Below are 70480 nucleotides of genomic sequence, written 5' to 3'. Positions count from 1 at the left end.
ATGCACAGGGCTTGTAAAAGTCCTAAGCACCACTTAGATCCAACCAACAGATACTGAAGGACTTGTTCTAAAGGCTAATTTGCCTCTGTTTTCTGCAGTCTCAACTCAATTTCTCTTTTCCATCTCTGCTCCCTTTGATTTGCCTTTCTGCTCTTGGTGATGGCAGCAGTTGTAGTGAGAACTGTCTGGGCTGCAGTTTAACCATGTCTGCAGAAGCAGATGGACTTTAGAGTGTCTGCCAGTTAGACCCAAATTAGAGGGCTGCTGGGCTTCCAGCCTCCCTAATGTAGCCAGCTCCATGCTCTGGGTAGAATTAAGAGGGTCTGGGAGGGAATGCCTAGATGTTCACTTGTTCTCTTACATCTATTTTCAAAGTCATATGATGCCAAATCCCCCTGTTTCCATGGCTGATGAGCCCACCACAGGATCTAAAAGTACATATCCTACCCAAGACCTCATCATGACACACATCAAACTACTCCACCATTTTACAGATAGGTCCAAAAATATGCAAAAAATTATTCAAGACTGCACAGATGTCTTGGAATTCCTTTACTCCTTCTCTGTGTCTGAGAGCCAGAGGTGCTGCCTTGATATGGTGAGGGGGATCAGGGCTGGCATGACCTGTTTGGGACTGTCTGTGAGTGTAGGACGTGCTGCCAGCCCTGAGACTGTGTGGTGTAATAAGGACTCTTATGCACTAGGGACTGCACAGACACCATCAAACCAGTTCAGAAGCTACTAACTGGGATGAGCAGCAGCTCTTTCTCCCAGGGCTTCATTTCCAAATGCTGTCAGAAATGTGGAGAATTGCATCCCACTGAAATTGAAGTGGACATCCAAGTCTCTTGATCACATCTCGTGTTTGAGTGATGACAGTGGTGAGGCATGCAAGGAACTTATTTCCAGCTCCATGGGGAGAACAAGTTGGGGCAGGGAGGTAGTGAGTTCCTCAGGATGAGGTCTTAGAGCTGCAGCCATGATGTTTGCCATGGGTGGATCTGTTCTGTCTGCTCCATCCTAGTGATCTTGTCTCTATTCTGGCTGGACTGAGGAGCCTCTCTGGCCCCAGGAGGGTGGATTGGGCAGTGGCTGCTTTGTGGAACTCAGCAGTGTGCTGCTCCTCTGAAAGCTGGTGACAGAAAAGCTTTGGCAGAGGGAGTAGCATGAGCAGCAGTGATGGTTCCAGCATGCCTGGGTGACCAGTGGTGATGATCCAAGACAGGACAACTGCTTCAAGCAGCTGTAACTTCACACTTCTTCCTGGCCCTGAACCTGCTCTGGGTGGACATCTGAGCCAGCCATGCTCTGACTTCACTCTCAGGAAGCTCAGGCTAATTTTTTAGCATGCTGAGCTTTCTGCCAGCTTGGATTCAAAGGGAATGTTGCTAGTAGGCTCCTTTCTCATGCTTGGAGAAAACCAGGAGGAGTGTGGCCCATGCTCAGAGCTGGGTGCCAGCCCTCTCTGCCCAGCTCACACCAGCGTTTCCTACACCAACCCTTGATCACCCAGTTGTCATTACAAAAAAAACCAAAACAACAAAACCCAACCCAAACCAACAAAAAAACAACCCAGAAAAATATTTCGTGACAAATGATCTGTTAAAGTTGAAGAGCTGAGCATTGGCATCTATTTTTTTTTTCAACAGGAGGATTTTATTTATATCTGTTTGGAAGGAGAAGGTTAAAAGCAAAAGTCGATGTTAAGTTATAGCGTGCATGAAAGAAGTAAAAATAGCCTAGGTTGGGCTAGGTGGGGAGAAGAGGAGGTTGCACTATTTCCATTTAAAAATGACATTTAAGTGGAGGGTGAGCTTGAAACTTTGGCAGGACCCTGTACAGCCCCTTCAGAGGCTGCTTCTACAGAGCCAGGGTGGCACAGTTTCCCCTCCCTGTGATCACTTGCTAATTTGTGTGCCCTTCTTGGGTGTGGGAAAATCATGGGATATTTTCTGGCATACTCTTTATCAAACTGCTCTCCTGATGGAGATTTGATTTGGGAACTAATTGATGTGCCCCTCTTGGTTTCTCTCTCTTTGAGGGGAAAAAAAAATGTATTGAAGGATGTCCTCAGGTGTCAGTCCTGTTTTTGAAGGTGCCATGGGGCATCTGTCTGGATTTTAACAAAGCTTAGTTTCTCCATGCTTCAGCACCTTCAGGTTTGGGACATATTCAATGGGATGTAGGTCCCAAATCACTGGGTGGTGGGGCAGGGCTTTGCCTGTTCATGAGACCTGACCTGGCCTCATGTTGCTAGCTGCAGAGGGTCCAATGGGATGTGAGCAGCTGCATCTTCTACTAAAACCTCTCAAAAGAAATCATAAAAAGTCATGGAAGGGCAAAAGACAGGAGCACAGGAGGAAAAAAAACCTGAATCAGTAAAACAAAAAACCTCCAACTCCTCTCTAAAAAACCTCCAACCCTCACCCCCCCACACACACTCCTTTCTCTTCTCCATGATTTTGAATGGATGGTGAGACCTGTTTTCACTCAACCAAGTGGGGCCATCCTTCTGGTGTTGCTGGAGTGGGGCAGAGCCAGGACTATCCCCATGGGCCCCACACCCATGGGTTGAGGTGGTTTTAACCCCAACCCAACAGGCTCAGCCAGGCCGGACAGGAGCTCTTGGCAGACATTAATAACCCAGGAGAAGGTTCATGCTGCTCTGGCCAGAACAGGCCTCGCTGTTCACCAAGCCCAGAGCCAGTCATAGAGGTCAAGCTAATGTTGACACTGGGGCCTTTGATTGTGTTTGATTCATGTGCATACACCACTGGTAGGTCAGATGGGCCGTTAATCCCTGAGTCCCTTCCCCCTTCCACAGTAAAAAAAAAAAAAAGGAAAACGAGAAATAAGTTTAGTGGGTGACTTCCTGACTGGCTGTGAGCTGGTTGGGTCTGGCTGTGCAGAAATCTGTTTCCTCTGTGCTTTAGGGATGTTTGGGTGTTTTTGGTACTCTGGTGACTGAAATGTATTGGAGAGAAAAAAAACCTCTCAGCTGATGCGTTGCGTAGATGGCAGTGAGATGGTCATGGCACGTTCCAGGATGACCTGTGTTCCATGGAAATCTGTGGTTGATCCCACTTTGCTGTTTTGCATTTAATCCCAGATTGGAGGAGATGTGTGTGTCCTCACCTGCACAGAAGGGGGAGAGCTCCTGCCCTGCTTGGATGTGAGTTTGTAGGTGATGGCAAGGCTTTTTCCAGCTGATAAAATGCATTTGGTGTCATAAAAGAGACCTAATCAGCAGCTTCTGGATACTCTCAGGTGACACATGGAGGGTAATTAGTGGGACTGGGCTGCAGGGACAAGCCTTGCTTGGTGGGTGATCCCATAGGAGCGATGCCTGCAGTGGAAATGGGGCTGGGAATCCCTTTCCCCGGGGCTTGATCCATGAAGGGCTGTCCTGGAGGGTCCTCCCAGGGAGTGCAGGGGGCCATGGTGAGACTGAGCCAGTGACTCTGCCCTGGTTTGGGGATGAGGATCTTCCCCTTCTGTCCCTGTCTCAGCGTGTGCTGGTCAGCAAGAATAAGGAGAAGTGATCCCAGGGGGCTGGGGAAGGGAACAGCAAGGGGAGCAGCAGTCCAGTGGGGAACCCAGGGGGTGCAACACCTCCTTTGGAAGCTGAAAATAGCGTCTGCCAGGCTCGGGGCTGGGGAAGGCTGCTGTGGGCAAATGACCCAATTAGGGAATCTTTGTCAGATTCGGGAAAGCTGAGATAAGTCCCTTTTATCAGCCTATAAAAATACCACTTTCACTTATCTGGAGCTACCTACAGCGCCCAGCTGCAGGGGAGAGCCGGGAGGGGGGAGCGGAGCCGCTCCCCAGACAGAGGAGGAGTTAGGGATGTGCTTGACAACGAGGCGGGGGGGCTGGATAACCATTTTGTGCTGGCGAGCTAGCCCTCTCCCCTGCTTACCCCCACCCTCTCAACACCCCCGGGAGCCCACCCTCTCCCCTTACTACAGCCTGGCCGAACCTGGGGGCCCCCTTCATCCACCAGGCCCCTCTCCTTCCCCAAAAGCCCTTCTTCCCCAAAACGCTTTTCCATCTTATTTACAACCTTCTCCCCTGGCATTATATCTGGGGGGTGCTCTGCTGAAAATTTATTAGAGTAATGCCAATGGTGTGAGCGGGGAAGGAGCATCCACAGGGACGAGTGGATACCGTGGGTCTGATAACACGAACCCACAGGCTGCAGATAAATACACGGGTGGAAGTTTGCTCTATTTGTGCCTATTTCCCCGTGTTTATATCGAAATTCTCCGATGCACACAACCACCCTCACCCCCAAGGCCGTGGAGCTGTGTCATGTTCCATGGGTGCGAGTGTTTTCTGGACACCCAAACGCCTTCTTCCATCTGTACATCTGCCTCCGAAGGCATCTCCGCATGGATAACCGCCCCCCCCCCCCCCCCCCCCCCGCAAACCGAGGATCAAGCCGTGGAGAGAGTGCTAACATGCATTCCTACTGTGGGAAAACATGCTGCACTTTGATTATTTTCTCTGTGGTTTCCAGTCTGTTTGGGGCTGGAGGAAAACCGTTGTGATAGAGTGTGGAGGGAGGGATGGGAAGAAAACCCATCAGGAAACCCAGATCAAATCTATGCTAGGGTTTGGCTTTGGGTTTTTTGGGGTTTGTTTTTTAGGTTTGTTTTTTGGGTTTGGTTTTTTGTTTTTTTTTTTTTTTGGAAGGAGGGTGTCGGTGAAGAGAAAAATGAGGAGGAAAATGAGGGTTTTGTTAAACGCAGTTTTTCATTGAAAGATCCCCAAGCAGGTTTGCTCAGGTGGGGCTTATGGGTGGGAGGAGGGAGAGGTGGCTGCTCTTCTTCATCCCTCGTCAAGGTCCCCCCCTCCCCATATTGTTTTGTTTTTAAGCGGAACAGTCAAATCCGCCTGATACAGACAAAATTAGAGCTTCTCCACCGAAGCCTTAGCCCACTGGAGTGGGGAGCAAACCTTGGCTGTGGTGGGTAGCGATAGATGAGGGTGAAGCTACCACTTTTTGAGGCTTGAATATGCAAAAACTTTTCCCCCGGCGTTTTTCATGCGTCGTTTATCTTTCGAGGAATACACACGCGGGTGGGAAGTAGGACGCTGCCGCCGGGGCAGTCCCGGAGTGTGGGGTGATCGTGGTGGTGGCTCAGAGGAAGGGGCAGACCCCCCAGGGACAGCCTCTCCCACCGGGCTCGTACCTTTCGCACAGATTTGCTGGAAGGGTTTCCAAATTCTTTTCCAAATATAGCCCGGGGGTGGCCGCCTGCCTACCCCGGTGCCCTTCACGGCTCCGAGCTGCAGCCGAGGAACAACCGGGACCCCCCCACACGCCAAAGCCATGCCGGACTGTGGGGGTGCTCTCACACAAAACACTCCTGGAAGCTACGAATTCCAGTAGCTCCAACGTCTGTCCTCCACTTCTCCCGGATTTTAAACAGGCTTTCTGGGGAGGGTTTTTGTCTCTTCTTCCCTGGTTACATCCCTGGACCCTTCCCGAAGAAGGGGCCCTTCCCCGCTGCTGTGTTCCGGAGGCAGAGAAGGGTCAAGGATTTTTCCTCCTAACCCAAACTTGCTCATTCCCCCGAAAAATACCTTGGAGGAAAAGTTTGGGGACGTACCACTGGGGGGAGCGGGAAGTTCCCGAAGGCACTTCCGAGAGGGACACACGACTTTTGGGACATACTCCCCCCCAGATTCCCCTCCCTGAGTGGAACTTGGGCTGGGGTAAAAAGGCAGGGCGGGGAGGGGGGGAAACCCTGGTTACCAACATCTGGGGTGAGGAAGACACCTCCCTAACGAGCCCTTACCCTGGGAGCCTTCAAAGATCATTTTAATAGCGATAAATGCGATTCCCCCCCCAAGTCCTTCCATTATAAAAGGCTCCACCTGGGATATTTCTCCCCCATCACGTTTTTATAGCGAGATCAAGGACAAACTCAGTGAGTTGCATTGTAGTAGCGGCTCCTCGAGGCTTTATTTCTTAAGTTTAGGTGTTGGGGTTTTTTTCTTTCCACATGCTCTTCAGGGTAAAGCTCTGATAATTTTCATCTCTCCCGCTGCAATTAAAAGGGAGAGAGGGAGCAAGATCTTGATTGCTTATGCTTGTTCTGATGACTTCGGATGTGGAGAAGGGGAGGGAAAACGGGGTGGGGGGAGGTGAACGGGCGGGAATTGATTTTAGATTTCTCTTTTATGTCGGGTCTGGTTTCTGGTGATTAAATTTCTCTCTTATGTGGACTGAACCTCGGGATAACTGATTAATAACATGCCACTTGGCGCCAACACGGGGTCTCAAGGCCTTTAATCGGCAAGATGCACAGGAGAACAGAGAGAAACATAGAGCAGGACAGAACTCCACCAGCTCTTTCAGGCTGCTGGTCTCTGCCTCAACCGATTATTTATTTTATTTTTTTTTCTCTTTCCTTCTTCATCTTTTCAGTATTTCCTGCTAAACTCGTAAACTTTATTTGATTTACAGCTATTTCATGAACCTGCTTAAACTAACATGTGTTCCGTCTTGTCCAACTGAATCATAAAAAACAATCTTGGATCCAAGCGCGATTTTTTTTTTTTCTATAAGAAACGAGTTATTAATGTCAAAAATAGGCATTGTCTTCAACGGCGACTGCTCCAGCCCCCGGAGCCGGGAGTTTGCCGATTCCTTTGCCCGGCTGCTGGTGGCGGGGGCACCCGGGCTTGGCTCCGCAGGTACCGCCCAGGGATTCGGATTGTGATGAGGGAGGGGTTTGAGAGGAGATTTGACTTTTCCTTTCCCCTAAATGAATTCTTCGTTGGAAAGAAACGATTTCCAAGCGGACAGTGCCCAAAATATCCTCAGAAAGCTATTAACCTCCAGCCCTGGAGCACTGCAGCAGGTAACACGAGTGTTTGTCTCAAAAAAAAAAAAAAAAAAAAAAAAAGCCCCAGCCAGATCAGGCACGAAATGAGCTCCAAATAATTTATTAAAGGGTGAAAGTAGGATTTTCAGTGCTTACAACCACTTCTACACCTTGATCAAACCAGCCAGGCATATATCCGGCATGAAATCATAATATACACGGAACAGGTATAAATCCACAGCGATGTATATAGATGGAGGTGGCTATTCATCCAACTGAGTGCCCACACCCGCATCTATTCACACCCAAACACTCAACCCTGTTTCCCCTCTGTTTGCGTAGAAAAACACCCCGGGAAGAAAACAACCTTCAATCCCCCAAAATAGAGACCTCACACTGCGAGCTAGGGCCTGCTGCCCACGATCACTTCCCCGCACACTCGTGAGTCCTTACTCCTCGGAACCCGGCTACTCCGATTGCGTGGGTTTCCGCGGAGCCATCTGCCGGCGCGCATGGGCCTGAGATTTTCAGTTTGTAGCTTCATCCAGCCCGGGCACACCGGGCGACTCCTTTATCAGCGGGAAAATGCTCTTTCCCCTTTTTTTCTCCTTTTGTGGATACGCTTTTTGCACTTTACATTTGCCGAAGATAACAAAACAAAGTCTCGGGAGTTGTTTAGGTGATTCCCATAATCTTTTAATTTTCTTGCACAGATACGAAGATGTTTTTTTAGGATGCCCGTGATACCCACACGGGATAACGAGGTTGCTGAGGGGCTGCATCCAACCCTTTTGCCTCCTTGGTATGTTTCCTACTCCCGAAATTTGTGGATATCCTGTAAATATAAAGGATAACGTGGTCATAACAGCTCGGCAGGGATCGGCTGAGATTTCACTCTCCGTTAAGAGGGACGAGAAAATAAGGGGAGAGGGGAAATGGGGGAAAAAAAAAAAAAAAAAAAAAAAGAGGGGGGGGAAGAAAGAAGACAAGATGGTTAGGAAAGGAAGAAAGAGAGAGGAAGAAAAAGGAGTTGGAAAGGAAGGGAAGAAGAAAGTTTGCCGGGCTGAGGGAGCAGTGAGGGGTGCCCCGGCTGCTCCGTTCCCACAAAGTGCTCGTCTCGCCGGGGCGAGCGGGGCAATGGCCGGTTCTGTCTCGGTGGGGAACGACAAATACAGGTGTCACTTGGGCAGTCTTGTTTTTTTCAGCGACTGATTCAAAGCTTTTCTATTCGGGATCCTCTCCACACATCCCTCGAGTTCCATCTCATTACCCCCCAGTTCCCCTTTCAAGGTCATTGCAAGATCACTTTCAGGGAAAGCACTGGGCGCTGAAGACTTTGCCCCTCTTGCCCCCATTAGCTTTCTTCCCAGGGCGAGAGCGAAGGCCTTATCGGCTTTTATTTTCTCCTTCAGAACGAGATAACGCCCTGATTGACACCCTGTTTGGCAAGAACAGATTAGCCTTGCCATTCTGGCATCGATAACGGGAGCATCAGGCATTGATCGGGGCGGGGAGGGGGATCCCATGGGCCAAAATTTCACCCAGGCTGGCTCCCTAAGAGAGAGGGGAAAAGAGAAATGCGGACTAATTCCTCATATTCCTGCGTCCACAGGAAAATCTGGGGAGGGAGCCAAGCCCCACTCCCCCCAGTTGCAGTTAATTCCAGGGGGATGCCTTTTTGGAGGCAGAAGGGCAAGAGAGAACACATCCGTTTTGCTTCAGGGATGCTCCTAGCTTCACTTTGGGATCCTTTCGTCCCCTCCCTCCTTGGTAGAACAAGGGACATCGATCCCACGGGTACGCATGGGATGCTCCAAAGGGCAGCGCTGGGCTTTGCCACTGCAAGGCTGCTTACTTTTCATTTTATCCACCTTTTTTTTTTTTCTTTCTCTTTTTTTTTTTCCCCCCCTTTCCAGTAGTCAGAAGGGCTGGGGGGAAGGCACGGGGGGGGGAAGAAAAAAAAGACACACACCCACTAACTTAAAAAAAAATAATGTTGTTCACCTGTAATTACTGAAATAATATAAGAAACTGGGCCTAGGTATCTACCCCTGAAGGCGCGTCTAAGTGTACAAATAAATTCTAGACCACTAGACCCAGGGGTTTTGTAATGGAAATAGTGACAGGAGGAGAACTATATTGGGGTGATTTGGACACAGACATCTTGCTGATAAACCTTCAAATCAATGCAGGCAGTCGCTGCCCCGGTAATTTAGGGGGGGAAAAAGTAATTAAAAAAAAATGTTTCCAGAAAGGATTGTTTTGAATCCTTGTTTTCTCCCAGGTGAGTATTTTGTCAAAGCGGGGAAGTGGCCAACAAAAGGGAGTTTGAAATAAAAGGACTGTGTGGAAAGGGGAAGTAAATAAACTTAAAATGGAAGGAAGGGAGAACAATATATCCCTGATATGGGGCAGCCAAAACTCCGAGCTAAAAAAAAAAAAAAAAAACAAACAAAAAACAAAACACCAACAGCAACAAAAAAAAAAAAATTAATTAAAAAAAAAAAAAAGTTGGAAAGCCCAAAATGCCGCAGTGTGGATGTTTTGCAAGGCGGGGGTGGACAGTGGTGTTGTGCCCGCTCCTGAACACGGTGGGTACTGGGGAGCAGCAGCCGGAACGCGAAATGCTTTTGGGTTGGTTAAACCGCCCCAAGAAGTGTTTTTAAAGGGTGTGCGGGTTGGGGGTAGCGAGTTCCTGCTCAGCACTATTTCTTACTGCTGACACCTCGACCCCACTGCAAGCCAGCACCCCGGCCATCCACCCCCTCCCTCTTTCCCTTCACCTCTCCAGGGTAAAATCCGACAGAAGAAACCTCCAGGGCTAGGGACACCCTCCAAAGGGAGCAGAGGGACTGCGCAGGGCTCCGGCCATGCAGCCCTCAAAACTGGGGGCTCCCCGTGGTCTCAGGCACCTGGGCTGGGCGGCGGAGCCCGGGTTATGCGGGTCTGATCCTGCGGTGAGGAGCTGAGCCACAGGGATCCATCCTGGAGGGAGGGGGCTGCAGAGAGACCCCCACTCACCCAGCCCAGCCACGTACGCACTCACCCACACAGGTAAGTGCCCATGGTGTGCATGTTTGGGTACGTGGCTGCTGATGGACTCTGCAGCATTTCTACGCCGTACAGGACCATCTTTCTCTCTCTCTCTGTATATATATGTATATATATATAGGAAATGCGATGTATAGGCTCTGTGCATGTCTTTATCCACTCGGCCGGGCTCTGGATGTGCACAGATTTGCACACACTCGCCCTGAGCTGTTCGAGGAAGGAAGGGGGAAAGAGGAGAGGGGGGGCCAGCAGATTGATGCTTGTGCGCACCCAAAATCTGTCTGGAAACCATAGGTGAAATGTAAATATTCCCATATATAGATATATAAAATTATATATGTGATGGATGAGGCACGGCTGGTTTGCACTTGCACAGATGCTGTTGTGCGATGTGTGTGACCATCTCGGTGTCCACAGCTGCACGGATGTATGATTTTGTGATGTGAGTCTGTACTTATATATTATATATATAATATATATATTCACACGTATCTACATATCTCTGCGTTAATGTATTTATGCTGCACGTTCAATCTAACGGTATAAAATTTGCCTAGACACTTGAAGCAAGGAGAAGGCACCATGTGTCTGTGCTTTTGCAGAGTGTCTGTGTGTGTCCAGACACACATAAGCATGCACATCTATCTTTATATAGATCTATACATCTACGTATATCCATCTGCTCGTTTTCCCCGGTTCGGGGACCCGACAGCAGCTGCATCAAGACCCGGCGGTTCTGTGCTCGAAAGGGACCCGGAACGGGGCCGGCGTGGGGAAGCAGTTCCCCCGTCCCCCGTTGCAGCGGCCTCTGGGGGACCTCGGATGTGGGGAGAGGCTTTTATTTATGATTTGGGAGAAGCCCTCAGCAGGAAGGTTTTCTCCTGCTCTGGCAGCGCCAGCACCTTAGGGCAGTCTGTGCCAGCCTGGATCCCCAAGGGGTTTCACCCTCCCGGGAGGCTTTTCCCCCCATTCTGGTTATTTGAGGGGAGACGCCGAGTTGAGGAGAGCGGCAAGATCTAGCACTGCACTGGGGTAAATCGGAGAAATGGTAGGATTTTCCTCCCCACTTCACCCGTTCTATTTTTCCTCCATCGTTGCTGGTGCTTTTCGCTGAGGGCCTGGCTTCCCCCGGCTGTCTGCAGAGTTTGGTGGTGATGGGAGAGGTCAGCCTGGGGAAAGTGGGAAAATTTCGGCAGGGTTTTGCCTGCTCGGAGGGGGAAGACTGCCTGCACCCTCTCGGCCTGGGATCACTCACCCTCCGCAGTGTCCAGCTCCTTGCAGCAACTTCTCGCTCTTCATTAGGTGTTGCTCTTTATTTTCTTTCTCCCTATTTCTCCTCCTCCTCTTCCTCCTCCTCTCCTTTTCTGTTGGAGGAAACAACGAGTTTGCTCTTTTTTTTTTTCTTTTTTTTTTGGGGGGAGAGGGTGAAATTTTTCTGCAAAAGCCACGACTGCATCCCAAAGTCCCTCCAGGATGAGCGAGAGCTGGCATATGGGGCAGCACCGGCAGCTCCTTTGCAGTCGCTGGCGGCTCCTTTGCAGTAGCTGGCGGCACTTGGAAGGATTTGGGGGGGTATTGGGTGGGTTTTTTTTCTTTCTCGTGTCAATCATATTTGGCAAATAATCGCCTCGGTTTAGTGCTTTTTTTCTTCTTCTTCTTTTTTTTTTTTTTTTTTTTTTTTTTTTCAATCAGAGCAAATAATTGGTTCCCGAAGCCCACTTGAATCTGTGCAAATAACCAGGTTATCATTTACTATATATAGCCCAGCGCTCCTACTCCCAGAGCCGCACCAGTATCCAGCTGACAACTTTCTTCCCACTCCCTAATAGAGTTAAAAATTACCCCTAAAAAAATCAATAGTAAATTAATCCGAATCATACCAATCCTGTTGGACAAACTGGGCTACTCCTGTTACGCCGGAGCTTTGCCACTGTTTTTATTTTACTCTTTTCCATTCCAAGAAAGAGCGAGTTTTGCTGGATTTTCCAGCTATTCTATGTCTGGTTGAGTGATCCACGCTCATATATGATATATGTCCCCTCACACCCGCATATATATATACTTGTTGTATGTGAATATGTATACTTATGTGTATATATACACACAAGCACATATAGAGACATTGAACACACGCAGCCTCGCTGTATTTTACATGGCACCACACGGATTATTTTTTTTTCGGGGGAGGAGGGGAAAAAAAAAAAAAAAAGGCAGGAATCTCCCTGATAGGGCTTTAAAAAGAGGAGAATAATACAAATTAACCTTCCATTACTGCTGCAGTCAACCATGACAGAATAGGCCAGTTGCGTGGCTGGTGACGTCTCCGTGTCCTATAGGAGCAAAGCTGGTGAGATAGCAGCTATCGCCTTGAACTCTCTTTATTTTATTGGAGTATGGCTGGTAATAAACAGTAATATTTAATTTGTCTGAGACCACAAATCGGCTCCTAGCTGGAAGGCTCCCTCTCCTTGACATTGCAGTCCTGGGGAGCCGGGACTTGTCTTTTTACCCAGCTCCTTTTTTTTTTTTTTTTTTTTTTTTTCTTCTTTTCTTCTTCCTTCCTTCTTCACCCCCTCCCCAACCTGCAGACGGAAATAAATTCGATTTATTTGCATCGTTTTCAACTTGTCTTCAAGGTGTTTGGGAGCTAGTTTGGCATTGCAGAGGTGAGTGTTTTTCCCAGGCAGCGGCCGTGCTCGGGTTCGCTCTTCCAAACTTCAGAGATTCTCACTCTTCCCTTCCTTTCCTGCCAGGGGAGGGAAGCTCGGGTTGTTTCTCGCTTAGCAGCTTTCACAAACCTTTCTCCTCATTGATTTTTAATTTAATTTTTTGACGGGAAAAAAAAAAAAACCAAACAACATTTTTTTTTGGGGGGAGGGGGTGAGTGGACTACCTCGGGGGATGCACCCCAGGACCCGGGGCGGTGCAACGTGGCTGCTCTCCTCGCTCTGGTCCTTTCCCGCAGCAGCCAGCACCACGGTGATCGCCTACTTTTATTTCTCCCCTCTCCCCTCCCAACTTTTCCCCCTCGATTTGCACCCATGCGATGGAAAGGGCTGTGCAAGAGCTGGTCGATGCCCGTTCAACCCTAAGGCCGGGGCCGAGGTGGTCGCACCGAAGAAGAACGGCACGGTTTGCTCCGTTTATTTGTGTTTGGAAGGGTTCAGCAGCTCCTTTCCCCCTCTAAAAATAATGAAATATGGGACAAGCTTTGTTCTGTTTGTTTAAGTAGCATTCTCTGGCTTATTCGCTGCGGCTACAAGTGCAGTTATTTTATTATTCTTATTTGCGAGCGTTTACTGTTGGCTGTTTCTTCTCAAGTAGCTGTTGGAACTGGCGTGCAGATGGAAAAAAAGTGTTTGGGAGATGCCAAACTACAATCCCCCAAGCATCCCCCTCCCAAATAGCCTCTCAGCCCCAGACTTTTCCCTTCCTCACCTCAAAATTTCAGAGGGCTCCGGTGTTATCTGCCTCTGCGAGAGCTGGGAGCGATGGGGGTGCGGGGGTTGCTGAAAACTTCACAAAATGAAAAAAAAAAAAAGAAAAAGAAAAAATAAATGAGCGAAAGGGCAGGGGAAAAAAATAGGGAAGGATTTTGTGTGTGTGGGGACACCACACACGGGATGGGACAGAGCGAGGAGAAGAGGGTGGGGGCAGCAAGAAGAGGAGGAGGAGGGTGGGCAAAACAGATCTAAACCATGCCATTTATTCCGAGTCTTATCAAAAAATCCGCCTCGCCAATCTGGTTCTCTTCAGCCTGCAGAATGCGACAGGGAGGCTGTTTACCCTGCGCTGACCTATTCAACTTTACCCTCCAAATAATACATTAAAAAAAAAAAAAAAAGAAGAAGAAGAAGGGAGCGAAGGGAGCAAAAGAAGATGCAGATAAAGCCTCATCCCCGCTCCTCGCTGACGGGTTGATTATTTGAGCTCTTGGAGGTGGGGGTGGGGGATGGGGGTGGTGTGGAAAAGGGGGGAGCTGCAGATCTCGGCTTTGGTGAGGACTGAGGAAGAAGATGGGGAAGGGCAGGGAGGAAGTACCCTGGATGCCTCCAGAAGAGGGGACAAGGACCATGACCCCCTTCGCTGAGTTTCAGTCCCTTTCCGTCGTGTTTCATCCCTTTATTTTTCTCAGGTTAAACCCATTGAAGGGGGGGATCCCTCCCCACACCCCCTAGTAAAAGGCCTCTGTGAGCACTCGCAAATACAGAGCTGGGTTCAAATCCACACCTCTGAAGGCTGCGGAGGGGGGAGGCGGGGGTGTGCGAGGTTAGAGGCACCAGCGATTTATTTAAAGGGGTGAGGAAGAGAAGGGAGGGGTTAGGGTGAGGTGGGGGGGAATATTCCCAGGCACTGAATTTTCTCTTTGGTTGGGAGAGATAGATAGAGAAGGGAGGGAGGGAGCGGCGAAGGAGGTAAGAGAGAGGGGGAGGGTTGCTGGGGAGTTTGATGATTGTCTTTGTGCCTTGTTCTTGTTTGCCGGCCAGAAAAATAGGCTGGAAAAGGAGCGCTGGGGGGGGTGGGGGGGGGGGGAGGGCGGGGGGGAGGGAGGGGTCGGGAGGGAGGGCTGTGTGAGAGTGAGTCTCTCTGGAGCAGGATCCCAGCTGGCTGGGCAGTGGGTCCCGGCACTTGGCGAACAGAGCTGGATGAGCCCACGTCACCTCCACGCTCCTCTCCGCCGCTCTCCGCTCCCGGCTCCGCGCATCCAGGGCAGCAGTGCCGAGAACCTGCCCGGAGGAGCGGCAACGGCCCGCCTGACTCCAACTTTTTTTTCCTTTTTTTTTTTTTTTTTAATTTTATTTTTAGGTGGGGAGCAGAAGGAGTAGGGTGGGGAAAACTGCATCTTCCAGATCAGGCTGAGAAAGGAGTGGGGGTGGGGACTTTATCCTAGTCTCAGGATCCTTTCTAGCGCGTCTGACAACCTGGAAGTGTTTGGAGAGAGCAGGAGAGAGAGAGAGAAGCAGGCAAGCGGGCTTGCATTGGATAGATTTTTTTTCTTCCAGGCTGGGTTTTCACATGCTGATCTGCAAATAAATAAATAAAAAGGAAATATGCACACGAGAAGCCTGATCCCATTGTAATTTCCATTGCAAAGGGGAAAAACTATACACACACATTAAATATATGGAGATGCATTGATTGCATGGAATTCACCAAGAAAGGTAACAGCTCGTCCATTGCCATGTATGTCCGTCGGTGTCTGTAGTCTGTCTGTGAGTCTGTGCGAGCAAAGCCGAGCGAAGTGCTTGGCCGGGGGCATTGTGAGACATAAACCGTCTTCAGCGAGGAGCTGCGAGGCCTCGGGAGATGTGGGGTGCAGGGGAATTGGAAGGGGGTCTGCTCTCCCCAAGGTTCCAGCGGCCGTGTGTGGGACTGGGGAGAAGGGAGAAGCTGGAACAAAAGCAGAGGGTGGGTATTTTATTTTATTTTTAAATTCTGCCCTGTATTTTTCCCTCCTGCAAACGCACTTGGTGCTACTTTAGCAAAGCGAGATGCATTTTGCATACAGCCGGCGCGGCCTGGTTCTGTCAAGCTCCATTTCTTCTCAGAAGCTCTTTAAAGGGGAAAAAAAAAATTAGAAGCCACGGATCGCCAATTTCTTTTAGTTGTTGTGGGTTTGGTGTTTTTTTTTTCTTTCGCCCCCCCCTCATCCTTCTCCTTTAAAAAAAAAAAATTACATTTTTAGTATCTGATTAATTATGTCGAGACGCAGAGAGCATCGGGGAGAGTGGTTAGAGCCTGGTTGACATCGCTGGGTCCCTTCTTTGTTTTAATAAATATGCTTTATTTTATTATTTTTTATTCTTTCCCCGCCCTCCTCTTGCCAACTTTGCCAGCTCAAGGCGAATAAAAGCTCCAAAGCTGCAGAGAAATCGATTTAAAAATGAATTAACCGGCACTTCCCAAGGAAAAAAAAAGAAACAACAACAAACCAAAACCAAACCCGAAAACAACAACAAACCCCCCCCCCCCCCCCCAAACCCACAACAGTCCAGGGAGAAAAAGAAAAAAAAAAAAAAAAAAAAAAAAAAAAGGTGGAGGTGGGGAAGGGAAAAGCCTTAAATGGTCCCTGGAGCCGCAGCTCTGTCCCGCGGGCTGTGCCTGGGCCCGGGGTAGCAGCTCCCGAGTAATTTCCGCGCATTTTCCGCTCTCGTAACGCGTTTGCTTCGCTCTCTGGTGCCTCACTGCCGGGCGCCTGGCTGGTGTGCGGTGGGAAAAGAGATTTCGGGGAGGGAGGAAGAGAAGGAGAGATGGGGGCACAGACCGTTTCTGTCCATGATCTTTAGCTGTAGCTCTGTGGACCTGGAGTCCCTTCGCTTTTTTGTCCTTTTAAATTATATATACGTGTATGTATATATTACCCACCACTAGCAGCGAAGATAATTTTCTCCCCCTCCTTATCCACTCCCAATTTTCCTTTGCATTTAAAGGAGAATTGACTTCCCCCCACCCCCCCTTTTATTTTTTAACCAGCTTTTAAATATTGCTGCGAGGATAAGAACTCCTTTCAAATCAGTCTCTTGTACTTAAAACCAATATATGTCTCCATATGGTTGGCCGTTCAAAAATGAATCCCCTCCTTTGAAACAGAGTTGGGTTTGTTTTTTTTTTAAGGCTACTAGAACTCTAAACTCTTCAAGAACAACAACAAAATCCTTAACAGATAGTTCAATCGCTTTCATCTCTTTTTCTTTTTTTTTCTTTTTTTTTTTTTTTTTGGTGCGTCTTTGAACGTTTCCCCATTTCTCACAGAGCTTTTAAAGCTACAACAAAATTCTGCTTTTAAAACTAACTGCAGTTACTCGCATTCAGATAGAAACGGTGTATTTTTAAGCTCGTTTTCTCTCCTGGTGCAGTTTTACTCTAAATATTAAGGTTTACTTCACTCCAACCCGCATTCTACCAGCCCGAGTGCATGTTACCTTCCACAGGGTCTCGACTGATTGATTTATTTGTCTTTTAATATTTTCATTTTCTCGTCCATCCTTTGCTTTACTTGCAACTGTTCAGGTTGGGGGAAGAAAAGTTTGGGGGTTGTTTTGGTTTGGTTTGTTTTGTCTGTAGGAGTGCAAGAAGTTGAATTTTTCTGGGGGCTATATGGGGGGCTTCGAGTATCGGTGGCATTTGACTGGTAGAAACTGGTGTAGGGTGAAAAGTCCCATTTCCCTGGGAGAACAGTGGAGGCTTTCAGCTCTCTCGGCCCAGTGAGCCCCAGCTGGGGGAGAATGGAGGTGTTCAAAGCTTGGGAGAAGTTCTGCACCCCTCCACTTCAAACCCTCGACCTCCAGAGTCACTTCTGCGATGAGCTGGCCGCCCCCCCTGGTGCTTTGCTCCCCGTGCCCTGCCAGACAGATCTCAAATTCGCTGTTTACCTTTTCCAAAAGATGCATTTAATAATACCACCTCCTCCTACCCCTCCCTCTCCCCCCACCCCACCACTCCCTCCTTCTTCCACCCCCTCCCAAATCCTATCATCCCTTGCGGGCTGCGATAATAAATAAAAGTCTTTATTTCTCCCTCTCCCAAAGTTAAAGGGCCTTGTTCCCTCCCCGGGCAGCTGAAGTGAGTTGAGGGTTGCAGTGTGGGGTTACTGGGCAGCCCAGCCCAGAGCTCCAGCTCCCTCCCCATTGCTGATGTATCAATATATATATTTTTTATTAAACGTCAGCGGTGACTTATGCGTCTCTTATCTCTGCTCTCTCCCCGATGTGTGCCTGCAGTGGGGGATTCGGTGAAGGAAGCTCATAACATGGCGGATAGCGAGGAAGGCTTTGGGCTCCCGACCACGCCGGCTGACACGGAAGCCAAAGAGCTGCAGGCTGAAGCCAAGCAGGACACTCAGCTGGGGGCCACCAGCAAGTCCCCCACCTCGCCCCAGGCAGCCTTCACCCAGCAGGTAAAGACCCACGCTCCTCTTTCTTTCCCCCGCCCCCGCCTCGCTCTTTATTTTTCCTTTTCTTTGCATTTTTTTCCCCCAAATATCAACTTAGCTGGTTAGCTGCTCCTGCTCTGGGTGGTGCTGGGTGCTTTTAGGCCCCACGGGAGTCGAAAGTCTCACTCGATCGTGGGCCTCATCCTGCTTTAGTGTTCTTTGGGGTGGTAACCAAGCGCTGGACCTGCGGAGAAGTTCATGTGTGAATATTGGGGTACTCGGAAGGGCAAGCACTGAAAGGTACCCAAAATAGCGACGAGGGGAAGGCGTTCACACACCCCCACAGTCACAGGCGTCCACGCGTGGGTGTGCAAATGCACATGCGGACACACACAGACCCATCTCTGTGTGCGCCTGTCTCTTTGCTATGGGCTTGGGAGCGCCTGTGCATGTTTCTATAGGTATGAACATACAGATAGCTACAAGCGCCCCTTCCACACAGGGCACACGCAGATCCAGCCACACTTAGACACACACGGCTTTACCTGCACCTTGAGGACAGAACGAGGGTGTCACGCGTGGGCACACCCATAGCGACCTGGGGGCCAGGCGCAGCCCCCCTTCCTCCCCCAAGACTCCATCATGCCTTTCCCCCAATCCGGGTGCTGCGTGTAGCCGGGACACGCGTGGGCTCCCACTCCGGACCCTCTGCCGACCTCTGTGCTGCCGGGTCGAGCGGGTCAAGCAGGCCGAGGAGGCAGCGGGCAAGGCCACCCCTCGCCTTCTCCTTCTCAGTCGCCACCGAGGCCTTCCCAGACCGGGCGGTGCTGGGAGCCGTCCCCCAGCGCTCGGTCTCAACCGCCGCGGGGGCATCGCGGGGTGATGGGGGCAACACGAGGGGCTTTTCCACCGGGATCGCCTCTCCTCCGGTGGCTGTGGAGCCTCTTCGGAGAGCCCTGCGTATCCCCCGGCAGGTACAGCCTCGGGGAGAATCCTTGTCCCGCGGGGCTGCGGACGGGGAGCACGGCGGAGCTGGTGCGGGCAACTGGTACCGGGGCCAGGCTTGCCCCGGGACCAGCTTATGCATTGAGAAACAGAACTCCGGAGCGCTTGGCGAGGGGCTTCGGCTTCGTTTGCAGTGGGGGTCTATGTGCTTGTCTTGTGTGGGGAGTCCCCTGTGCTTCCTACCCCACGGTGGAGGGATATTTTGTCCCTGCGGTGGCATCTATGGTGCCAAGCGTGGGGCTCTTTTCGAACAGCCGCTGTGGTGTGCGGGCTGAAAGTGCGGAAAATCAGGGGAGCAGAGGTGACACCCCACGCTTCTGCAGCCCGCGAGTGTAAATCACTCGTAGGAGGGGTGTAAATCTCCTCTGGCTGGCTCTGCCGGGCCGGAGCGCTGGAGTCTTTCTCCCAGGAACAAACTGGAGCCAGCTCCGGTGGGTTTCCTGCCCTTCCCTCCTCTCCCTGGTAGCACCAAGGCCCGCGGGATCCTGCTCCAGGCCCTCTCCTTGACCAGCATCACCACACTCCGGCCTGAAATCCCATTTACCCTAGCTCTGCCCTCCGATTTTCTCGGGAATGCCTCAATCTCCAGTACCCCATCGACCGGCCTTTTCCTTCCGAGCTCCCCGGCGAGGCCACGCGGGGCCCAGCCTCTCTATCCCCGGCTTCTCCCAGTAGGATTCTCCCTTCCTCTTCCCCGCACAGCTCGGGGCTGACAGTTTGTGCCTTCCTCCCTCGTAGGGCATGGAGGGCATCAAAGTGTTTTTGCACGAACGGGAGCTGTGGCTGAAGTTTCACGAAGTGGGGACGGAGATGATCATAACAAAAGCCGGGAGGTAAGAAATTCGGCAATGCGGGGGGCCCGCATCCCTCTGCATGGTTGAAATCCACCTTTGTGCGTGTTGGGAGTGGGGGTGGGAAGGGGGGGGGGACTTGCCTACAGGGAGGGGGACAGACAAGAAACACGCGTGTTTGCACAGCTCCCCTCTCCCTGACGTGGAAACAGTCACGTTTGTAGTGTTTGAGACGCCCCCCATGCATGTGCCACAGCTCCGGGAGCACCCACAAAGCCCTGCCTGGGCTGCCCGGCGATGCCCCGACCGGGCTGGGCATGCGGAAACCCCTTTTTTGCAAGGATATATTCAGCAGGAATTGTTTCTTCTGGCTTCTTTCTTAATCAGAACAGTTGGATCGTTAATCGCAATTTCAGGCGTTTGGAAACTTTCCAGGCGAAGGGCGAGTTGCAATCACTTGGCCAAAAGTTAACCTTCTTTCGAGCAGTTCCTCGCCCGATTTCGTTGTTGTTGTTGTTATTATTACTATTATTATTATTATTTAAGGAAGCAGTTCTGTCCTTCTGCATTTTGCAACGCCTTAAGCTCTTTACAGAAGTTTCATATTTCATTTCGCTCGTCCTGAGGCGAATCCAAGCCGAACCCCTTGTCCTCACTCCTTTTAAAAGTCTATGTGGTCTTAAGCTCCTGTTTATAGACCGATAACGAAGCTGTTTAGCTGCATAGATAGATTTGCCCGCAAATAAACAGTTTTGTGGGTCTAACTGCGTCCAGATCCCAGTTTCTAGATGTGTCTGTTTGTCTGCGTGGGTGTGTGGAAAAATCTACAGCCTCGCAAATCCCACTTTATTGGGGCTGAGCATAATCGATTCCATCACCGCCTCGGCAACCCTGCTCCATGCATATTTCTGTGTGCATTTGAGGCGATTTAACATTATCCTTATTATTAATGTTTAATATTAATGTTAAATTGAAGGGCATCTAAGCCAGCGCGACCCAGTAAAGTAACCTCTCTAGTGCTGTCGGTAAACTGGGGCTAGCCCCAGAAAGACATTTTTCGTTGTGATTTGAAATTAAAATACTTGTAGGAAGGGAGGGAGATTAAAAAAAAAAAAAAGAAAAAAGAAAAAAACCAAAACACAAACATCCCTCTATGGGAAGAATTTAATAGCTTCAGATTCCGAGGGCACAATAAACAACGTGGAGTCAAACTTTCATTTTGCTCTGTCATCTGGTATTTGTTGTGGTTTTCCAAAATTTGCCTGAAGAGGAAGGGAAAAAAAAAAAAAACCGAGCTGGTTGTGTAAAGTTTTAGCGAGTAGAGCTGTCTCCCGGATCGCCTTTTCCTTGGAAAGAAAATAATGGGTTTGAAGAAGGTTTTTGTGTCGTAAGGAGGTGGTACAAAGAGAGAAGAAGAGATGTTACAGAAGAGTTGGGGTCCTGACGCCCCTCGATGCTGGGATACGGGCTAGGGGAGGGAAGGGACCTTCCAAAACCCATCAAGTTCACTGGGAAAAGAGGGAAAAAATAAAAAACGGAGGAAAAAAAAAAGGCAAAAGGCAGTGCAGGGAAGGAGACATAAACCACCTTGCAGAAATTTCAAACAAAAATTGCAGCAGCAGACAGAGAGCTCATCTGGAGAGCAATAAAATGAACGTTTACAGGGCAGGGGCTTCAGGGTAGTGTGTGGGGGTGTGTGGGATATGGGGCAGGTTCCTTTATTTGTATCATTCCCCATGTTTATTGTTGGAGAATTCCGTGTTCTTGCTGGTCAGGTGTTTTTGATGGAGTTACAGAGCATTCCTCAGGTAGAATTTAGTTTCTTCGTCCTTAAAACGTTAAAGTCAAACCTCCTCGCTTTTAGACTCTCCTTTTATTTTTTTTTTAAATTTTTTTTTTTGGGGTAGCGTTTTGTCCCCCACTACGCCTTCCAGCTTTTTACAGGCGAATTAACCCCCAGTCCAGATGCTCTATCGCAGAGATAAGAGCCCGAGCCGGGATCAGAGTGCAGTATTTTTAGAGGTGTGGGGGTTTTGTTTATGCGTGGTTTAAGTCCAGGGATACATTTTCATCTGCTTTATTTTTAAATATTTGGAAAGCTCGAACTAAAATAACACCAGGGGTTTAAGTCGCTGCCTTGGAGTAATGGAAAATATTTCGAAGAGCCCCTGTCCTCGGTGTGTATCCAAGGGTCTGTCAGGTGTGGTTGCTGATGTCTCCGTAGGCATCCAGATTTTGGTGTTACACCTGAGGCTTTGGAGGAGTTTTTTACTATCTCCACTGCGAGCCCTTAATACACATTGGGGGTGGGGGTGAAGAGGGAGTGGGGGGGATTGAATATACGCATTAAAATACATGTATTTATGAAAATATATATATTTTTACTTCTTTTGGCAAATCTCCCCCTCCTGTTCTAACATTTTATGGATAGAGGGAAGTAACTCGCTTCCAAAAGTTCTCACGATCAGATTTGTTCAAAGAAGGAAGAGTCGGAGTCCTGGTGCAACAAAGCTTTAATTAATAAAGCAGACAGCAAAGCTATAATTAATACAAACACGACTAGTCGAGCAGGGACACGAGTAGGTGAATAAATAACCCCCCTCCGCCTCACAGTTATGGTTTTGCCTTGATAAACCTTCACCCGTTTATCCCCAGTTGGGACTCAAACAACAGCATCCAAACATCTTCCCCCACTCTTGGGGAAGGGTGCACCCCTCTTCTGCTTCAGCTTTTTGGGAAGGTCCATCTGAGAGTGCTGAGTTGGTCTTTTTGTTAAATGATCGCCCTTCTCAGCTTCTCCTCGCGGACACAGACAGGAAACCACCCTGGAAAACTTTCTCCTCTTTTATATTTATTTATTGCATTTTTGTTGTTGTTTTTAATAGGCGTATGTTCCCCAGTTACAAAGTGAAGGTCACTGGGCTCAATCCCAAAACCAAATACATTCTGCTAATGGATATTGTACCAGCGGATGACCACAGATACAAATTTGCTGATAATAAATGGTATGCACGCACGGTGGGGGGAAGGAAAGGGAGGGGAGCTCTGGGTAGGGCTTTTCGGGCACCAGAAGGTGGGGATACCCTGAAATCAACAGCTCATCCTCCTTTTTCCCTTGCAAAGGAGAGCTACTGGGCTTCAGGGGCTTCACCTGAGCTGCTCCCATAGCTTCTGCGAGAGAAATGCATTAAAAAAAAAAAAAAAAAAGAAAAAAAGGAGAAAAGCTTGTTGTAATTAGCTAACGATAACTAATCCGGTTTGGTGATTGGATTATTGGCTGTTGTGGAGCAGATAGTTTAATCATATTAAGGAAGGGACTGTCTCCAGGCAGGAAAGTCTTTAAGTATAGGTACCTGGTCCATCCTTTCCTCCTGTCGGTAATTAGGGAAAGGGGGAGAAGGATGGGGTTAAACGAGGAAACAGCGAGAGCCATCTCCGACGGGAAAGGTGCCAAAGAGCTCAATTAATTCCCCCGAGCAAGGTCTGTAAACGCCTTTTCTCCCCGAGCGCGGCGTGACTCTCCGTTACCGAGTATCGGGATACTTGAGTGGGAAGGGGTGGATGGGGGGAGCAGGACCCCACGGGAGGGACCCCACCAGAGGGAATGTGTAGGAAGCAGGAGCCCACGGGCGGGGATAGATAAAACGTGTAGGAAGCAGGAGCCTACGGAAGGGTGGAGCGTGTCCCCCACCCGCAGCTCAGTGCTGTGTCCCCACGCAGGTCGGTGACAGGGAAGGCAGAGCCGGCCATGCCCGGAAGGTTGTATGTTCACCCCGACTCTCCGGCTACTGGTGCCCACTGGATGAGGCAATTAGTTTCCTTCCAGAAGCTCAAACTCACCAACAACCACCTCGATCCATTCGGACATGTAAGTACCAGGGGTGTGGGAAATGAGGAGTGCTGCTGGGGGTCCCACGCGTGCTCATGCCACTGTCCCACCCACAAGTGGTCTCCCTCCGTGTTGCCAGCGCCTCTAATGTCAAGGCACCCCAAATACGTTGTGTTGGTGTGGCGAACTCCATTTTGCCCCTCCGAAATGGAAGCATAAACCTTTAAAATGCGTTGTTTCATAGCAGTAGAATTACTGTGTAGGAATTCATTACGAACCCCGGGGGCTGGAGTCCACGAGTGGGTGAAATGTCTCTGGTATAAATGAATCTTTAGCTACCTGGTTTGAAGCTCCTGGAGAGACCCCAGGAACATCTGCTCGCTGCCTTCGTGAATTTGGCAGACAGGTAAAAATCAATCTGACATCATTATCCAAGGACATGGAACTTCAAACCACGTGGATCCCTCGATCCAAAAAAAAACAACAACAAAAAAAAAGCACCCCACAAAAAAAAAACAAAAACCAACAACTCCCAACAATAGTTAAAGGCATTATTTTAAAAAAAAAAAAAAGGCAACCCTCCCCCCCCCCCCCCAAAACCAGTGAAATCCCCCTAGAGCTTCTTGTACATAAAAAAAGAATCTTTGCTAGACTCGGGGGGCTGCGAAAGTTGGTGTGAATTCTGCAGCCAGAAACAGCCCTCCTCTGGAGGTCTCCCAAGATGCCTGCGAGCAAATATACATATGCCTGTATGAATAGTATAGATATCTATAAAAATACACATATAATTACTTAAGCGGCCATGAGAATCCAGACCCCACCATCCTTTTCCAAGAGTGCATTTTTCTCCAGTTTCAACGCTTCATGTTTTTTTCCCTTCACCTTCCCCTCCCCACCCCCCCAAGTTATTTTCTCTTTTCTTCGATTTTTAATGCTAAATCTTGTGCTATTAAATCCTCTCCCACTTGAGCGCTAAGAAGCGAAACGTGTGTGTGGAATGCTGCTGGGGAGAGCGGCTGGACAAACCCCCAGCCCACCGCAGTGCTGAGCATCTTCTGGAAGATGCCACTTGAGGGCAACTGGAAGGCCAGGGATGGGTTGAATCTTTCCCCCCCCCCCCCCCGTTTTATAATTCCTCTTTTCTTTTCTTTTTGCCTTGAGATGGGGGCAAAGAGGTTCTCAAGTGCTGCTTTCCAGGTCCTTCCCCACTTCACTCCCGGGAAGAGCGGGGACTCCACACCAGCGCAGCAGTGGGGACCTCTCCCACTTCTCGAGCTGGTTTTGGGGAGTTGTCAGGGGAAAGAGGGGGTGGATCCAGGTCAGGCATCCCACCCCTGCTGCGAACAGGCGGCTCTCGGGAAAAAGTCCCTTTAAAGAACCCAAAGGAACCGAGGGGACAATAAGGGACTTCAGAGGCGGAGCTGCACCAGGAGACTCTCAATTAGAGTCGCTGTAATGAAATTAAAAACCATTAGATCGTTCACCGTTGATGTCTACGACTTTCTTGGATGTCAAAGCAATTTGCTTAAACCCCCGGGACGGGGGAGGCGGCGGCGGGGCGCTCTGCGTCTCGCTGTCGCCAGGGTCCCGGCAGTCATTATCGTGACCGAGCGGCCCCCCGCCACCTTCCCCCGCGATTAACCCGGGACCGAGCAGGGACCGCTTTTTATCTGGAGCACAGAGCGTCCCCTCCACCCTCCTCTCCCATCCTCTGCGGGTGGCTGGCGGTGGGGGACGACACGACACACATTCTAAATCCCTCCAGCCCTCCGCTTCCCTCCCACCTTTGCCCTTCTTGGGGTGTGTGTTGGGGTGAGATGCCCAGGCCGTGGCGGTGGTGAACTGGGAGGTTTGGAGAGGCTGTGAAGGGCCTGGAAAAGTGGAAAGTCCCCACGAGATGCTGGTTCAGGAAGCCAAGGCGTTGGGGGAGCGGCTCTGTGCCCAACGGGTTCTATGTGTAGGGGCAAAGCAGCAGGGCCCCAGCCCGATGTTGGGGTGAGAGCACCTTTCGCAAAGTCACCCAGCCCTGCTGGGCTCCTTGGTTGGGGGAAGGGTAAGGTTTTCTTGAGAGATGTCATTCAACCCATCACCTTAATCAGCCCTTCTAGGGGAGTCCTGAGCGATGAGTTAGGGGCATGGGATGAGAGGACCTGCGGGCCCCTTTACCCCGGCACTGGGGGGGTGGGTGGGTTGCGCCGCGCTGTGCCCCCTCCATTCCCACGGGATGTCTTCTGCTTCTCCCCTTGCTCAGATCATCCTCAACTCCATGCACAAATACCAGCCCCGTCTCCACATCGTGAAAGCCGACGAGAACAACGGCTTCGGCTCCAAAAATACAGCCTTCTGCACCCACGTCTTCCCGGAGACCGCCTTCATCGCCGTCACCTCTTACCAAAACCATAAGGTGAGGGGCTGGGCCGGTCCCCGCACCACCAAACTGCGACCCCTCTCCGGCCCCTGTCTCGTTGCTTCTCGGATCCCTTTCTCTTCACTTCTTCAGCCCCCTTTTTCTTTCCCTTCACCTCCTCACCTACCTTCACCCCCACCCTCCCCCTCCGTGCTTTTCTTCTTTCCCCCTCTCCTCCTTTTCGTCTTTCCCCCCCCTTCTCCTTTTCTTCTTCCTTTCTTTCCCTTTTCTTTCCCCCCGTCTTTTTCTTTTTTTGCCCTCCACATTCTCCCTTTTTTCCTCTCCTTCCCCTTTCCCCTTATTTATTTTTCCATCTTCTTTTCCCTTCTTTCCTTCTCTCCTTTTTCCCTTTCTCCTTTTCCCTTCTTATCCCTTTCCCCCCCTTCTCCTTTCCCTTCTTTCTGTTTTCTTCTCACCATACACCCATCCCATCACATCCCGTTGCCTCTGTTATTCCTGGCCGCACATGCAAAACATCTCAAGATGGGGCTCAGGGCGAGGCGAGGGGGAATGAGCTCAGCAGGATGGTTTGCTCAGAGAGGAGACAACCAAGCGGGAAAGTTGGCTTTATCTCCTTCCATCCCCCCACCCGCGATCGCTCAAAGCCCTCTAATCTGGCCAGGGGAGCCCGGCGCTCCCCTCAGTGGCTGGGGCGCTGATAACCCGGGCTCCGGCCCTTTGTTTGGGGACCGGCTCCTTCCCTGGGCCCTGCGGGGAGGTCGTCAGGGGGCTGCGGGCTTGGCAGGCGGGAGGCCCGGGCAGGAAAGGGAGGCTCTGTGCTTGAAATCAGCTCCTCGCCTGCCCAAGCTAAACAGAGCGAAAAACACCACGAATATGTACTTGGTTTAGTTGCAATAGAGTTAATTTTCTTAGAAAGAAGGGTTTTCTTGGAGTGCTGCCTGGCACTGCCACCCCTCTCTGCTTGTTGGAGTGTTGTTCTTCTCCGTTCCCACTGCTTGGCATGTGGGCATCCCAATCCATCAAGAATGGAGGAGGAGGAAGGTGCAGAGCTGAGGAGGAAGGCTGAGGGCTGTGATAGCTCCTAGCAGATGTCTTAGGCAGGCTTTTCACCAGCTGCTGCTTACCACTGCCCACAGACCCCTATAAGCCCTCCTTAGGGCAGAGCCCTGTGAAAAAACAATTTTGCTTTGGGAAAAAGAGCAAATTCATCCCCCAGGTGCATAGAAAACAATTACCACAATCTTTTACTCGTACTTATGGGCAGGTAGGGTGGCTCCTTTGCACTTGACAGAGTGAAATAATTGCTTTTCAAATGGAGAGAGGTCATTTAACACCCAGGATAAATCCTGGATGCTTTCCTGGAGGTGTAAGTAGGAAGCTCCTAAACCTGTGCAAGATGATTGTATTTCCTTCATCCATCAGTTGGCAAGGAAAAGGCAGAAAGCAGAGGCAGGCTGGAGAAGGAAGAATGTTTCACCGTAACTAGGGAGAAAAGAAAATACTTCCCTGCCCTTTAAAATAGGAGCTATTGGCACAGCCAGGACAAGCAAACCAAATCCAAATTGAGTCCTCGCCAAATTATGCCTTAAATTATAACTCCACTGTGAATGCTATAAAAATCAAGTTTAACTTCTGCCTGATGGATTCAGAGAAAGAATATAATATTTAATAGAACTGGGAGTTAATAAAACAGGACACACTGCTCGCTTTTAAAGGCTGCTCTCCCTCTGAGAGAAACAGACCTGAGTTTAACTGCCTGCCTTTGAAGAAAACGAGGGCTGGTTTATATAGACAAAAGACATTGTCATGCAAATAAACCGCGGGGAAAAAAAAAAAAGAAAAGCAAAAGCAGAAAGCTTGTAAGCACAGTAGTTTGGGAAAACTGCCATATTAGGAGGAGCAGGAATATTTGATTGTAAATCAACAACATCTGGCTGATAAGGAATGACAGCTGCGTATCCGTCTCTGTCAAAACACATGCCCTGACAAACACATGGATCCCTACAGACACACACACACACAGAGCCCAACAGACACATGCACCCACGTGCAGACACCACTTTACACACCCCTTACATATTTTATACACACATGCATTCCCCCCCCCCCCTCCACCCCAGCATTCCTCTCCTTGCTGCGCTGGATCCTTTGGGGGGAACAAATAAAGAGTGGCTGTAGCCCCAAGATAAAGACCCAATTGAGAAAGATAGAGCCATAAAAATAACCCAGGGAATGATCTACCCTAAATGGCATCTCTCTCCAGGGAAGGAAATACAAATCTGTTGCTTGCCCCCAGTGCAGAGGGAGACTAACACTGGGGCTGAGGCAATGCACAGCTGATGCTGTTGCAGATGCTGGCTGTGAACAAGGAGTAACATCCTTCTGCAGAGCTGAGTGGCAAGTGGGGGAGGGGGGAGAGGACTTTTCCACAGGCAGAAACTCGAGTTCAGTTTTCACAGCTGAGATGTTCCTTGGCAAAACCTATTCTCACGTTCAGACTACATTGCCTGTTGCCATAGGTGATTGAAGTCTCAGCTCCCTGAAGTTTCAGCTCCTCAAGAATCGTTTGCTTGTTCATCCCTGCATCTTTTCAGTGCACTACTTGTTTTTTCCTTACCTGAAGTCATCTCTCTTTCACCTCCACCCATTACCTGTAGCACATCTTTCATACAAACTTCCCTGATCACCCCCAGTTTGCACACACCAGCAGGTTTTACACATCCTTTTTATACACCCATGTGTTTCATATGCACCTGTCATAGAATGGTTTGGGTTGGAAGAGACCTTAATGATCATCTAGTTCCAACCCCCCCACCATGGGCAGGGACACCTTCCACTGGATCAGGTTGCTTAAGGCCTTGAACACCTCCAGGGAGAGGGCATCCATGACCTCCCTGGGCAACCTGTTCCAGTGTCTCACCACCCTCATTGTTAAGAATTTCTTCCTAATCTCCAGTGGGAATCTTCCCTTCTCAATATTCAATCCATTCCCTCTCAGCCTACCACAACAAGCCCTTGTAAAAAGTCCCTCCCCAGCTTTCTTTTTGCCTGGAATATGTGCAGAAATAACATAGGTGCATGTGTTTCAGGGTTCAAGAGCTGAATTATGGGATAGTATTAATTGTATGACCTGCCCACAACTGCACTTGAGTCTGTGCTTACACAGCTTAGGGAAATACCTGCCCAGTTTCAGATCCCTCAATTCATTTCCATAGCGCAGCTGCAATCCCAACCTAGAGCTTGTGCTTATTTCCCCTGATATTTTAGACAGCCTGAAAAGACATTTAAGCACCCTGGGATCTCACCCTACTCCCCAAAAGGAGGCTTAAACCACCAAGAACCTTTTGCTAAAGTTTTCAGTGTGGTTGTCAACAGCTTGGCCAACCATGTCCCTGCCCTGATCCTCTTCTCTATAGCTCGGGGGGGGGGGGGGGGGGGGGGAATCCCCCAGAAATACTGAGGTGTTAAAATAGGTCACAGGCACATTTCATTTCCTTGCCATTTACACAATGGGGGCTTGCAATCAGGTTGCTTCCCAAATATTAACTTCCCCTGCAGTTAAAGATCATTTTGCTGTAGCTTAAATCACTGTGTTACTAGCTTGTATTTATTAGGTACTAGCTCTCTGCTTAGGACCAGGAAATGAACCCTAATAGACAGAAATAATTAAGGTTCTGCCCTCTCGAGGGTTCTTTCAAAAGCAAGAATTCCCAACAATTATTCTCATTAATTTTTACAACCTACTTTCCCTGTTAGCTGGGCTTGGGCTGTATATTGTGTTTTTTGCCCCTCAGGATATCTGGTTTTATGCTGTTTTTTTAAATTCACCCCCTCTTCCCCCTAAGTTATTTAACATTCCTGGTAGTCCAAATTCTTTTAAAGAAGCATTAGCCCCAGGTGGGATCCTATAGACACCCCAGCAGTGCTACATGCACCACAACAAAGCAGGGTTGAGGACTAAGTTGATGCACTTTCAGAGAGCTACTGGGTGTAGAGAAGCATCCTGGTGGGCTTCCTGAATACAGAGGTTCATCCTAACCCTAGAAAGATCTCTGAGCTAAAAAAGTGCTGTTTAGTTGGCCAGGTCACCTGGTGCTCCATCCTGCCAAATTTTGGAGAGCTGGCTGTGAGAATCTTCTTCAAGCATGTGGCTTTTTGCTGCTCTGTGGAGGCATCTTGCAGGGTTGAGTAGGTGCAGCTTCTGCTAGAGGTGGGCAGGTTCTTGGGCTCAGGATGTTTTGCCTTGAGAGCTCAATTATTCTTGTCTTTGGTTGCAGGTGGCCACTTCCATTACTTCACTTGAGGCCACCAATGTGGTGGTCTGGCTGGCATTTCACAGAGGGCCTCCATGCAGAGACTGGACCATGCCCAGTCTCCCAAAGCAGCCCTGTGGGGCTGTGTCCTTCAGACTCTCCCTGCCCAGCCTGGGGCCATTTGCTCCATCTCTTCCCACCTCCATGGCAAGAAGGAACATCTCATCTCCTTTCTTAGGACAGGCTCTTCTACAAATACTGAGAGAGGCAGGACTTCCTGGGGTTAATTGAGATGAGACCATGAATCTCCTCTTCATTGCCAGGACTGGTGGTGTCTGTGCAACCCTTCTTTGCTCAGGGACCACACTGAGCTCTTTCTTCTCACTGACTACCTCTCCTGTGCTTAGTCTTGTTCAGTGCTTTGGTGGCAGAGTGCTTCCTTCAGGAGATCTTCTTCCTTCACAACCTGTGTCTGAACGAGTCCTGCCTCTCTCTGCCCCTCTGTCTTCATTCTTGCCCCTGCCTCTCTCTTAGACCTGGGACAGGACGCTTGTCTGGGCCCCCAGCCCTTTTTGGCTCTCAATCTACACACTCTGCCTGAACTCTGGAAAGACACCCTATCTCTCTCCAGCCTCACTCCCCTTCCTGACCCATCTCCTTCCCCCAGCTCAACACTGTGCAAGGTCTGTCTCTTCTCATCCTCTGTTCTTGTCTCCCAGTTCAGCCAACAGCCTCCTCAATGAGCAACTCTGTCTCACATCAGCACCTCCAACCAGCTAGTGGCTCTCAGTGCCTCCCATTTCCTTCACTGGCTTCTAGGTTCAGCATCTTCTTCCCGCTGCCAGCAGCCCCTCCTTCCCCCAGCCTTTACCTGAGGCTCCAAGTCCCAGCTGCCCATCCAGCTCCTCCGTTTTGTCCAACCAGATGAACACAGTCTCAGCAGGCACCTTGTCTTCATCTGTTTCTTTCCTTCCCACTTCTCTGGTTTGGCTTCTTCCTCCCTGCTGACTTGGTTTCCACCTGGGGTATGGCAGTGAGCAGAAGAAAAAGGCTCTGTGCTTTCAAGTTTGAAGCCCAGCCTCTCAGTTTGCTCCCAGCCAAGCCAGCTGCAGTAGTGGCAGGGATGGTCCTGACTTGTCTCTGCTATGTTCAGCAGGACCATGATCATCTGCAGGGCAGGACCCTCATGTATCCCCACAGCATGGAGAGGTCCATGAGTGCTCAGCTCAAATCACCTCCACCTCTTCATCACTAAGTGGAGTGATCTGGATATTGGAGTTTTTTCTCACTCAGGCTTTTAAGTTGTCCAAGTGAGGCAAATGTTCACAAGAAGAGAGCTCAGCAACTATGGATCCCCATCCCTTACAGAAAATGAAGTCCCTTTTCCAGAATGTCTAGCCTTTAGGACAACTTCAGAAGAGCCCAAGAGGGGTCAGGATGTTGTCTTTTCCCTTAGGTGAAATACTAAAAAGAAGGAAAAAAATGTAGGACCAGATTGGTTGACAGCAAAAGAAGCAAAGAAAATGATGCTGAGGGCATAGACCTGGTGTGAAACATTTCAGCACTAACAAAGTTTGGTAAAATGAGAAGCAATTGAGAAAAATCTCATTATGGCAAGTGCTTGATAAAAAGGGATTTTGAACCTGGCCATAACAGTCTTCATAGGATCATAGAATTGATTTGGTTGGAAGAAGCCTTTGAGATCACCAAGTCCAACCATTGATCCAGCACTGCCAGGTCACCACTAAACCATGTCCCTCAGCACCACATTTATGCATCTTTTCAATCCATCCAGGGATTGAGTAGCCTGGCCCAGGGCTTGACAACCCATTTGGAGAAGAAATTTTTCCTAAGGTCTAACCTAAACCTCCCCTGGTGCAACTTCAAGCTATTTCCTCTTGTCCCCTCACTTGTTACGTAGGAGAATAGACTAACCCTCACCTCAATCCAGTCTCTTTTGGGGGAGGTGTAGAGAGCCAGAAGGACTCCCTTCAGCCTCATTTTCTTCAGGCTGAACAACCCCAGTTCCTTCATCTGCTCCTCACCAAACCTCTTCTCCAGACCCTTTACCTGCTTCGCTGCCCTTCTCTGGACTTGCTCCAGCCCTTCAATGTCCTTCTTGTAGTGTGGGATCCAAAACTGAACCCAGTATTAGAGGTGAGGACTGTCACTTGTTACTTGGCAGAAGAGACTTGTGTTTGGGCAAGACTAACAATGGAAGCTCCAAAGTATTGTTTCCTCTGTCCCATGAAGACAGATTGAGAGAGTTGGGGCTGTTCAGTCTGGAGAAGAGAAGGCCCCGAGGAGACCTTCTTGTGGCTTTCCAGTATCTGAAGGGGGCTACAAGAAAGCTGGGGAGGGACTTTTTAGGGTGTCAGGGAGTGACAGGACTAAGGGGAATGGAGCAAAAATAGAAATGAGTAGATTCAGATTGGGTGTTAGGAAGTTCTTCCCCATGAGGGTGGTGAGACACTGGAAGAGGTTGCCCAGGGAGGTGGTGGAAGCCTCATCCCTGGAGGTTTTTGCAGCCAGGCTGGATGTGGTTCTGAGCAACCTGATCTAGTGTGAGGTGTCCCTGCCCATGTCAGGGGGGTTGGAACTGGATAATCCTTTAGGTCCCTTCCAACCCTAACAATTCTATGATTCTGTGATTCTATCACTTGTCATAAGCCTGTAGAGACAAAGACACAAGTGTGTGGAAAAAAACAGAGGAGTAAGGCATTTTTCCTGGACCTAGCTAGATGCAAAGTAAACTTTTGTCATGCTGGAGCTAAAGATGACTGGAAATGTCTCAGCAGAAGTGCTTTGTGGTCAGTTAGCCCAGAGAAAGGAGCTCAGAGGAGCGTCGCTGGGCTTTCACTGGGAACTGTCTCTTCCCATTAAAGTGAGGATGAACTCATAGGTCAGACAAGCCCTGAGAAGTGTAAATCTGGGAGGCTTCACCTTGGAAAGCTCTCATCTCAGAAGGGTCTGCAGCAGGTTTAGAAATCAGTGGTCAAAAGCAAACTTTGCCATGGGTTTCTTGCAGTTGTAAATATACAAACTGAGCCCTACAGTTGTATTGAGTTTGTGTGAGATAATCCAGCCCTGGACACTCCATCTTAATGACCTCTCAGGACTCTGTGTTTCTTTTTATTTGTCATGATGTAATTGTCATTTGACTTTCTGACAGCTTTTTCTTCCCTCCTCCCCCCTGCAGTGAGTTGCACTCAATTAAACAGAGTTTTGCTATGGCAAAGCTGATCCAGAAGAAGGTTATTTCCACCCACTCATCTGCTTTTCCACATCCAAAAGAGTTTGTAAGTCAGGCAAACCCAGGCCAAACAAAATATCTTCCACAGGTTGTTTTCTAAAGTAGGGATCCACCAACTTGTTTTCTGGTTTTTTGGTCTGTTGTGGATGTTTTCTGTGGATGTTTTCTGTTAAACCTGGCTTGGGTTCTCCTGTCTTAGTGCTAGGGTTATCATCTGTTATCATCTAGGGAAAGTTTGTTCTTAAAGCTCCTTGCTGAAATCCACCTGAAGTACACCAACAAGGAAGCTGGTGAAGTGTCTAGGAAACAGGTCTGGTGAGGTGTGGCTATGGGAACTGGTTGTTCAGTCTGGAGAAGAGGAGGCTGAGGGGAGACCTCGTTGCTCTCTACAACTCACTGAAAGGAGGTTGGACTGAGGTGGGGGTTGGTCTCTTCTCCCTAGTATCAGATGATAGAATGAGAGGAAATGGCCTGAAATTTTGCCAGGAGAGGTTTAGGTTGGAGATGAGGAAAAGCATCTTTGCTGCAAGAGTGGTCAGGGATTGGACCAGGCTGCCCAGGGAGGTGGTGGAGTCACCATCCCTGGTGGTGTTCAACAAACTTGTGGCCATGGCACTTTGGGACAGGGTTTAATGCCAATGGTGGGGTTGGGTTGATGGATGGACTAGATGATCTTAAAGGTCTTTGCCAACTGAAACAATTCTATGATTCTATGAAAAAAGCTGAGATAGAGCTTTAAACCTTCTGTAGTCCCTGGTCTCTAGATTCCTTCAATCTAGCAGATCTCTAATCTGAAGAAGGCTGAAGTTAGCTGAGCTTCTCTTGGGGCCTTCTGCTCCCAACACGTCCGTTAGTACCTTTGCTTGTAAGAGCATTCTCCCTGTGGGTTAAGGGACTTCTCTACTCATAAAGCAACACATTTGCAAGCTCAAGGGTCCAGGCACTATTTTATCTGACATTTTGTGGCTTGATTCCTCAAGCAGGGCATTCATCTGAGGTGCTTAAATTTAGGGCTAATATGTTCACCGCTCCTTCTCCGGTGAATGAAGAGCGTTGGGGACCAGGGAAGGCAACGCTACCTACCTCAGAGCTTCAGTGCCCTCTGGCAGTCCCAATCTTCCTCCACTGATTCCAGCAGGAGCACTGGGAGCTGAGGTTCCCAGTGCAGGCGCCTTGGTTAAAATGCCTCCGGTTAGGTTGGGATGAATCCGGCCCTTTGTACCTCGGCGTGCTGGTGCCAATGCTGTAAATCCTTGCTCCATGAAGGACTTCACTGATGTGAGCAAATATTGCCATTGGGTTCTGCAAGCCTGAGGACAGCTCGTACATTGAGCGTGGGGCAGGATGTAGGTGGCACAGAAAACATTCAGAAGGTTGAATAATGCCCATTGTTCCTTACAGAGGTGTCACCACCTGCTTGTGCAAACCAACAGAGTGCAAAGTTGATTATGCAAGTTTATTATCTAATTATCCACCGTCTTTAATTATAAAATGTGCTCCTGGTTTAGTCGTAGAATCACAGGATGGCTGAGGTTGGAAGGGACATTAGAGATCACCTACTCCAACCTTCCTGCCGTGGGCAGGGATGACTCTCAACTAGACTTGGTTGCTTCAAGGTCTCATCCAGTCTAGCTTTGAATACCTCCAGGGAGGGGGAATCCACAGCCTCCTTGGGCAATTTGTTTCAGAGTCTCACCACCCTTGTACCAAAGAACTTCTTCCTAAGATCCATCCAACCTTGTTCTCCCTCAGCTTCAAACCATTCCCCCCTGTCCTATTGCTAGACACCCTTATGAAAAGTCCCTCTCCAGCCTTCCTGTGGGTTCCCTTCAGGAGTTGGAAAACAGCTATAAGGTTCTGCTGGAGTCTTCTCTTCTCCAGGTTGAACAACCCCAGGCCCTTCAGCCTCAGTTTACACCTAGAGAATGGCTCAAGTTGGACCAAGTGGGTTGGTTGTTTACCCTTCTCTTTGAAATCTGAAATGTGTGACCAACAGAGCTCAGTGTCCTGTTTACGTACTAAACCAGGTCCTGACTGAAAGGGAAAGGGGACAAGAGTAGGGTTGAAAGGGTCTTCATATGAGATGTGGGGCTGAAATGAGGCAAGAATGATAAACAACCAAACGGCCTTTGGAAAAACAAAATGCTTAAAAAACAAGAAAACAGCAAAATAATTTGGTGGTGCAGACACCTGGCGGGGCTTGCTATTGACACTAAGCTGAGCCAGATTTTCCTCTTTGAGTGCTGGCAAAGAGGTGACTCCAGTTGTATGTGCTTGAGTTGGTGAGCATGAACCTCTCTCTGTTCTCCCCTCAGTAGTCTCCAGCTCTTTCCTTCCCGTTGGCCAACTTTCAGTCGGAAGGAAGCGCAGCGTTTCCATAAAACGTGGTGGGCACACAAAGCCCTTCCCCATGGCAGACCTAGGGTTGTCTCTTCTCCTGGGCAAGGCCAAGTGGCTCTCTTGAAGGCTTGGATTTTTAGGCAGTGATGGAGAAAGAGGAGATAGGGAACTACTGCCTGAATGTCAGGGCATTGCAGCTAGACCAACACCTGCTTCAGCTTTGCAGGTCCTGCTGATCCAAACCGAGCTCCTGCTCTGCAAAGACAACCCAAGCATTTGCATCCAATTTGGCATGGCAGAGTGAGTTTGTGCAAGAGCAGCAGAGCATCTGAAGGTGTTGCTGGTTCACAGTTAATGTGTGCTTAAGTGCTAACTCCTGGCTTGAGAAGACCTACTTACCTGAGCCCTCAGGAGAGGTCTGTAAAGGAGAGGATTGCACCTCTTTGAGCAACATGGGGGCTTTAGGTAAGGGGATGTTCTGCACCCTCTAAATATTTAACTTAGATGTTATAGGAGGACTAAAATTAGGAGTCTGAGGGGAATTCACCCCAGAAGGCTTCTGATGTTGAAGCCAGCCAATTATGCAAGCAAACTAGCCCCTCTTTAATTCCTTCTAGAACAAATCAGGAGACAAATATACCTCCAGGGCATGATGAAGTCAGGGGTGGAGTTGCCCTCCAAGTCATAGAATCAGTCAGGGTTGGAAGGGACCACAAGGATCAGCCAGTTCCAACCCCCCTGCCATGGGCAGGGACACCTCACACTACAGCAGGCTGGCCACAGCCTCATCCAGCCTGGCTGCAAACACCTCCAGGGATGGAACCTCAACCACCTCCCTGCACAACCCATTCCAGGCTCTCACCACTCTCATGGGGAAGAACTTCTTCCTCATGTCCAGTCTGAATCTCCCCACTTCCAGCTTTATTCCATTCCCCCTAGTCCTATCACTACCTGAGAGCCTAAAAAATCCTTCCCCAGCTTTCTTGTAGCCCCCTTCAGATACTGGAAGGCCACAAGAAGGTCACCTTGGAGCCTTCTCTTCTCCAGACTGAACAGCCTCAACTCTCTCAGTCTGTCCTCATAGGAGAGGGTGCTCCAGCCCTCCTAAGTCCCTTAGGTAGTTAGTCCATGTAGTGCTTACAGGTGTGGGGCTGGTTGAGGAGGGCTGTTAGATGTGAAGAACCTGAAATGCTGAAATACAGGAAGGATGAGCACTGCCAGTCTGAGAGAGAGAGAGAGGATCCAGGGTCTGAGAGGTAAGGCTTTGGCCATGGCTGCACATTGAGGAGAAAATACTTGTTGGTGTCTAGTGGGATTTGTGCAGGCAATATGACTTTCAGCCATGGTTCTCTAGTCAGTGCAAGCCTTTCTGTCCCAACAGCAAAAAGAAAGCAACTCTAAGAAAGCAGATTTCCTCCAGAGAGAAATTTGTGTGTGTGTGTGTGTGTGCACGTGGAGTCCCACGTGTTAGCCATGGGACTAGCCTGAGAGAAGCGAGAGGCTGTTGACAGGAGATATTTTTCCAGTGGAGAAATCTCAAGGAAAGCCCATCTGGAGTGGTCAGTGCCTGAGCTGAAGGATGCTTGAGTTCCTGAGAGCTGTGTTTTCCCTACTGGCTTGGGTTTAATAAGCAAAATCCCCTCTCTCCCAGGCCATGCCCTGGACTCGTGATGAACCCGTTGCCTTTCCTCCCTTTCAGATCACCCAGCTGAAGATTGAGAACAATCCCTTTGCCAAAGGCTTCCGTGGCAGTGATGACATGGAGCTCCACAGGATGTCCAGGATGCAGAGGTAAGACATGCCCCCAGCTTGGGCACCTGCCCAGGACCACAAGACCCACCTGGGCTTTGCTTTGCATGGCACTCCTGGCTTGAGCTGTGCCAGGACTCGGTGGCAGTCCCTTCACTGGCACCTGCATTTTATGTTAAGCTGCTGAAATATCCTCAGGGTGTGGGGCCAAAATCCAGAACTTCCCACTCCAAGGTGAATGCCTTAACTGCTGGCTTACAGAGGCAGGATCTCACTTGTGGGTTGTCCTCTTGGCCACAGGGACTTTAGTTCTTTCTGAAGCTGTCCCTTGGCCACAAGGACTTTAGTTCTTTCTGAGGTGTCCCCATCCAGAACAGCCTCTAGCTTTGTGCTAAACAAAAGACTCTGAGGCTGCATGTGGGCTTGAACTTGTTCAAAGCAACAAGAGTCTTGGACTAGCTCTGAGAAGCTCTGGGCCTCAGGTTCCTGGTGGCAGTTCTTCAAAGACAAAGCTCACAGCCTGGTTCTGGGAGCAGGTTTGTTAAGGATGCTCCAGATGCCTCTGAAGATCTTGGTGTGGAGATGTGTGTTGTACTAGTTTCTGGCTTTCAGAGGGTCTTTGGCAGGAGGGAGAGTGTTTACCTGGTTAGCTCTGGATGTGCAGAGTAGTGCAGATATGTGGTGGTTTCAGGTTAAACAAGGAAGGTATGAGAAAATGTTGGAATCTCCAGGACCAGGTGGCTGAAGAGGTCTTTCTGAACCTCAGTTTTGGATGTAAGTACTTTAAGCTGAAAACCAAACCTAAATCCTGTTTGAAGTCCTTTTCTGAATGTCAGGTCCTGCCAGTAATGAGCTTCATGCCTTTCATTTCACTTGGAACGTTGTCCATGTGTCAAGTTGCTTCCTGGTGCAAATGTTTTGCAGGAGCTGTGCCATACCCATGATTATATCTAAGACAGATGTAGGTGCTCAATATAGCATTTTCCATCCAGGAGGGCAGGGCTGACTCAGGTCCCTTTTCTCTGGGACCAGCAGAGCTGCTTCTCAGCTGTAGGGACCTGTGTTGTGACCTTCTGCTGGGAGGACTCTGCCCAGCACCCCCTTGGGAGCTGGCTGTAGGTGGTCACTGCAGGCTGGAGAGCAGACACTGGTGCAGGTCAGAGAATCATAGAATGGTAGGAGTTGGAAGGGACCTCTGGAGATCATCCAGTCCAACCTCCCCTGCCAAGGCAGAGTCACCCAGAGCAGGTTACCCAGGACCACAATGCCCAGATGGGTTTTGAAAATCTCCAGAAAAGGAGACTCTGGGCAGCCTGTTCCAGGGCTCCAGCACCCTCACAGTAAAGAAGTTTTTCCTCATCTTGAGGTGGAACTTCCTGCATTCCAGTTTGTGTCCATTGGCCATCATCCTGTCACTGGACACCACTGCAAAACAGTCTGGCCCCTTCTTCTTGATACTCACCTTTCAGGTATTTGTATATGTTAGTCAGGTCCCCTCTCAGGCTGCTCTTCAGCTCCAGGTCTCTCAGCCTTTGCCCACAAGAACTTGTTCCAGTCCCTTAATCATCCCTGTAGCATCTGTTGGACTCTTCCCAGTAGTTCCCTGTCTTTCTTGAACTGGGGAGCCCAGAACTGGACACAATATTCCAGATGAGGTCTCCCTGGAGTAGATGCAGGAGTGACTTCTGTTTGCCACACTTGGTGACCCAAGCATGGCTCTCTGTGGCCATGCAAGCTGTGCTGATGGGCACCAAATAATGCCTGCAACCCTGTGAATGCTCCCACCCTAAGCCTGCCCAGTTGGCAAACATCCTCTTGGGTACAAACCTTTTCAGGCTCAGACCTAAAAGAGCCAATATACATATATATATGTATGAAAAAAAGAAATATGCATCTATAAGATTTAGTCTCCTCAATCTAAATCACCTCTCTGATCTTCTGAATGTGGCCTGTGTTCCCTGCCTGCCCTTTCCCAAGGACAGCACAGATCCTGGCATGCTATGTCAATATTTATTTATTTATGGGTGCACTGCCCCTTGAAATAGTTTCCCCCCTCCCATGCCAGCCTCCCAGCCTCTACTGGACCTTCAGTGATGATGTCCTCTGAAGAATTTTGGAGCTAAGCTACCCTTTCATTAGGGTCAATGGAAAGACTTGAAAGTTTACATTCATCATGGGTTTATTTTTTTTTTTTTTTTTTTTTTTTTTGAGGGGAGGTGGATGGAAGGGAGGAGGTAGAACAGTGAGGACTATGAGAAGGGCTTCATGCCATAGGAAGAGCATGGCATCTAGCCACTCTGAGCTGGTGCTAAAAATTGCTTGGCATTTTTCTGTGGGTCTGTGGTTGCTGCTAGAAGGAACAGAAACACTTGGAATATAGAAATAGACTTGGTGGGGTGGAAAGGGTTAAAATCCACAGCCTTGGCTTTACAGGATAATTTGTGATGCTCTCTTCCTTAGTGACTTCTCCTCTCTCCAAAGAGCATAGAAATGACTCTGTACAAGAGTGTGGAGTTTGTTTCTTTTTTGTTGTTGTTGTTTTGGAGGGAGAGCAGGATGGACTTGATGGACCTGCTGAGCTGAGGAGGTCTTGGGTGGACCTGCTGAGCTGAGGAGGTCTTGGGTGGACCTGCTGAGCTGAGGAGGTCTTGGGTGGACCTGCTGAGCTGAGGAGGTCTTGGGTGGACCTACTGAGCTGAGGAGGTCTTGGGTGGACCTGCTGAGCTGAGGAGGTCTTGGGTGGACCTGCTGAGCTGAGGAGGTCTTGGGTGGACCTGCTGAGCTGAGGAGGTCTTTGGTGGACCTTAATGGCTCTATAAGGTTATTATAGTCAAAGAAAGACCCATTCAAGGTTGAAAATAGGAGACAAATAGGTGCCCACCGTTGTGGTTTTTATATGTGTCTGACTATACACAACTCTATATACATAAAAAAATATAGGAAAACACATATAAAATAAATTATGTATATATTTATGAAAAATATGGCATATGTATAAGATAAAGAAGCATTCAGGGTTGAGTGTGTTGGAGAAGCATGAGCCACCTTTGTGGATTTATATGGGTCTGGCATGTAGATGGATGTTAAACTCTAATTGAATACATACAAAAATGTGTTTTAATGCCTAAATGCAAACATTTAGGTGGCATAAATACATAAAAAATACAAACACAAATATATAAACTCATGAAATACATCCAAATACATAAGAATGTATATAATATGGAAAAACATGTTTATGTATTTCTTTATAGATATAAATATATACATTGTGGAGCCAGACTGTGAATGCTGGCTTCAGTTTTGGGCCCCTCACTCCAAGAAGGATAGTGGAGTGCTGGATCTTGTCCAGAGAAGGGCAACAAAGCTGGTGAAGGGTCTGGAGAATAAATCTGTTGAGCAGCAGCTGAGGGAACTGGGGTTGTTCAGTCTGGAGAAGAGGAGGCTGAGGGGAGACCACATTGCTCTGAACAATTCCTTGAATGGAGGTTGGAGTGGGGTGGGGGTTGGTCTCTTCTCCCTAGGATCAGGTGATAGGATGAGAGGAAGTGGCCTCAAATTGTGCCAGGGGATGTTTAGGTTGGAGATGAGGAAAAATCTCTTTGCTGCAAGAGTGGTCAGGGATTGGAAGAGGCTGCCCAGGGAGGTGGTGGAGTCCCCATCCCTGGAGGTATTCAAGAAACCTGTGGAGATGGCAGTTTAGGACATGGTTTAATGGCCATGGTGGTCTTAAGTTGATGATCTTCAAGGTGTTTTCCAACAAAACCACTTCTAGGATTCTAAGATTTTTTTTTTTTTTTAATATGTGTTTACCTATGTGAATTTGTGTCCCACTGATTGGCTCCTTCCTCACTGGCAGGTATAAGCCCACCTTGGCTTTAGGGTGGGGATGTCTAATGATGCCCTTGGATGGGCTCCTTCCTCACTGGCAGGTATAAGCCCACCTTGGCTTTAGGGTGGGGATGTCTAATGATGCCCTTGGATGGGCTCTTTCCTCACTGGCAGGTATAAGCCCACCTTGGCTTTAGGGTGGGGATGTCTAATGATGCCCTTGGAGTATATGATGGGACCTATTTTCAGTGCTGTTCATTATAGGGGAAAAAAAACAACCAAACTTCATTATAGGGGAAAAAAACCCAAACCCACAACCCAACAAAACAAAACACCACAGCTGGAAAACCCAAACTTTTTCAAAACAGTGCTGAGCCTTTTGGACTGGGAATTGGTGACCTGCTGTTCCTCAGGTCCCTGATCATCTCATTAAGGGGTAGAGCTGTGGAGGGAATGAGTCTTTCATGCTGAGGAAAGCCTCAGCACCCCTGTGCTTGCTTTATTACTATCTCAAATGTTTCTGACTTCCCTGCAGAGGGAGTCTTCCAGCTAGGAGCAGCCCTGGGGCAGGCAAACCCCAAAGCATGAGAGGCATTGCTAACCCAGCTGGGTGTGTGAGCTGGCTTCTGACATCCCCTTTTTGGGGAAGGCCAATCCTAGCCATGGCCAAAATGTGTCCCTCTGCTCACTCCCCTACATCCCAATGCCTTTGATGTCTGAGCCCTGGTAAAGATGGTGTGCCCAGGTGGCCAAGAAAGCCAACAGCTTCCTGCCTTGGAGCAGCAGTAGTACAGCTAAGAGGACCAGGGCAGGGGTTGGCTCATTGTACTCAGCACTGCAGAGGCCATACCTCAAACACTTGGTTCAGTTTTGGGTCCCTCAACCCAAGAAGGGCATTGAGGTGCTGGAGCATATCTAGAGAAGGGCAACAAAGCTGGTGAAAGGTCTGGAGAACAGGGCTGGTGAGGTACAGCTGAGGGAACTGAGGTTGTGTAGCCTAGAGAAAAGGAGGCTGGTGAGACAGCTTATTGCTCTCCACACCTCCCTGAAAAGAGGTTGGAGGGAAGTGGGGTTGGTCTCTTCTCCTGAGTATCAGGTGAGAGAAGAGGAAATGGCCTCAAGTTTTGCCAGGGGAGGTTTAGGTTGGAGATGAGGATAAATTTCTTTGCTGCAAGAGTGGTCAGGCGTTGGAATAGGTTTTCAAGAAATGTGTGGAGATGGCACTTTGGGACATGGTTTAATGGCCACAGTGGTGTTAGGTTGATGGTTGGACTTGATGATCTTGGAGGTCTTTTCCAGCCAAAACAATTCTCTGATTCAATGAAAGCCTGCAGTAGAAATCTGCAGAGGATGAAGCTTATGCAGAGAGTTGATGAGATCTCCATTACAGATGCTAGTGTAGGGCTTTTCCCTTCAAACTCTCATCAACAGAGCTGAGTTAATAAACCAGAGCTATTGTGGGGCTCAGGGGGTTGCAGGCAAGTCTGAGCTTTCAGCACTTTTTAAGTATGTCAGTGCCAAAATTCAGCAGGGGTGAAGTGTTTGTGAGTCTGCAATTTGGTTCAACCCTTCAACCAAGTTTTGCTGATCATCTACAATTCCCATTGTCTTCATAGGAATCACAGAATTGTTTTTGGTTGGAAAAGGCATCTCAGACCAATGAGTCCAACCATTGACCTAACACCACCATGGCCATGAAACCGTGTCCTAAAGTGCCACATCCACAGGTTTCTTGAACACCTCCAGGGATGGGGACTGCACCACCTCCCTGGGCAGCCTGTTCCAACCCCTGACCGCTCTTGCAGCAAAGAAATTTTCCTCATCTCCAACCTAAACTTCCCCTGGCACAATTTGAGGCCACTTCCTCTCATCCTATCATCTGATCCTAGGGAGAAGAGACCTACCTCCACCTCACTGCAGCCTCCTTTCAGTGAGTTGTAGAGAGCAATGAGGTCTCCTCTCAGCCAGATTAAGGAACTCCAGTTCCCTCTGCCAGTCCTCAGCAGACCAGACTCTTCAGAGCTTGTTCCAGGTGCTGAAGAGCTTCTGGAAGTCTCAGTTCCTGGTTACTCTTTTGAGAAATTAATGGAATTTGGTCCTTGAAGCTTCTTATTGGGAAGGCTTTTGAGAGGAAAGATGATTATGTGAAAGGGTGGCTCTGAGCTCCCTTGATTGGTGTCTTGGTCCCTTTCAAGGTGAGACCAAGATCCAAACTGATCCACTTGCTGCAGAAGACTGGCAGTGTAATTTGATGTTGTGTATATTTTTCTCTCTCAAAGATCATGAGCCAGAGTTTGTTGCCTTTGGCATGAGTCCACAGTAATCTTCCTGGCTCCAAAGGAATTATTCCAAAGATTTCCTGGTGTAACTGACAACAGAAACTGGGCCAGACACAAAGGCCTCAAAATCAGCACCCAGACAGAGAGCTGGCATAAGGGAGAAGGTGGTGCCTCTTGGGGTGCCAGTAGAATAGATGGATGAGCCTCTAGGCTCCAAAAAGCTTTTTTCCACCCTGGCATGCTAACATTGTGCTGGACTGACAGACACTGGCCTGACAAATGCAAGAGCTCCACTGCAATTGACTTTGCTCCTCTTGTGTCTGCTCATTGCAACTTCACATCAAATTCCTTAGAGTTGTTTCAGTTGGAAAAGGCCTCTAAGATGGAGTTCAACCATCAACCTAAGACCACTATGGCCATTAAACCATGTCCTGAAGTGCCACCTCTATGTGGTTTTTCAACACTTCCAGGGATGGTGACTTCTTCCCATATCCTCTCACTGAAGTCTCCCAAGAGCCACTTCCTGTCTGGAATGTTTTCAATGTGAAACTTAGAGTTACAACATCTGTTGGAGAGATGATGCCTGCTTCCAGCAAGCCATTCCCAAGGAAATTTCCCTGGTTAAAACCCCAGTGGGCTGTAGGCTTGAACTGTATTCTATAGGATTTGCTGGAGGTCAGGTGGAATCCAAAATAAGGCTCTGATGACCTTCACTGGGGGATATTCACAGAGCTTTTAAAGTGAGTTAAGTTAGTTCTAGAAACACAGGGCAGCTGCAGTTTCTTCCAGTGCCCCTTGAGCGCCCAGAGAAGGGCAACAAAGTTGGTGAAGGGTCTGGAGAACAGATCTGGTGAGGGAACATCTGAGGGAACTGGGGTTGATTAGTCTGGAGAAAAGGAGGCTGAGAGGGAGAGCTCATTGCTCTCTACAACTTCCTGAAAGGGGTTTGGAGTGAGGTGGATTTTGGTCTCTTCTCCTAGTATCAAGCAATAGAATGAGATGAAATGGCCTCAAATTGCACCGAGGGAGGTTTGGGTTGGAGATTAGGAAAAATCTCTTTGCTGCAAGTGTGGTCAGGCATTGGAACAGGCTGCCCAGGGAGGTGGTGAAGTCACCATCCCTGGGGGTGTTCAAGAGACGTGTGGATGTGGCTCTGTGGGACAAGGTTTAGTGGCTCAGGGTTGGACCTGATGATCCTAGAGGTCTTTTCCAACCTTAATTATTCTATGGTTCTTTGGAAATCCCTCCAGCAGGACCCATTCTGCAGGAGCTCAGCCCAGTACTAAAGGATGCTGCTGAATGGCCAGCATGCATTCTTCCATCTCCTCTCCTGTTCCTCTTACTCCAGCACAAACAGTGGGATGTGTCTCCAGAAATTTAGCTTTTTATTTGCCTGGAGGTAGCCCTAGACCTCTGGCTGGTTCTTTGCACTGCTGGTTCTTGGGCCTGTTGCAGGGATCTGGTTGGGCTGTGCTGCTCAGCAGAGTGATGGTTGTTAGTTACCAGACTGTGCAGCCACCCAAAGCAGGGCTGTTGGACACCTTCATGTTCTGGCAAGAAGGTCAGGACATCTGATATGTTGGTGGAGAACACTGCAGTGAACAGCCTCCCATAACTCTCAGTGAGTATTTTGACTCCTGTTATTAGACATCCTGTCTAGGGTATTATTTGCTGTGGGGCTGGCCTGCAATCCCCATGCAGGGAGAGCTCATATTTGCTCTGAGGGTAAGCCTGAAGGAAGCTCTCAGCAGTTCCTCTCCCACCAAGTCCTTTCCTGCTGTAGTTTATCCATTCAGAGCCTCCAGACAGTCTCCTGAGAGTGGTTCCATTTTATTTGTGCTGGAAATAAGCTGCAATGAATGCATGCTGACAATTGACAATTGTTTTCTGGTTTATTATTTTTTTTTCCTGGGAGATGGTGAATTTATTCCAGGCACTTTTTTTTTTTTTTCCTCCCCCCTCCCCTTCCTCTTTCCGTATCTGCTATGGCTGATTTCCATTTGTTTCCTACTCTCCAGTCTCAGCAGGAAGGACAACAATTGGTGGCCTGGGAAATATAAACCCAAATGCCTTTGAGTTGTATTTGCACATCTGGAATTGGGGTCTGATGCTGCACCTTTCTATCCACGGGTGCTGGGCAGGAGGAGGGGAAAAGACTGATGGGACAGCAAATATCCATCCTTTTGGAGTGACTGACCAAGGAGGAGTTAAAACCTCCTGGCAATTTGGAAAGAGGGAGGAGAAATCACTGTGTTTGGCCACTGATAGACCCTTGGTCAGCTTTTGGACTAGGAATTGCCCTTGGGAAGATCTAGATGGTGCCCAGCTCTGAGCTCCAAAGGATGCTCTAAAAATGTGGCAGCAGATAACCATGGGGAAATCCTTTTCCATCTCACAGAATGCTCTGGGTCAGAAGGGAACTTAAAGATCATCTAGTTCCAACCCACCCCACCATGGGCAGGGTTGCCTTGCCAAACCCGGCCTTGGGGCATCCACAACCTCCCTGGGCAACCTGTTCCAATGCCTTACCACCCTCACTGGAAAGAATTTCTTCCTAATCTCCAGTCTAAACCTGCCCTCCTCAAGCTTCAATCCCTTCCCCCTCATCCTATCATGACAAGCCCTTTTAAAAGTCCCTCCCCAGCTCTCCTGGAGCACCCCTAGGCACTGAAATTGCCACTATAAGGTCTCCCTAGAGCCTTCTCTTCTCCAGCCCAAACTTTCACAACCTGGGGTCATGCCTCACCTTGACCTCAACCAGATATCAGTGTGATCTTTGGGGACCTGCCACTCAAAAAGTCTTTTGAAGTCTTGTTACAGCCACAGCAGCTCTGGAAGGTGGTGTGTTCTGATGCTTTGTTGCAGAAACATCAGAAGCATCTTCTCCAATCATTTGCTGAAGGTCAGCAGGGGGTTGGATGCTTCAACACTGAAGTTAGAAAGAGGTTCTGAACAAAGAGGTCTTCCAAGGGCTTTTGAACAAGATTTTTTTTTGTTCCTTTTTGTCTGGCAGCTGCCTTTACTGCACGTTGGCTGGAAGAGTAGGAAACTTTCAAGCCTGCACATGAAAATACACAGAAAATTATGAGTGTCTTCCAACGTGGTGATAAGCAGGAGAGTGAGCTGGATGTAACTCTCTGAAGGTCTATGTTTAGAATGTTTCCACAGTTATTGGTTTGTTGGAGGCCAACAAGGTTTCCAGCTCTGAGATTACCAATCCCTCTTGAATGTGTTCCTTTGAATTCTCTGCTAGATGTGAATTTGTGGTATAAATGATCTCACAGAGTTCCTGACTCTGTCATGGTGAGGACATCACTTGGCCAGGGAATCCAGAGCACTGGAAGAGGCTGCACAGAGAGGTGGTGGGGGGCTTTCAAAGGCCACCTGGATGTCTTCCTGTTGTGACCTGCCCTTAGGTGATTTTGTTCTGGCAGAGGGGGTTGGACTCAGTGATCTTCAGAGGTCCCTTCCAACCTCTACCATTCAGTGATTCTGTGAATGAGGAAAGATGTCAGGAGGGAAAATGAGACCAAGTTTGCTAATTCCAGCTGGCAGGAGTCTGATCAGGGTGGAAATGCTTGGGAAATGCAGGAAGGATTCACTTGTAAGGTCTGGCCTGTGGGTTCAGGGTTATATGATGAGCTCTAAAGAGGAACATGTGTGCTGTTAGGAAATGGTTATGGAGAGCCAGTGTCTGCTCCTATGGGTCTGGAAAAGATCTAGCCAGGTGGGAGTGAAGAACAGAGTCCAGAATTCAGGCCTGAGTGCCTTCATAATAGACTTGGACTTCATCCCTGATTTCTTCCCCCAAGCTTTAATGAAAACCAAAGTAATATCCTCTGCTGGTGGCCCTTCAGCTGGAAGCCTGCTGGTGCAGAGACTCTCCAGCACCCTGTGTAATGCAGCTCCCTCCTCCTGTCCCCTTCTGCTGTTGTAATCCACCAACTATGGTAACTGAATACTCATCATGAGCCTCTAGCAGACCTTAAATAGACCAGGGAGAGCTTCCTTCCTCTACATTCTTTTCCCAACTCAACCTTTCCTTTGTTGCTTTTCTTCCTTCTAATTTTAAAGTTTTTAATTAAAAAAAAAAAAAAAGTAGCCCATGTAAAACTCACTCCCACTCTGGCCCAGCAACAAGTTTTGTCCTTGTTGGATGGACAATTTCCTACATTCCATATGTGAGTCATAGAATCATAGAATTGTTTCAGTTGGCAAAGACCTCTAAGGTTATCAAGCCCAACCATCAACCCAACCCCACCATGGCCATCAAGCCATGTCCCAAAGTGCCATGAACACCTCCAGGGATGGTGACTCCACCTCCCTGGGCAGCCTCTTCTCATCCCTGACCACTCTTGCAGCAAAGAAACTTTTCCTAATCTCCAACGTAAACCTCCCCTGGCACAATTCCAGGCCATTTCCTCTTCTTCTATCACCTGAGACTAGGGAGAAGAGGCCAACCCCCACCTCACTCCAACCTCCATTCAGGGAGTTGTAGGTCAATGATGTCTCCCCTCAGCCTTCTTTTCTCCATTTCCTTCAGCCTAAAGTCAAACTTGAACATTTCTTTTTCACCCTTCCTACTATTTTTTTGGACTTCCTACTGTTCTTTTATTTTTTATTTTTTTTTTCTGTGCCTGAGGTGACCAAAATCTTTAGTTCCATTGAACTGTGGATTATGACCCACTATTTTGGGGCATAGTGACTTTTAGGCACCAAAAGAAGTAGAATTTGGGTAGGCATTTAAAAGCAAACTCAAGTGGGTAGCTGTGCAACAGGGCACATGGAGTGAGCTCAGGAAGCAGCTGAAGTGTTTCAGGGTGGTTGTTGCTTTACAAGGTACCAAAGTTAGATCTTTATTGGAGCTCAGCACTTAAAAAAAAAAAAAAGAGAAAAAAAAAAAGGGGGGGAGGAAAGAAAATAAAAGAGAGATACAGCAGCAACTGCCTTTGTGTGGGGAAAAATGGTGAAGTGAAGGACAGGGAATATTTTAGGCATTGAGTTACAAAATACTTTCCTTCCTCTCCCTCCTCAACTAGTTGATTTTTTGGCAAAAATAGCACCCAACATGTTTTGACTGAAATGGAAATATTTCAGTCTGGAGAGAAGTCATTGAGATACCTCCTGGGAACTGCTGTTTGGAAACTCAGTGTCTCCAACCTGTTCCCTCTGCAGCGTGGCTCTCTGCTCTGTCTCCTTCAGAACACTGCTCCTGGTCCTCTCTCCAGCCATGGAGTTTGTTGTGTGTCCCTTGGGAAACACAGTTTGAAAGGCATTTGGTGCATGGTGGGAATGTGGGATGCTGACCCCACCTATGCTGACACTCATAGGATCGTTTTGGTTGGAAAAGACCTTTAAGATCCTCCAGTCCTGCCTTTCTCTAACTCTGCCAAGCCTGGTGCTGAACCATGTCCCTCAGCACCACGTCTCTGCAGCATCCCCAGTGTTGCCTTTTCAGGCCTGCAGCTTCTTTGTGGAAAGAAATTGTTTTTAACTGATGAAATGATAATCAGGTGGATAAACTTTCCTCACCTTAGCTACCCACTGAGAAAATCTTGATTTAGGTGAGAATTATCTGGGCTAGAGATGGCTTCTTAGTGTTGGTCTGGTCCTCCACAGAACAAGGGTCTGATGTTGATGTGAGCTACTGTGAGGATTTAGTGTGAGAAGCCCCCATGCAAATCTAATCCCATATCCCATGGGGATTTCCATTTCTTGCCCCACCTCAGCAGGGAGAAACTGTGCAAGCAGTCTCTACATCCTCCAAAAAGCCCCAGGGAACACCATGTGGCATCATGCCATGGTGTGTTCCTCCTTCTCCTCCATCACAGGTCACAGGTTCACCACTGGACACACGAAGGCTTTGTCGTTTCTGGGTGGCTTGGGCAGTGGTGGTGGTGTTGGAGCTGAGGAAGAAGGAACCAGCCAACCCTGACAGCAGCCTCTCATGAGGGAGGAGAGCTAAGGGCAAGGTCCATGTGTTGGCTCCCAGCAGATTGCCTCCTCAGAAGGACAAGAGGGTGGAGGTGCATCTTTGGGGTGTCATGCTGGTACTGTTTCCTTGAGGACTGCTGTGTGAAGGTGGAGTGTGGCAGGAGCAGGGAGCTCAAACCCAGGATCTGGTAGGGCTCAGATATCCCCTAGAGCTTAGAAGATTTGAAGGTCAACCATGAGATCTGAAGGCTGTAGATCTTGAATCATAGAATCAACCAGGTTGGAAGAGACCTCCAAGATCATCCAGTCCAACCTATCACCCAACCCTAAGCAATCACCTAGACCATGGCACCAAGTGCCTCATCCAGGCTTCTCTTGAACATCTCCAGGGACAGTGACTCCACCACCTCCCTGGGCAGCCCATTCCAATGTTCAGTCACCCTCTCTGTGAAGAACTTCCTCCTAATCTCCAGCCTAGACCTCCCCTGGCACAACTTGAGACTGTGTCCTCTTCTTCTGCTGCTGCTTGCCTGGGAGAAGAGCCCAACCCCCACCTGGCTACAACCTCCCTTCAGGTAGTTGTAGACAGCAATGAGGTCTCCCTGAGCCTCCTCTTCTCCAGGCTAAACACCCCCAGCTCCCTCAGCCTCTCCTCACAGGGTTTGTGTTCCAGACCCCTCCCCAGCTACGTTGCCCTGACCTTCATGAGAAGCCTCCAGGAAGAGCTGCTGGGGTAGAAAGGTTAGTGCTGGATGTCCACAGGCAAAAGAGGTCCTCTGAAGCCCACCTCCTACCCTGGCTTCCATTGTGGTCCTGAGTATTTGAGGGATAAGTCTCAGCTTCTACCCAGTCCAGCTCCCTTTGGTTCCTTGTGCACAGCCTGGGCTTCAGTTCTGAAGAAAAAGCTGCCTGGTCAGCCAGCCCAAGTGGGTGGAAAACCATGTGGGGAGGAGCTGCTGGGGTTCCAGGGGAAGAAACCCCACCTTTGGAATAGGCTCTCCTTGGCAAGCCACCAGTGCCCGAGGTTTGGAAAGCTTTCATGGCACAATGTGAGAGGCATTTGTTTGGGTTTGAGCTCCTGGGTGAGTTTCCCCTCCACTGCAGCTTGGTTGTTGATGTTTCTGGCAGCCACCACAGCAGTGGTTTGGATGAAAGCTCCCTGCTGGGAGTAGGTTTATGTAATTGGTATTGTTAAACGTTGTAAATAAGTTCTGAGCTGCTGCAGTCCTCTCCAAGGGGTGTAATTGGAGAGTCAGGGCTCCTCCTCCATGTCCAAGTGGCCAGGTGTGCCTGTTAGTAGGATTTAAGGATCTGTCCTTGCTCCAGCATAATGATGTGGGGCTGGTGAGTAGGGTACCTCAAAGCCAACTCGGTCCAATGGTTATTGCCTCAAAGAAGAAAGCTTGTGGTGGAATCTGGGCTCTGCTTGTGGCTCCTCTGAGCCTGGTGGCACTTTGTGAGGTGCTGCTGTGTTGATTGATCTTTAGGTATTTCAGCAAGTCCTTGGTTTCAGGGAGCACCCAGCTGTCTTGGTGGAGGTTTGCACTTCACCTGAAGCCTCTGAGATCCCTGTTCAGCTTCTGTTCTCCTGCCTGCAGCACAGGAATGATCTTACCCAGCCATGTTGCTGATGTTCTTGGAGAAACATCTTCAAAACACGTTGTAGGGTCTTGTAAGAGAGGGGATTTCCAGACAGTGTTGGCAAAGCATCCCTGCTCCAAACCAGATTCCAGAGCAGGGGAACAAACCAGGCTTTCCATGTTTGCTCCCCCTGCCAGCCTGGCTCCACCAAGGCAAGAGGCTCTTGCCTCCATCAGCCCTTGGTGATGTATTTATTTCTCTTTTCTGAGAGCTCTGGAGTGAAGCGTGCTCTCTGGGCCAGGGATCCCCCATCCAGGACAATCAGGTTGGCAGGCTCTGGAAGAAAGGAATGGGGACAACTACCATAAGGGGGAAAAGCAGACCTAAATATTTGATCCCTCTCCAAGACAACTTCCCTTCTGCCAAGCTTTTATTTGCACGTCCACGTGTACACCATAAACAGTATATAAATGACAAGTGCTATCAGGATATGGAGATATCAGTCTTTATTTTGCTCCAGCTGCAGATATCTCTGGTGTGTAAGGGTATAAAATAGCACTTGGGGTGGCAGAGGCCTGAATCTGAAGGGGAAGAAACTGAGAGGAAAGTGAAACGGAGGGGTGGTGCACGAATCAAGCGTGACGGGGCTGCGGTCTCCTGGGAGGGATGTTTCTCTCTCCCTGAAAGCCTAAACAAACACCATGACACTAATGTGCTGCCTTCATGTAGGACTCCACTGTTCTAGCTATTAATTGATTCCTTTTCTGCCTTGTTTGTTTGTTTTGTTTCCTTCCTTTTAGTAAGGAGTACCCGGTTGTTCCCAGGAGCACGGTGAGACAAAAAGTGTCCTCGAATCACAGCCCCTTCAGTGGTGAGACCAGGGTCCTTTCTGCCTCCTCCAACATGGGCTCCCAGTACCAGTGTGAGAATGGGGTGTCCAGCACCTCCCAGGACCTGCTACCACCTGCCAACCCCTACCCGATCTCCCAGGATCACAGCCAGATCTACCACTGCACCAAGAGAAAAGGTCAGACCTTGGCTGCTCCCCACTTGGTCTTTCTCCTTCTTAACATGACTGTCAGTCTTGGTTTTGGATATTCCTCCTTGCCCACAGGCTGGCCAGCCCCAACCAGTTTTGTCAATGACACTTGAGGATGAGCAAGGGATGAGGGATGTGTGCTGGAGGTGGACAGATCCTCCAAGCCGGGCTGGGAAGCTCCTCTCACCAGTGTCAGCTTAAAATCCCATCCCTTCTGCTGGGCTGGGAGTGAGTGGTTTGGAGGGATGGCAGTGCCTTTCACCCACCTTGAATCCACATTCAGTAAGATTAGCTGGTGCTGGAGATAAAGATGACTTATCTGTCTCCATAGCCCCTCAGACAGGGTTAATCTCCAAGAGGAGATACCTTGACAGCTTGGATTTTGCACAGTTTTCAACTCAGGCTCTCACAGTTGGGAGACAGTTGTCTGTCTGCAGAAAGCAATTCCACTTAAATGCTCTAATGAAGAGGACATGGGATTGGAAATCATGATATCCATGCTTGTTCCCCTCTGCTGTGACTGACCTGCTTTGACAGAGCTTGAGAGATCAACTTGAGAGCTGTTCCCCTTGCCCTGGTGTGAAGAGCCCTGTGGTAGTGATGGGATGGGCAGGAGTGAGCTGTTTGTCTTCTCTCCTTCCCTCTCCCAAAGCAATGGAAACTCTTAAATGCATTTGCTGGACTGAGATAGCCTAGGATCAGCTCCACCCCAGGCACTCAAGAAAACAGGGAACTCCCAGGGCTGAATGCATCACTGTGGGGTGGGCAGGAGATAGTTACTGCCCATTCTTGTTCCTCTTTCTCAGGATTTAGCCTAGGTTGCATGGGAAAATCGAGCAGGAGTCAGCATGCACTATGGCATTTGAAAGCATCAAGAATTTCTCCAGCCTGGTAGCCTCTCCTCACAGCAGATCCCTTCCTATTTCCCTGCATGGTCCTATCAGTCAGCCACATGTCATTATTTTTAGTAACATAACCCCTGGGGCACTGGGATGTGCAGGGTAGACACACAGGCTAAGGTAATGGATGCTGGGAAGTGCTGGCAGATGAGGCAGGAGAGTAGTAGAAACCTCCCTCCCACCCTTAGTGAATTCCTTGAATGCTGAAACAGCACAGTGATGTGTGCACCTGTATGGGGAGGGAGGTGGTTCTGCTCCTCTGCTGCTGAGATCCCACATGCAATGCTGGGGCCAGCTCTGGAGTCCTCAGCACAGCAGAGACATGGACGTTTTGGAGCAGGGCCAGAGGAGGCCACAGCAGCGCTGGAAGCCCTCTGCTGCGAGGTCAGGCTGACAGAGATGGAGTTGCTCATCCCAGAGAAGGCTCCAGGGAGGCCTTTTTGTAGCCTTTTGGTGCTTAAAGGGGATAAGAAATCTGGGGACAGACCTTTGAGCACGACCTGTTGTGACAGGACAAGGGCTGATGGCTGAAACTAAAGAGAGGGAGAGTTAGTCTAGAGACAAGGAAGAAATGTTTGATGCTGAGGGTGGTGAAAGCTTGGCCCAGGTTGCCCAAAAAGGTGATAGAAGCTCTCTCCCTGGAACCATTCCAGGTCAGGGTGGTTGAGGGCTCTGAGCAACCTGCTTTGGTTGGAGGTCTCACTGCTGACTGCAGGGAGGTTGAACTAGATGAGCTTTGATGGTCCCTTCCAACCCAAACCTGTCTGGGATTCGAGAAATCTGAGCATTTTCCTGAGACTGAGCTGATCATTGGAAAACAGAGGCATCGTTTTCTGGCCCTTTCAGATGACCAGGCAGCCCTCATGCATGAAGTCTGTGACTGGAAATCATAAATCACAGAATGCACTGAGTTGCAAAGGACCTCTAAAGGTCATCTAGTCCAGCCCTCCTGCAGTAAGCAGAGACATCCCTACCTAGATCAGGTGATGAACAGAATGGTGATACTGGGCTTGAGCTAGCTGCAAGGTAGGGGAGTAAGGAGTTGCAGCAGCCTCCCTGATTGTCCCCTAAGGTCAGAAGTGTGGTGTGTGGCCTTTGCTACCCCTACACTGATGTGGGACCTTGGATGCAAGGTGCTAGGACACAAACCGCTTGCTGCAGAGCCCTGCTGCTGGTGACAGCACGACACATCCCCTTCACTTTTGGCATCCCTCAGCCTGTGCTACATTCTCAGTGCTCCTTTGTCCTGGGAGCTGAGATTTCACTGCTGCTCTTCCCCTTCTGCACACCCTAACCAAAACAAGCTGGCCCAAATGGCACCAACCCCCTTTGGACAATCTCCTGACTGCTGCGTGTCCTCGCACCGCAGGGCAATTCATCATTCGCCTCCACATTGGAAGGTGATAAGGAATCAACAGAGGTTTCCTTCCAGTTTTGGGATTCCCATTAAGTGGTGTCTCCATGGGTGGTTTCCCTCAATCCCCCAATTATCTCACTTCCTCTTATTGTCACAAACGAGACGACTATCTGCCCTGTACTAAGCTCCCCCCGGCCCCTTCTGGCCTGAGTGGCCCTTGCCAAAGTGCAGGGGACAAGCCAAGGGAGTCCTTGTCTGGGAGGGTTGATGGCCTCTCATTATCTCTAGGATGGCTTGAGTGGCACAAGCAGTTAAGGGCCTTTTATCAAAGCCGCCAAATGCTTTAATCAAAGAGAAGCAGTGTCCTGTCTGATACCACTGGCTTCTTCCGTGAAGCTGGAGGTCTCAGGAGCTTGAGTCTCTCCTTTCCTCCCTCTGCCTTTCCCCCACCCCGTACGTCCCAGTAAATCAAAACCAGCCACCAGGGCTTCAAGAAGAGGAACACAAAGTTAATGGGAAACAGAGAGCCAAGCTGAGCTGCCAAAGCAGCTCTTTGCTAAGTGAAATTAATTAAAGAAAGAAAGGAGGGAAGAAAGAAAGGAGAAGTCACCCGAGATGAGCAATTCTGCTCAGATAAATCAGAACGTGATCCAAGGTTTCATCTCAAGCTCTTCCTTCAAACACCAAGCACAGATTTTTGCTGAACTTGGGAAATAACATTACCCATAATATTCTGCCCCTCTCCCTTTTGACAGAATAATAGAATGGTTTGGGTTAGAAAGGACCTTAAAGATCATCTAGCTCCAACCCCCCTGCCATGGGCAGGGACACCTTGCACTAGACCAGGTTGCTTTAAGGTCTCAGGGCCTCATCCAGTCCAGGGGGTGTCCGGTTCTGAGCCCCTACTACAAGAGGGATCTGGACATGCTGGAAGGTGTCCAGAGAAGGGCCACCAGGATGAGCAGAGGGCTGGAGCACCTCTCCTATGAGGAGAGACTGAAAGAGTTGGGGCTGTTGAGTTTGGAGAAGAGAAGGCTCCGAGGAGACCTTCTTGTGGCCTTCCAGTATCTGAAGTGGGCTACAAGAAAGCTGGGGAGGGACTTTTTAGGGTGTCAGGGAGTGATAGGACTGGGGGGAATGGAATAAAGCTGGAAGTGGGGAGATTCAGGCTGGACATGAGGAAGAAGTTCTTCCCCATGAGAGTGGTGAGAGCCTGGAATGGGTTGTCCAGGGAGGTGGTTGAGGCCCCATCCCTGGAGGTGTTTGCAGCCAGGCTGGATGAGGCTCTGGCCAGCCTGATCCAGTGTGAGGTGTCCCTGCCCATGGCAGGGGGTTGGAACTGGCTGATCCTTGTGGTCCCTTCCAACCCTGACTGATTCTATGATTCTATGATCCAGTCTGGAGTTGAACACCTCCAGGGAGAGGGCATCCATGACCTCCCTGGGCAACCTGTTCCAGAGTCTCACCACTCTCACTGAAAAGAATTTCTTCCTAATCTCCAGTCTGAATCTGCTTTCCTCAAGCTTCAATCCATTGCTCCTCGTCCTATCTCTACAAACCCTTAGAAAAAAGTCCCTGCCAGCTTTCCTGTAGCTCCCTCCAAGTACTGGCAGGTTGTTCCAGGGTCTCCGTGCAGCCTTTTCTTCTCCAGGCTGAACAGCCCAAACTCTCTCAGCCTCTAAGTATGATATTAAACTTTCCCTCAGAGCTCTCCTGCTTTTCTAACTGTTAACAAGCCTCACCATCTCTGAGAACATGAGAGCAAGAGCATGTTGAGCCCCAGCACACCTCTGTCCACTTTCTGGAGTGGAAGTTATATTGACTTTGTTGGATCATCCACTCCCCAAACATTCCTCCTCAGCTGGTTTAGGATTTATCTCGAACGGATGATTTCCTTTTCTCCAGGAAAAAGGAGTGGCTGTGGTTAACTGCTTGCAGGGACAGAGGGCAATTCAACTGGGTTTGAGAGCAGCTGGTGTCTGTATCTTCTGTTTTCTGAGATAGCCTCTCAGATATGGCTCCTTCCAGCTTTGACATCTCATGGGGTGTCTTTCTAATCAAGAGGGCAAGTCTTGGTTTAGGCTCAGTCTGTATTTGAGCAACTCAAAGGCCTCTTACTCAACTTCTCCTTCCTTGGTGACCTAAGGCAAAGATTTAGCTCTGTGCTTGACAATGTTGTTCTTAGCTGTCAAGACAAGATGGATTCACCCTGGAGATCTGATATGGAGTTACATTAGGGGAGAGCAGCAGGACTCTGAGGGGATGTTATCTCTGAAGGCTCCTCTCTTTCAGGGAGGTGATGCTCTCCTGGGTTAGGAAGGAGGGAAGGACACATCCCAGAGCCTCCAGTCTGGCAATTACTGGTGTGCAGGTAGAAGTGTGGGGTCACAGTGCTGGGAATGACCCTGGTGTGGTGCAGTGGGGCTGTTGCTCCAGGCACCTTCTGAACATGATGAACGCTGGTTAATGGCCATCCTGAAGGTGAGTCTCATCTTACATTGTATTCCAGCCCTGCATTGGGATTGCTTCTGGCATTTCCCAGAGTCACTGGTCTTGAGAGGATGGCTTAACTCCAATCCTGCATCTTACCAAGGAGTGGCCTCAGGTCTTGTAGCCTAAAAATCCACATCAAAGACCAACTAAAGCTTTGCCTTTTCTCTGGTTGTTCTGCACCTCTCATTATCTCGTTGCTGTGCTTTGAGGAGCCCAACAAGATCAACCAACAGGCAGCTTGCTTTCTGTCTTTCATTTCAGCCCCATGTCCCAGTTAGGGCTCTGAGGCTTGTTTTCCCTTGTGTTATCCTCTCCCTCAGACTTCCTGTGAATTCCAAAGCCATCCTGCTAAGCCTCTGCCCCTTCCCAGCCTTACACAATCTCAACCACTTGGCAGATCTCTGGGATGCTTGTGATGCTGATCAAGAGGCAACTGAAACAGGCTCTCCCTGGGGAGGTTGTCATGTTGGCACTCTGAGTGAGAAGAAAGATGTGGCAGAATCCACTGGCTTCAACCAGCAAGGACCATGTCCTTCAGCCACCTAGTTTGGCCATGACTCTGGCCATGGAGGAGAATGTGTCTTTCATCTCCTTCATCCTGTGATGAGGTTGATGGAGATACAGCAAATCCTTTCTCCCTTCTCCTCATGAACAGGGTGGATACAGCTGTCTGCTGGCTGAACTGATGTCTCCCTCATGCCACCCAGCTTTTCTTTCACTCAGGGAATCTGTAGGACAAAAGTCAGGTGTTGGATGCCTGCTGCTTGTTCTGCTGACGTTAGAAGATGCAATGAGTTGGCCAAGACTTGAGCTATGCTGCAGCTAGAGGTGTTTGCAGCTTGGGTAGATGCAGTGGAGCCCAGAGCAAGGTTACTGGTGGGACACTGAGGGTGAAGAAGAGCCTGCCTGCATGGTGAGATCATCTTCAGGGGGCTGGTGCACTCCCAGTTTTGCTATGCAGCCATGCTGCTTGTGGCACTGCAGTTTCAGCAGCTTTGTATAAACATCCTTCTCTCCCATCAGGAGATGCCTCTGCAGGCAGTGCTGGCAACATGCTGCCTCTGGGAGAAGTTCCAGCTTTTGGTGTTGGATTGTCTGTGTCCTACAACCCTTCCTGTTGTGTTCCCCAGCAAAGCAATGCAGCCATACTGCAAACCCTGTGGTTGCTGCAGTACCTAGCATGGCTTGGGTTTCACCTCCTGGGATGCCCTTCTCATTTCTCCTTTAAAGATGCTCATTTTGATTGAATCTTCTTTCTCCCCTTGCTTCTCTTCCTTGACAACCCTTGTCAGGCTTGCACACTGGGGTTGACTAATCAGGCTCGTACTAGAAACCAGACAGGATGAACCAAGAGTGTTAGTGTGATAATCACCCATTGTGTCTCCTTCACAAAGTTGGGATGAACCTATTGTAGTGCCCTGGTAAATGTGGGTGAGCTTCAAACCCTAAACCAGTTGGGTCCCATCCTTCATTGTCTTCCTTCCTGGGGAGTGGATTGTCACGGATTGGGAGGGAGATCTCCTGATTTACACCAAGGGAAGAGGTGAGCCCAGAGATTTCACATGTTTGCATTTCGTTCTGGACCGGCCCTAATCTTGGAACTGGGAAAATTCCATTTAAAAAGCCATTTGTGTGGTATTTACAACCCAGCTGGAAGTAGTAAATACCGGAAATCTTGGAACCGCTCACTGCTCGCGCTCGAGCTCCTTCGTTAGATAGATCATCAAATTCCTTGTGAAGGAGCCAGTTTCCACCCCATTCTGCAGGCTCAGTTTTCCTTGGATCCACTTCGGAGCAGCTTTTCCCAAGCCCTGGCTGCTTCCCCTGCTTGGCAGAACCTTCTGCTTTTTGAGGTTTGCGCAGGGAGCCCTCAGCTGCCAAGAACAGCAACAAAAGTGGAGGATGATCAGCGTCTCCCAGCATGGTCAGCATCTCCCAGAGGTGCCCACCACCTCCTAGGGCTAGGTGGCAACAGAAAAAGGACAGTGAAGGGCTGCCAGGCAACTGGCATCAAGGATCAAACCCTCAGCAAACCAGTTATCTCCTATGTCCTGCTTATGCTGATGCTGAGGAGGTGAGAAGCTCTTCAGGGAGAGAATCGTGGCCTTGATACAGGCTGCCCAGGTTCCAGAGCAGGTGGAGATGACTTTGGACTCGGCCTTCATCATTGTGTGGCAGCTCTGACTTGTCCACCTTTTGCCATTCTCTTACTTGAAGGTGTCCCCTTTCCACCCTCAGATTTGCCTCTGCAGACCACAGGGATGGGCTTAACTTGATCCATGCTGGCTTTGGGCTTCTCTGGGAGGAGTGGTGGGATCAGTGGTGGAGAGTCTGGATTGGTGTAAACTCATCAGCTGGCACCATCCTATCTGATGATGAAGATGGACTGTTCTTTTCCCTCTCCAGCACTTTGAGGTTGCATAGATGGGAACATCTCCAGGAGGAGGGGCCAGAGGGCAGGCAGAAGCTGTTAGGGTAGGGTGCAATCCTTTCCTAGTGACTATGACCTCCATGTGGATGGATACTGTATTCTTACATGTCTTAATATGTAGAGGGACAGTGCCCTTTCACATGGCATACAGTCATAGAGTGACTCAGAGAATGCATTGGGTTGGGAGGGTCTAGATGACCCTAGAGGTCATCTTGTCCAGCCCCTCTTCAGTAAGCAGGGACATCCACAACTAGGTCAGGGGGTTCAGAGTCCCACCAAGCCTGACCTTGGATGTCTCCAGGGATGGAGCCTCCACCACCTCCCTGGGCAACCTATTCTGGAGCCTCACCACCCTCAGAGTACAGAGGGTGTACTTTTCCTAACATCCAGTCTAAATCTACCCTTCTGCAGCTTAAAATCCCTTATCCTGTCACTACAAACCCTCATAGAAAGTCCCTCCCTAGCTTTCCTGTAGCCTCCTTCATGTAGTGGAAAGCTGCTGTAAGGTCTCCTTGGAGCCTTCACTTCTCCAGGCTGAACAACCCCAGCTCTCTCAGCCTGTCTTTGTAGGAGAGGTGCTCCTGCCCTCTGATCATCTTTGTGACTCTCCTCTGGAACCCTCTCCCAGGAGAGGGATGGCCTCAGAGCAGGCAGGTGGGGTCTCACTAGAGCAGAGTGGCAGAATCCCCTCTCTCAATCTGCTGGCCACACTTCCCTCATTAAGTGATTCATTAGTGACTATGTCCTCCAGGGGGATGGTTCCAATGTCCTCACACATCTTAATCTCTGGAGCAGTGGTGCCGTTTCACATCTGACATCAGCGAGCCTGGCTCTAGAGAAGCCACCAGGAGCCATCAGAAGAGCTTACAGAAGAAAAGAGTGGTCCCCTGTAGGGTTCTCCACTGCAATTCTGGTTGCTTTTTGTTTCTCTCTCTCTCTCCACCTGCCCTGATTTGGGGGAGCAGATCCGTAGCGCCGCAGCTCCGCTGGGGTCATGGCAAGCAGGGTGATGGCTCTGTGGGAAAACCAGCAACCTCAGGTTGTAAGTCAGGCCTAGTTTTCCACAATGGAAAACAAAACAAAACAACAAATCAACCCAGAGTGTGCCTGTTGTGCATTAAAAAAAAAAAAAAAAAAAAGAATAATCAAAATCAAAATGAAGCTCAACAGGCAAAGCCCAAGCCAGTGGTTCCCGACGCCAGCAGAGCGCCGCGGTGTGATGCTGAAAACTTTATTAGCAGAACAATGCTTGGTTTTACAAGACATTGTTTCCTCCACCCCAGTCTTCTTGTTAGTCAGTGGTGGCTTGGAGATCCAAAACTTACAGGCTGGCTATAAAAGCCAGAGTTCAGGCTGTTCTTCCAGATGTTCCTCCTGTGACAGAATCGTGGTCAGAAGGGAGCTTAATTCTGTGCTTCCAACTCTTGGTCTTTCAGGGGACTGTGGCCTTTGCATGGCTTGTGTGGTCAGGTGGCTAGGAAGCCAACACCATCCTGGCTTGGGACAGAAACAGTGTGGCCAGCAGGACTTAAGGGGTAGTTATTGTGGACTGGGAACTGGTGAGGCCACAGCTCAAAGGCTTCAGTTTTGAGGCCCTTACTCCAAGAAGGACATTGAGGTGATGGAGCGTGTCCAGAGAAAAGCAATGAAGTTGGGGAAGGGTCTGGAGGAAAGGTCTGGTGAGGAGCAGTAGCTGAGGGAACTGGGGTTGTTCAGCCTGGAGAAACAAAGGCTGAGAGGAGACCTCATTGCCCTCTACAACTCCCCTTTCAGGGATTATTCAAAGGGTTGGAGCCAGGTGGGGGTTGGTCTCTTCTCCCTAGGATCAGGTGATAGAACAAGAGGAAATGGCCTGAAATTGTGCCAGGAGAGGTTTAGGTTGGAGATGAGGAAAAACTTCTGTGCTGCAAGAGGGGTCAAGGATGGGAAGAGGCTTCCCAGGGAGGTGGTGGAGTCCCCATCCCTGGAGGTGTTCAAGAAATGTGTGGCCATGGCACTTTGGGACATGGTTTAATGGCCATGGTGGGGTTGGGTTGATGGTTGGACTTGATGATCTTGGAGCTCTTTTCCAACCAAATCAATTCTAGGATTCTGAGACTTGGTAGACACCTGAGGGGGGAGTGATGAGTTATTTCACAAGCAGCTTCTAAAAGAGGTCCCATGGCTGCTTACAGCAAGAAGGACATGTCCATGTGTGTGCTCACAAGGAGCAAAAGAGGCACCTCCTCCAAAGGGATGCTCATGTTAGAGCAGCCCAGCAGCAAGACTCCTGATTTGGCAAATGGGGGACAGATGTTTTAGTCCTCTTTTTTTTTTTTGGTGAAACTGGTGTTTTTGTGTTTGCTTGTTTGTTGTTTTTAATCTTTGTATTTTGGTGGTGGAAAAAAATTGCAGCTCCAAACATTGAGACAATTTGGAGAGGGTCATTTCTTGTGGTATTCTCCTAAATATTACTCCTGCTGACAGGGTGCAGCCAAAAGGACCTTAAGTTTAATGGGGTGGTTTTCTTCTTGCACCAGAAATCTTGTTCTTGAAGCAGCAGCAGCAGCAGCAAAGTTAATCCAGGTCAGGAGCAGCTCTTCTTCCCTTGCCTCATTGTCCTTAGAATCTCTTGGTGAAGTGCTTGTCCCTGGGAACTTTGCCATCCATTCCAGCAGAGTTGGATTTCATTTGATGACCCTGTGGATGAATAAAAAACTCCATGCTCATGTCTTCATTTTGCTTCACCCAAGAGATTTCACCTAAATTGTTTATCTCCTTCCCTCTGTTGGCCCAGGGATGCTGCAGGAAACAAAGGGCTCTGCAAGCTGTGCCTGGTTGTTTCTAGCTGTGAAATTTACTTTTCTTTTTTGTCACCCTTGGCTCCAGCACACAGCACACCACAGCCTGGCATGGATTTGTGTCCCCTGCTCCCTTGGCACAGCTGAAGACTGCAGCTGGGAAACTCCAAATTTGATTGTCTCAACTGTGCCAAGGCTGATGCTTCCCTGGGTTGGAGGGGTTTTTATTGTAGTCTCCATTTTGGTCTCATTTATCTCAAAAATCACAGAATCCTTTTGGTTGGAAGAGACCTTTCAGATCAAGTCCAACTGCTCACCCAGCACTGCCAGATCACCACTAAACCACATCCCTCAGCATCACATCTCCATGGCTTTGAAACCCCTCCAGGGATGAGGACTCCACCACTGCCCTGGGCAGCCTGTTCCAGGGCTTGACAACCCTTTGGGGGAAGAAATTACTCTTCAAGTCCAACTTAGACCTATACCATTGCAGAGGCTTCTAGTTAACAGCATCAGCTCTGAGCCTCTCAGCTGGGAGTGGAGCATTCTCTTAGATCCACAGCCAGATGTTCCTCCTCTTGTCAAAGTGCCAGCAGAAAGGAAGCAAGGAGCTTGGCAGTGTGGGAGTGCACATGGGGTATCACTAAGCAAGCGAAGCATCAGGATCCCTCCAGCATCTTCCAAATTGGGTGGTTTTTTTTTTTTTTTTCCCTTCCAGAGCTCCTAGCTAACTACTTCTCCAGTGCAGCAGGCAGGGCCAAGTACAAGGCTTGATTAGTGCAAGGCTTGGTTTCAGAAGGCTTGACAGACTGAAAGAGTTGAGACTGTTCAGTCTGGAGAAGAGAAGGCTCCGAGGTGACCTTCTTGTGGCCTTCCAGTATCTGAAGGGGGCTACAAGAAAGCTGGGGAGGGACTTTTTAGGCTATCAGGTAGTGGTAGGACTAGGAGGAATGGAATAAAGCTGGAAGTGGGGAGATTCAGGCTGGATGTGAGGAAGAAGTTCTTCCCCATGAGAGTGGTGAGAGCCTGGAATGGGTTGTGCAGGGAGGTGGTTGAGACCCCATCCCTGGAGGTGTTTAAGGCCAGGCTGGATGAGGCTGTGGCCAGCCTGATGTAGTGTGAGGTGTCCCTGCCCATGGCAGGGGGGTTGGAACTGGCTGATCCTTGTGGTCCCTTCCAACCCTGACTGAATCTATGATTCTATGATTAGTGCAAGGCTTGGTTTCAGGAGACTCTATTCAGATTGATTCCAAAGACAGGACCTGGAATTATGTTGACATAAGTGGGTGTAGTGTCTGGCCCAGCTCAGACTGCGTCCTTGCTAAAATGAGGACCAAGGAGAGGGAAGTCCAGCTGAGGGCACGGTATTGTCGTTCACTAGCAGGAGTTTTCTCTCCCCACAGATGAGGAATGTTCCACCACCGAGCATCCTTACAAGAAGCCCTACATGGAAACCTCTCCAGCAGAAGAGGATCCTTTCTACAGGTCCAGTTACTCCCAGCAGCAGGGACTGAACACTTCGTACAGGACTGAATCAGCCCAGCGCCAAGCATGTATGTATGCCAGCTCTGCTCCCCCCACGGACCCAGTGCCCAGCCTAGAAGACATCAGCTGTAACACGTGGCCAAGCGTGCCCTCCTACAGCAGTTGCACAGTGTCTGCCATGCAGCCAATGGACAGGTTACCCTACCAACACTTCTCTGCCCACTTCACCTCCGGGCCGCTCATGCCCCGCCTCAGCAGCGTGGCCAACCATACCTCCCCCCAACTAGGAGACACCCATAGCATGTTCCAGCACCAGAGCTCCGTTTCTCACCAACCCATCGTCCGGCAGTGTGGACCTCAAACTGGTATCCAGTCCCCTCCCAGCAGCTTACAGCCAGCAGAATTCCTCTATTCCCACGGCGTGCCTCGAACCCTTTCGCCCCACCAGTACCACTCGGTCCACGGCGTGGGCATGGTGCCAGAGTGGAGTGAGAACAGCTAACCAGGGCGCTCAGAGAAGTGCAAGAGCGGTAGCCCTGGGGGGAGGGAAATAAATCATGGGAAAAGGAACAAACCCACCCCCCCATACCCCCGCCCCCCCACTTTGTTGATAAGAAAATTGAGAGTATTTTGCAAGACTCCTTGAAGTGAATGTTCACCGACAGCACTCGAGAGGGATGGACGCTGGCTGAAAGCAGGCGGAAGAGTCGTCGGCCTCGCTGTGACTTTCCCCCCTTTTCCCTCCTGTTTTTTTTTTTCGTTTTCCTTTGAGTTCAAAAGCAAACCCAGCAGCTCAGCACACCCCCTCCCCACCACCATCCCATTCCCCTCCCAGTTTGCCTTGTTGCCACCTCCAGCCCCTCCCCTTACCCTCTTCCCTGTTGCTCCCCTGCTCTTTTCGTTCTCCAAGGGACACCAAACTCCTGCTGCCTTTCTGGACACAGAGTGCTTGAACAAAAAACAACAACTAGGATGTTACTTTTTTTTTTTTCTTTTTCTTTTTCTTTTCCTTTTTTTTTTTTTTTTTTTTGGTGGTGTTGATGTTGACAATGTTATATAATAAATAATAATATATGTATATTTTTTTTCCCACCCCTTTCAATTCTCTCTAAAACAACCTAAAGCAAAAACCAAGATCTCAGCTCTTTTTAGCAGGTGGACATGTGGGAGTGGTGGTTTTTTGGTTTCTTTTTTTTTTTTTTTTTTTTTTAGATTTTATTATTATTTTTACAGGATCATAGGATTGTTTGGGTTGGAAAAGACCTCTGAGATCATCCAGTCCAAAGCCCATCATGACTGTTAAACCATATCCCAAAGTGCTATCTGCCCACATTTCTTGAATGCCTCCAGGGATGGTGACTCCATCACCTCCTTGGGCAGCTTCTTCCCATCCCTGAACACTCTTGCAGCAAAGAAATTTTTCCTCATCTCCAACCTAAACATCCCCTGGCACAATTTCAGGCCATTTCATCTCCTTCTATCACCTGCTACTAGGGAGAAGAGACCAACCCCCACTTCACTACAACCTCCTTGCAAGGAGTTATAGAGAGCAATGAGGTCTCCCCTCAGCCTCCTCTTCTCCAGGCTAAACAACCCCAGTTCCCTCAGCTACTGCTCCCCACACCTGCTCTCCAGACCCTTCATCAGCTTGCTTGCCCTTCTCTGGACACACTCCAGCACCTCAATGTCCTTCTTGTAGTTTCTTTTCAACAGAAAGAGGTTTCACAAAGCCACCAAGAAGAACAGCAAGTACCTACCTCACCCAGGCATTGAGTGAAGTCAATCCCTGCAGGGTGCTGTTTCCTTCCAGCCCCCCATAAAACCACATCTCTGCAGGAACAAGCCCTATAAACTCATCTCCTTTCCCACTGGTGTGTAATTCAGTTTCTCTTCTTTCCTTCCCATCTCCCACTCCTTTTTTTTTTTGGTCCATCAGCTGGATGGAAGTGTCTTTCATGGTATCTTTCAGACCTGCCAACACCCACAGCTTGTCTCCTGCTGAATTTGCCCCAAGTGGGGCTCTGAACCAGCTAGGGAAGGAGGTGGGGGAGCAGGATGCAGATAGCAAAAAGGAAATGTTTGCTTATAAAAAATGATGCTGAGGCATGCTTACAATCCCAGACTGCCATTTTATTGGGTGTGCTTTTTCTTCTTCTCAAAAAAGCAGAAAGGATCATACAATCATAGAATGGTTTGTGTTGGAAGGGACTTTAAAGATCATCTAGTTCCAACCAACCTACCCCACCATGGGCAGGGTCACCTCCCACTAGAAGAGGTTTCTCACAGCCCCATCCAGCTGGGCCTTGAACACCTCCAGAGAGGGAAAATACCTCTCTGGGTAACCTGTTCCAGTGTCTCACCACCCTCACTAGAAAGAATTTCTTCCTAATCTCCAGTCTAAATCTCCCCTCTTCCATCCTCAATCCATTCCCTCTTGTCCTGTTCCTACAAGCCCTTGTGAAAAGTCCCTCCTCAGCTTTCTTGTGGCTGGGAGAAAGAAAAAGGCATCTTGGGCTGGGAATGTGAAGTGAAATGTGAAGAGCAAAAAAATGAAGTGTTTAAAAGGAGAGGCTGGGAGCAGAGCAGGCAAGAAGAGAAGAAGCAGCAGCAGCAAATGTGTCTATGTAAAGATGGCTACTGAGGAATTTTTCTGGTGTGACATTTCCTGGCACTATGGATTTCTGCATGGGCATTCCAATAACTCTTGGTATGTCCAAGCCAACAAAGCAGCTCATCCAAAGGGGTTAAATCCTTCATGGGATGAAAGTTTGCTTGCTTTCTTTCCTTCTTACGGTGTATTTTTTTCCTCCTCTCCAGTCTGTGCACACTCTATATAACTTACATATATTTTGAATTAAAAGGAATTCTAATTAACCTGCATGTCAGCAACTGGGAATGAGGTGGGAATATGTGGAGATGAGGGAGTGGCAGACAGGTATCCAGAGTCAGAGATTAAGAAGAATGAAGCAAACCCTACCTAGCTGTGCTTTTTCTGTTTGAATTCCTATATGTCCTCACTCCAAGAAGCACACTGAGGTGCTGGGGTGTGTCCAGAGAAGCTGGTGAAGGGTCTGGAGAACAGGAGTTGCTCAGCCTGGAGAAAAGGAGGTCGAGGGGAGACCTCATTGCTCTCTGCAGCTCCCTGGAAAGAGGTTGTAGGGAGGTGGGGGGGTTGGTCTCTTCTCCCTTGTATCAGGTGATAGAAGAAGAGGAAATGGCCTCAAGTTGCACCAGAGGAGGCTTAAGTTGGACATTAGGAGAAAATTCTTTGCTGAAATGGTTCTTGAACGCTGGAATAGGCTCTCCATGGAGGTGGTTGAATCCCCATCCCTCAAGGTGTTTAAAAGAGGCAGAGGTGCTAAGGACCATAGTTTAGCACCAGGCTTGGTAGAGTTAGAGAATGATTGAACTCCATGATCTTCAAGGTCTTTTCCAACTGAAATGATTCCACGATTCTACTCCTGTGTGTTGATTTCTGCCTAATAAATACACCACACTCCCAAAGGCAGGGGACTTGCCTGCCTATTTTTCATGGCTTTTTGGTTATCTTTGTTTCTTTTTTTGCTCAGTGCTCCTAAGCTTGAGGTTTGTTTCTTTCTGGTGTAGCACAGGAGGTCCAGCATCCAAGCAGGGCAGGCTGCTAAGCAGTGATGAGCTGAGCTTGGGATCACTGTGTGCTTACCTACTATGGAGCTTCCTGGTCCCCCATTCCCAAGGGATGTGGTTTCCTGGGGATGCTTTCCCATTAAGGCAGATTAGAGATGACCTTAGGAATCCAGGTGGGTGCTGGGGTGGCACCAGGAAAGCTTTGTGGATGTGAGGCTTGCCCCTGTTGCCATGCAGATGGGGATAGTGAGGGATATGTGTCCTAGGGAAGCTGTGGAGCCATGTCCCAGTCTCAGTGGAAGAAGGGAAGATGCTGGATGCTTCATGGATTGGAAACAAGGGAGATAAGGAGATTGCAGAAGAAAAGTCTGCTCTGTGTTGCTAGTGAGCCACAGCCAGCCCAGGAAGGAGCATGGTCAGGTCCTGTGAATGAATGGAGGAAGTGTCCCTCACTGGCAGCAGCTTGTCTGGCTAATGTGTGACTGGCAGCCTTGGGGTCCTCCAGGGGAGGTTTAGGCTGGAGGTGAGGATAAAGTTCTTCACAGAGAGAGTGGTTGGCCATTGGAATGTGCTGCCCAGGGAGGTGGTGGAGTCACCATCCCTGGAGGTGTTCAAGAGGGGATTGGACGTGGCACTTGGTGCCATGGTTTAGATAGTCATGAGGTTTAGGGTGACAGGTTGGACTCGATGATCTTTGAGGTCTCTTCCAGCCTTCTTGATTCTATGATTCTATGATTCTATGTGCAACCAGACATCTAGGGACACCTTGCAAAGGGGCAGAAAATGAGTAGGGTTAGTAGAGCTCCTTCACAGGTGATGTGCCCACCCAGCTGTCCCCTGGTGGGAGCTGGGGGAAGGGGCCTGCTGGGGCTATCCCAGCACTGACTACAACACAGCTTTGTCTGGCTGGCTCTGCTTTTGGTGTCTTCCCCTTACAACAACTGGGTTTCATCAAAGCTGGGTTAGATGCAGGCAAAATGTGATGCTTTGCTACCCTGGGAGCTCCCTCTGGGTATTGACCACATTGGCAGGCAGAAGGAGATGGAGACATGGAGAAACCCTTCTGTGGGCAGGGCTGGGACCTTGTGTCACACACAAAGCTGTCTTCTTGGAGCCAGCTCCAGGGAATCACTCACCCACTGCATTGCTCAGTCAATCACATGCTGTTCCTCCAGAACATGCAGTTGTCCAAGATTAATGATGGAGTAAATGACCTCTGGAGGTAAGGACTGAAGAATGACACCATGGTTAGTTGTCAGTCACACTGGACCTTCCAGGCTTCATCATCCCACTGCTAATTATTGTCATCATCTTATCACTCTATGGTAACTTCCATGTCATTAAATGGCCAGTGGTTACTCCCTAAGTAAAGAGCTCTCACTAGAAATGTGGAAACTAAGGCCACGTGCTCAACTGTTGCTCAAGCTTTGGAAGGAAAGCCTCAAGCTTTCAACTTGGCTAATCCCCTCTGAGTTCCTTGTGTTGTTCTTCTAGCTCTTCAGGTTTTAGCTCTTTGGTGGAGCCTGTGATGCCATGGGCTCTTGTTGCTGAAGAACATAGAATGGCAGGGGTTGGAAGGGACCTCTAGAGATCATTGAGCCCAATCCCCCTGCCAAAGCAGGATCACCTAGGGCAGGTCACACAGGAACAAATCCAGGCAGGTTTTGAAAGTCCCCAGAGAAGGAAATTCCACAACCTCTCTGGGTAGCCTATTCCAGGGCTGCAACACCCTCACAGCAAAGAAGTTTCTCCTCCTGTTAAGGTGGAACTTCCTGTGTTCCAGCTTATACCTGTTGGTCCTTGTCCTATTGCTGGGTACCACTGGAAAGAAACTGTCATTTTGACACCCACCCTTGAGAAGACTCAGGGAGCTTCTTGAGGATGCCTTCCAGTGTCTGAAGGGGGCTACAAGAAAGCTGGGGAGGGACTTTTTAGGCTATCAGGTAGTGATAGGACTGGGGGGAATGGAATAAAGCTGGAAGTGGGGAGATTCAGACTGGATGTGAGGAAGAAGTTCTTCCCCATGAGAGTGGTGAGAGCCTGGAATGGGTTGTGCAGGGAGGTGGTTGAGGCCCCATCCCTGGAGGTGTTTGCAGCCAGGCTGGATGAGGCTGTGGCCAGCCTGATGTAGTGTGAGGTGTCCCTGCCCATGGCAGGGGGGTTGGAACTGGCTGAGCCTTGTGGTCCCTTCCAACCCTGACTGATTCTATGATTCTATGATGCACCCTCATAGTGCCACATTGGCATCAGGAGCAAGGAGGTCATCAGTGGGAGGGGAGGGACCTGCAACACCTGCAAAATCTGGGATGAAGGCAAAAGCAGGTGGGAGGATGTGACACAGAATCATAGAGTGGTCTGAGTGGGAAGGGACCTCCAGCGGTCGTCTGGTCCATAGCCTTCTCCTCCTCTTTAGGCGATCCTGCTCTGGCAGGGGGGTTGGACTTGATGATCCTCAGAGGTCCCTTTCAACCCCTACCATTCCATGATTCTGTGATTCTCAAAAGGTTTGTTGCTGGCTACATTTTCACTGAGGTGTCTCTGGGCTTTAGACTTGGTGGAGCCCAGTTGTGCCCTTGGGGCACAGGCTGCTCTTCCATTTGAAAGAGTAAGGCTGTGAGGAGTCAGATAGGATATGAAACGAAAAGTTGACTTGTTCAAAGGCCCATGGTGACTCCCAGCCTGGATGTGAGCATGCCTGGTCTATGCTGAGCTTTGAGAAACAGCTTGTACCTCTTCACAAGTGGTCCAAAACAACCCTGAGGGCTGCCAAGGAGGAGATTGTTCTCTTCCTTTGGTTGTGAGTTTATGTTTCTTGTGAGGCTGGAGAGATTTTCTTCATTTCTCTTCTTACAGACCTATTCCTTAGCAGATTCCTTCAGCATGAGAGTGGTGAGAGCCTGGAATGGGTTGTCCAGGGAGGTGGTTGAGGCCCCATCCCTGGAGGTGTTTGCAGCCAGGCTGGATGAGGCTCTGGCCAGCCTGATGCAGTGTGAGGTGTCCCTGCCCATGGCTGGGGGAGGTTGGAACTGGCTGAGCCTTGTGGTCCCTTCCAACCCTGACTGATTCTATGATAAGATGATGATGGTTTAGTAGTCATGAGGTCTTGGGTGACAGGTTAGACTTTGATGATCCTTGAGGTCTTTTCCAACCTTATTGATTCTGTGATTCTGTGATAATGTGCTAAAGATGGGAGGGAAAAATACACAGAAGGAAAAATACACAGGAGTTACTGTCATGGAAAGAATCAGACACCAGGGATTGCAAAATTCACCCTGTTCAGAGCTAAATTGGCAACTGATCCATAAGAGGCCTTGAAACTTGAGGAAGACCACCCTAGCAGGGTACAAGGGACCAAGCATGGCCACCACTAGCCTTTCTCTTCTTGCCTACGAGTCCCAGGAGCCACAAAACAATTCT

At 49.2% G+C, this 70480-nt stretch overlaps 1 protein-coding gene across 1 annotated transcript; it reads left to right on the top strand.

Annotated features, from left to right (window-relative positions):
• The first annotated feature begins 15015 nt into the window (after window positions 1-15015).
• Window positions 15016-63959, top strand: TBX5 (T-box transcription factor 5). The gene is made up of 9 exons (XM_054392745.1): window positions 15016-15049; window positions 17609-17784; window positions 19504-19598; window positions 22442-22561; window positions 23277-23424; window positions 25637-25789; window positions 37299-37390; window positions 51774-52000; window positions 63376-63959. The coding sequence occupies exons 1-9, from the start codon at window positions 15031-15033 to the stop codon at window positions 63957-63959; spliced, it is 1614 nt and encodes a 537-aa protein (XP_054248720.1). The 5' UTR covers window positions 15016-15030.
• The last annotated feature ends 6521 nt before the right edge of the window (window positions 63960-70480 follow it).

This window comes from Indicator indicator, chromosome 26 (genome assembly GCF_027791375.1).
Source record: "Indicator indicator isolate 239-I01 chromosome 26, UM_Iind_1.1, whole genome shotgun sequence".
Lineage (NCBI taxonomy): Eukaryota > Metazoa > Chordata > Aves > Piciformes > Indicatoridae > Indicator > Indicator indicator.
The sequence above is the reverse complement of the archived record's forward strand: the minus strand, read 5'-3'. Positions and strand labels throughout refer to the sequence as shown.

Coding starts and splice junctions, on each gene's coding strand:
- TBX5 (XM_054392745.1), top strand. Junction 17,785..19,503: donor AGGCAGCCTTCACCCAGCAG/GTAAAGACCCAC, acceptor CCTCCCTCGTAG/GGCATGGAGGGCATCAAAGT. Junction 23,425..25,636: donor ACCTCGATCCATTCGGACAT/GTAAGTACCAGG, acceptor CCCCTTGCTCAG/ATCATCCTCAACTCCATGCA.